The following is a 72,089-nucleotide window of genomic DNA, read 5'->3' on the forward strand; positions in this document are numbered from 1 at the left end:
CTAACTTGCTAGCTTGTGAGATGAGTGCAATTGTGCAGTAGCTTAAACATTCTTTGGCACTGCATTTCTTTGTGATTGGAATGAAAAGTGACCTTTTCCAGTCCTGTGGCCACTGCTGAGTTTTCCAAATTTGCTGGCATATTGAGTTCAGCAGTTTAACAACATCATCTTTTAGCATTTGAAATAGCTCAGCTGGAATCCTGTCACCTCCACTGGATTATTTTTTTCTTTTTCTTTCTTTCTTTCTTCTTTTTTTGTAGTAATCCTTTCTAAGGCCCACTTGACTTCACACTCCAGGTTGTCTGGCTCTAGGTGAGTGATCACACCATCATGGTCATTTAGAACATTTTTGTACAGCTCTTCTGTGCATTCTTGCCCCCTCTTAATCTCTTCTGCTTCTGGTAGGTTCTTACCATTTCTGTCTTTTATTGTGCCCATCTTTGCTTGAAAAGTTTCCTTGGTATCTCCAATTTTCCTGAAGAGAATCTCTAGTCTTTTTTCCTCTATATCTTTGCATTGTTCTTAAGGCTTTCTTCTCTCTCCTTGCTATTCTTTGGAATTCTACATTCAGTTGGATATACCTGTCCTTTTCTCCTTTGCTTTCTGCTTCTCTTCTTTGCTCAGCTATTTTTAAGTCCTCCCTAGTCAACCATTTTGCCTTTTTGCACTTTTCTTCTTGAGGATGGTTTTGATACTTATTCACTTAACCAAAGTGAAAAGCTTTCAAAGGTGAAACTGGATTGCATATATGCAGGTTCAGTCTCAGTTGTATCTGACTCTTTGTGACACCCTTGGACATGCCATTCACCAGGCTTCTCTGACCATGGGGCTCTCCAGGCAAGAATACAGGAGTGGATTGCTCTTTCCTCCTCCAAGGGATCTTTCAGATCCTGGGAGGGAAGCGGGGACTCCTGTGTCTTCTGCATTTTCAGGCAGACTCTTTACCATTGAGACACCTACCTTGGAAACAGGAATACAGATTTAAAAGCAAAGAAATTCACAAACTATTATCAAAAGCAGTATTCCAAGAAAACTTTGAAGCAAGAACCTAATCTGAAATTGCCCTAGCCCATTCCCACCAAAATCTGTTCACCCAACTAGATTTAACCCAATCTTAGAAAATCTTGATCATGCACAACTCTAAAAACATGTGGATTGGTTTCAGTATTAGACATTGATGAAAGAAATTGAAGATGATACAAGCAAATGGAAATCTTTTCTGTGCTCAGGGATCAAATAATAATAATAATATTGCTAAATGACCACACAGCCAAAAGCAATCTATAGGTTCAAGGCAATTCCTATCAAAAATCCAACGTCATTTTTCACAGGACTAGAACAAATAATTCTAAATATTGTTTTGAACCAAAAAAAAAAAAAAAATCCTGATAGTCAAAGCAATCTTGAGAAAAAGAACAAAGCTGGAGGCATCACATCTTCTTATTTTCAACCATATTACAAAGGTATTGTAATCAAAATCATATGGCGTTTTAGTTGCTAAGTTGTGTTTGACTCTTGTGACCCCCTGGATTATAGCTTGGCAGGCTCCTCTGTCCATGGTATTCTCCAGGCAAGAATACTGGAGTGGATTGAAATTTCCTCCTCCAAAGGATCTTCCTGACCCAGGAATCAAACCCGGGTCTCCTGCATTTCAGGCAGATTCTTTACTGACTGGGCTTCAAGGGAAGCCCTCAAAAATCATATAGTATCATTATAAAAACAGACACAGAGATCAATGGAAGAGAATAGAGAGCACAGGAATAAACCCATGTACATATAGTCAATTAATTTACAGTGATGGAGTCAAGAATATATATTGGAGAAAGGATAATGGTGTTGAGAAAACAAGAGAGCCACATACAAAGAATGAAAATGGATCACTATATTATACCATACACAGAAATCAACTCAAAATAGATTAGTTGAACAGAAGATAGGCAACCATAAAACTTCTAAAGGAAAACATAGAGGAGGTAAGCTTTTTGATGTTGGCAAAAGACTTGGCAATGATTTTTTTAATTTAACATCAAAATCAAGTCAACAAAATCAATTATAAACAAGTATACTACATTAAGCTGAAAACATACAGCAAAGGAAATCCTTAAGAACATGAAAAAGTAAACTATGGAATGAGAAGAAATACTTGCAAATCATTCATCTGAAAAGGGTTAAAATGAAAGGTATATAAAGGACTCATACATTCTAATGGCAAAACATGACAACAATGTGGATGACACTTGAGGACTTACCTTAAGTGAAATAAATCAGACAGAGAAAGGCAAATACTGTGTGATTTTATTTACATGCAGGGTGGAAAAATAAAAGTAACTCATAGATGAAATTTTTAAAAAATGGTGATTGGAGAAGATATAGGTGGTTGCTGGAGGTGGGAGTTGGGGGCTGGGCTAAAAGGTGAAGGTGATCCAAAGATACAAGCATCTAGCTTTAAGACAAATAGGTCCCTGGAATGTAATTTACACTGTGTTCATGATAGTTATCCATGTTTGTTTAGTTGCTAAGTGGTGTAGGGCTCTTTGGGACTCCATGGACTGTAGCCTGCCAGGCTCCTCTGTACATGGGATTTCCTCAACAAGAATATTAGAGTGGGTTGTCATTTCCTTCTCCAGGGGATCTTCCTGACCCAGGGATTGAACCCAGGTCTCTTGCATTGGCAGGTGATTCTGTACTGCTAAGCCACCAAGGAAGTCTTTTGCCTATCTGAAAGTCACTAAGGGAATATATGTTAAAAATTCTGATCATGAGAAAAAAATTCATAACTATGTGAACTAATGAATGTTAACTGAACTATTATAATCATCTCACAAAATATACATATATTAAATCATTATGCTGTATATCTAAACGGAATACATTTTCTATGTCAAGTATATCTCAATAAAAAAAAGCAAAGAAATACCTGAATAAGCAAATTCTATGCCCTTTCTGTTCAAAAACAATGGTCTTGGGTTATGTTAGAAAATCAAATTCACTACACATCAGTAGGTTTATTGGTTGTAGGGAATGATTTCAAATGGACAAAAACATAGAGTGTATGGCAATAGAATGAAAGATGACTCTAACTTTAGGCATATTGGTCAACTAATGTCAAAGATAGTTCATATTTGGGAGTCATGCAGTCATAGTAGACAGGGTAGAGCCAATGACTGTGAGATTCTATTAACATTTTTATTTGCTTTTTTTTTTTGACAAGGACCCATCCTAATTACTGAAACTAGATAAGCCAATCATAGGAAGACATATTACCTAAAATTGAACAAATAATCTTAAATATGGTTAGTTTTGAATCTAGAATTGAAAGTGTTTATCCCTGGAAACCATGATGTTTCATTTCTTGCCCCCCCCAAAAGCTTTATTTATATATGACTGATATACAAAAAATAATTCATCCTTTAACGAAAGAATTAATACTTTGACACTAGTGAAATTATAACCACACTTAAGATAATTAACATACACACCACAATTCAAAGATTACTCACATCCCTTGGGAATCCCTGGATAACCACTGATATGATTTCTAACATTATAGATTAGCTTGAGTATTCTACAAATGTTTACATATGGAGTCCCTGAGACTGCATTTTTTGTTTGGTTCTCATTCAGCATAAATATTTTGGAATTCATCTGTGTTGTTACAGGTATTGGTACTTCTTTTTTTTAGTACCACTCTTGCTGTTCAGTCGCTCAGTTGTGTCTGACTGCGGGACCCCAAGGACTACATCACGCCAGGTTTCCCTGTCCTTCACCATCTCCTGGAGTTTGCTCAAACTCAGGTCCATTGAGTCGGTGATGCCATTCAACCCTTTCATCCTCTGTCATCCCCTTCTTCTGCCTTCAATCTTTCCCAGCATCAGGGTCTTTTAAAATGAGTGGGCTCTTTGCATCATGTGGCCAAAGTATTGGAGCTTCACATTCATCAGTCCTTCCAATGAGTATTCAGGGTTGATTTCCTTTAGAATTGACTGGTTTGAGCTCCCTGCTGTCCAAGGGACTCTCAAGAATCTTATCCAGCACCACAGTTTAAAGGCATTAATTCTTTGGAGCTGAGCCTTTTTTTTTTCTCCAGCTCTCACACCCATACATAACTACTGGAAAAACCATAGCTTTGACTATATGGACCTTTGTAGGCAAAGTAATGTCTCTGTTTTTTAATATGCTGTCTAGGTTTGTTATTGCTTTTCTTCCAATGAATCTATTATAAGAATATATCACATTACTTTGTCCATTCACCTATTAATGGTCATTTGGTTACTGGAGATTACATGGTTATTTTAAATAGAGCTGCTATGAGCATTTGAATACAGGTTTCTATATAGGAATGTACTTTTATTTATTTGATAAGATGTATAATTATAGAAGGGGTGGGTCCTGTAGTAGGAGGAAGCAGCATATGGGACTTCTATTGATAGTTGACTTTCATCCCTGTCAACAGTTAATGAGGTCCATCTTTTTAATTTTAGGCATATTAATAGCTTCACCTGCAATGCAGGAAACCCATATTTGATTCCTGGATCAGAAAGATCCCCTGGATAAGGAAATGGTAATCCACTCTAGTATACTTCCCTGGGAAATCCCGTATACAGAGAAGCCTGGTGGGCTACAGTTCAACGGTGTGCAAGAGTTGGACATGATTTAGTGACTAAATCACCACAATAGTTAAGTGATAGAATCTTTGGTTCTAATTAACATTTCTTTAATGAAAAATCTTGTTAAATATCTTTTCATATGCTTATTTCTCATCTGTACATGTTCCTTGGTAAAGTGTTCAATTTGGGGGCAATTTTAAAATGTTATTGTTTGTCTTCTTGTTTTATTATTGAGATTAGAAATTTATATACTCTGGATGTAGATATTTTATATCAAATATATGGTTTGCAAATATTTTCTTCCAGTTTGTGACTTGCCATTTGACTGTGTTTTAAAGAACACAACTTCTTATTTTGATGAAACCCTATTTAACAACTTATTCATTTATTAATTGTTTTGTGTACTGTATCTAAGAAATCTTTACCTAACTCAAGTTTACAAATATTTTCTCCTGTGTTATTCTTATTATATTTATAGTTTTAGGTTTTGTATTTTCATCTATGATCCATTTAGAGGTTTTGTACATGGTATGAGGTATGGATTGAAGGTCATTTTTTTTCCTATGAATATGTATCTCATTGTACATTTATTGAAAAGGTGGTCCATTCTCTACTGAACTGTCTTTAAATCTTTATTTAAAATTAATTTATAATATTATGTATTTTTTCCAGTCCACGAATCTTATTATAACTGGGATTTGATATCACAAGGTTTTGTTTACTGTAGGTTTTTTAATTAATCTTGAAATGAGGTATTACAAATCTTATAAACTTGCCCTTTTGTACAATTTTTTTGGCTAGTCTACATTAAAAATATTTTTTCCAGAATGAATGTTAGAATCAGTAATTTCTAAAAACTGTATTATCTTTTGCATAAAATTCATGGGTGAAATCTTAGGAGTATTGATTATTTTAAAAAGAAGCCTTGCATACTTTTATAATTCACATAACAAATCAAACAACATGGGAAAGAGCTGTCACTATTTTACTGAGTGATATTAAAGAATAATGAATTTCTACTTTGCAATGTTAAATGTAATTATTCTTCTAAGATATTTAACTCTGTGTCATATATATACTAATGAACTTCTTGGAAATAATAAAACATATGCATATGAGAAATTACATGTATTTCATTTTGCTTCAAGATACATGCTAAATGAAAATAAGGGTGTAGGCTCTGTTGACAGCCAACTTGTGTCTGAAACTTGAGGACATTCCTTAACTTCTTAGCCTAATTCTTAGTGACACAGCTCTAAAGATCTATTTATTAATAGTCTTATTTTAAGTTAGAAAATCTTGATAAAGATCTTTGTTTTGCAGAGGAGTAAAAATTATATACTATACGTTGCATGTGTGCATGCTCAGTCATGTCCGGACTCTTTGTGACCCCACAGACTGTATCTCGCCAGGCTCCTCCGTTCATGTAATTTTTCAGGCAAGAATACTGGAGTGGATTGCCATTTCCTTCTTCATATTCATTAATATTCTTAAATGGATCTTTCTCAAGCTTATCAGCAAGGCTCAAATACATTTTGTTATAGTAATGAAATGTTATGCATGTGGGGATATTCACTATATCATTTTCCTGATATTTTTACCCCAATTGCAATCCTTTTGAAAATTTTGAAATTTTGCAACATGTGATCAGGCTCTATAAAGATGTAAGCTATAAAATGACTCATCTGATAACACTTTTTAAAAACACTTTTCAGTGGTGAAAGGGGTCCTTATATGTATGATTCCTAAGGGAGGTTTTTATACTAAAAGTAAATGATCATTTAAAATGTTTACTTTGAAAAAGTTGCACTAGAGATATGCAAAATTTTCTGACTCAGGGAGAATCTCAATGCACAAATAATAAACCCTTACTTTCTCTCACTTGCATCATAGCAGAAACATAGAAGAGCAGGGAACAAGATCATAGAGTGAGAGCAGAGAAAAAGCTTTTCTCTCTTGTGACTAGGGTCCTGATATTGAATATCATTTGCGTTTGTGTTACAACAGATTTTGTTTACCTCCTGCCTTTGGGTAACATTGTATCAATAACTCAAACCCTTCCCTGGATCCTGTTATGTTTAAGAGAGGATATAGAAAATTTCAACTTTGATGCACATTTCCTATCTGGTAAGCTTAGCTTCTGTTTTTCAGTGGGCAATATTTATCAAGGACTACCTTTTTCTGGTCTTTCTGCCTATGCACTACTGTTGATTGTATGTTATCAGTGCTATCTAGCCATCTCCTTCTCTGCCATCTCCTTCTTTTCCTTCAATCTTTCCCACCATCGGGGTATTTTCCAATGAGTTGGCACTTCACATTAGGTGGCCAATGTATTGGGGCTTCCAATGAACAGTCAGGATTGATTTCCATTAGAATTGACTGGTCTGATGTCCTTGCAGTCCAAGGGACTCTCAAAAGTTTTCTTCAGCACCACAATTTGAAAGCATTAATTCTTCTGTTTCAGCCTTCTTTGTGGTCCAATTCTCACATCCATTTATGAGTGGAAAAACTATAACTTTAACTAGATAGACCTTTGTAGCCAAAGTGATGTCTCTGCTTTTTATTACACTGCTTAGATTTGTCATAGCTTTCCTTCCACAGAGCAAGCATCTTCTAATTTCATGGCTGCAGTCATCATCTACAGTGATTCTGGAGGCTGAGAAAATGAAACTTGTCACTGCTTCCAATTTTTCCCCATCTCTTTGCTGTGAAGTGATGGGAACAGATGCCATGATCTTAGTTTTTTTTTAAATGTTGAGTTCAAGACAGCTTTTCACTCCCTTTCTTTCTTATCAAGAATCTCTTTAGTTCCTCTTCACTTTCTGCCATTAGAGTGATGTCATTTGCACATCTCAGGTTGTTAATATTCCTCCCTGGAATCAAGTATAATTTATGATTCATCCAAGATAGTATTTTTTTTTCTGGAATCCCCTTATTTTCTTCATGATCCAACTAATGTTGGCTTATTCATCTCTGGTACCTTGGCCTTTTTGAAACCCAGCTTGTGCATTTGGAAGTGCTCAGTTCACATACTGCTGAAGCTTAGCTTGAAAGATTTTGATCATAATCTTCAGCATGTGAAATGAACACAATTGCATGGTAGTTTCAACCTCCTTTGTCATTGTCCTTCTATGGGATTGAAATGAAAACTAATCTTTTCCAGTCCTGTGGCCACTTACAAAGTTAAACCTCTGTAGTCTGCTTGGGTTGCTATAATGAATTACCATGCACTGGCTGGATTAAGCAATAGATATCTATTTCTCATAGATGTGGAAGCTGGAAAGTCCAAGATCAAAGCGCCAGCTAATATGGTTCCTTGGCTTACAGGTGGCCACTTTCTCTGCATCCTCCCATGGTAGAGAGAGCATTCTTTCTTCCTCTTCTTATAAAACCACTAACCTCATCATGAGAACCCCACCCTCATGACCCTGTCTTTTCCTAATTAACTTCCTAAGCCCCCATCTCCAAATAATAACACATTGGGAGTTAGGACTTCAACAATTCAGTCAAGAAACACCTTTGGCATATGATTGTACTAATGAATGAATGCTGGATTTGCTATTTCCTCTATACTTGTGACAGTGTCAGATAGGCTGTGTTTTTCAGTCTGTCCCAGACCTATTAGGAACCTACTTTCTTTTATTTAAGGAGAAAAATACACTTGTTTCGTCACCTAGCATTCTGGTATATGACAGTGTGCAAAAAGTAGATCGTGAGTGTCATTAAAGTGCATTTGAGATAGTATCAATATGTCCCAAGTGTCACATCACAAATAGTGAAACAAAAGAACATGCTAGAATTGGTAGCAACAAATTTCGTCTCTTTAAAACTGCTACTGCTGCTGCTGCTATTAAGACGCTTCAGTTGTGTCCAACTCTGTGCAACCCCATAGACGGCCTCCCACCAGGCTCCCCCATCTCTGGGATTCTCTAGGCAAGTACACTGGAGTGGGTTGCCATTTCCTTCTCCAATGCATGAAAGTGAAAAGTGAAAATGAAGTCACTCAGTCGTGTCCGACTCTTAGCGACCTCATGGACTGCAGCCTACCAGGCTCCTCTGTCCACAGGATTTTCCAGGCAAGAGTACTGGAGTGGGGTGCCATTGCCTTCTTCGCTCTTTAAAACTACTCACTAACAACTTATTAACAGGGCTAATTTTTCAGTTAATGTGTACCATTACCTAACTGTATTGCAAAAGATGAAAAGAATTTTTTTCTAATAAAGGGTATCATGATAAATTTTCATCAATGTGTTCTTTGTTAATATTTTACTCCTAGGATTGAGAATAAATTATGATACAAATAATTGACACATTTTTATTAGGATTATAAAATTTATCTTGGCCTCAAACATCATGAATTGTATAGATTTTCTTAGCAATGTATCTATGACAACATGGGGATCCTTCTGGTTTTCATTTTTACTGGACTTTGTCATTCTACATATTCTTCAAATTTCTATACTTCTGTCTTTAAGGTTGAAATCTTCCCCTGCATATATGCTAAGAGTCCTTGCTTCTCTCTGACCTACTTTAATGCTTCCCCTTATTTAGACAATATAGCATTGTAGTTGTGAGAACTTACTCAGGATGCCTGAGTGTGAATCCAGCCTTTACCACTTAACTAGTGCCTAGTTTCCTTTTCTGTTGAAATTGAATATTAAAAAGTTTCTTATGAGACTTGTGAAGACTAAATAAACTATTACATAAAGTGCAAAAAAGAGTTCCTGGCATGGAGTGAACAATTCACCAAGCAGTAATTATTATTACTACTAATAATAGTACTTTTTGACTTCCTATAGATTTGAGAAATCCTTTCATTACACCTGAGCTAGTATATCATACTGCTGGAACTTTTCCTGCAGAAACAGACCTAAGAATTCACCCCAAGAACTGTCTTTAAAATATTGTGAGTATAGGTGTTGCCTGTGTCTTTGGTGAATTTTACAAGTAGAGTCAAAAGCAAAAGTATTTCAGTCCCTAGCAGTGCTGGGGAAGAGTGAGCTGCACTCTCAGTCATAAGCTTGGTATTTCATAAGCATTAACTCATGTAACCCTCAGAATGGTAATATTTTTGGATTAATATCATTGTACCTATTTTATAGATGAGTAAACTGAGATGACCTCTAGGTGATGAGACTAGTGTGAAACTCAATAATCAAAGCTATTTTTTTCTAAATTATTCTACCATAAAAATTTTATAATAAAATTATAGATTCAGTTCAGTTCAGTTCAGTTCAGTCGCTCAGTCGTGTCCGACTCTTTGCAACCCCGTGAATTGCAGCATGCCAGGCCTCCATGTCCATCACCATCTCCCGGAGTTCACCCAGACTCATGTCCATCGAGTCCGTGATGCCATCCAGCCATCTCATCCTCGGTCGTCCCCTTGTCCTACTGCCCCCAATCCCTCCCAGCATCAGAGTCTTTTCCAATGAGTCAACTCTTCGCATCAGGTGGCCAAAGTACTGGAGTTTCAGCTTCAGCATCATTTCCTCCAAAGAAATCCCAGGGTTGATGTCCTTCAGAATGGACTGGTTGGATCTCCTTGTAGTCCAAGGGACTCTCAAGAGTCTTCTCCAACACCACAGTTCAAAAGCAGCAATTCTTTGGCACTCAGCCTTCTTCACAGTCCAACTCTCACATCCATACATGACCACAGGAAAAACCATAGTGTTGACTAGACAGACCTTAGTCAGCAAAGTAATGTCCCTGCTTTTGAATATGCTATCTAGGTTGGTCATAACTTTTCTTCCAAGGAGTAAGCGTCTTTGAATTTCATGGCTACAGTCACCATCTCCAGTGATTTTGGAGCCCCCAAAAATAAAGTCTGACATTGTTTCCACTGTTTCCCCATCTATTTCCCATGAAGTGATGGGACTGGATGCCATGATCTTCGTTTTCTGAATGTTGAGCTTTAAGCCAAGTTTTTCACGCTCCTCTTTCACTTTCATCAAGAGGCTTTTTAGCTCCTCTTCACTTTCTGCCATAAGGATGGTGTCATCTGCATATCTGAGGTTATTGATATTTCTCCTGGCAATCTTGATTCTTGCTTGTGTTTCTTCCAGTCCAGCATTTCTCATGATGTACTCTGCATAGAAGTTAAATAAGCAGGGTGACAATATACAGCCTTGACGTACTCCTTTTCCTATTTGGAACCAGTCTGTTGTTCCATGTCCAGTTCTAACTGTTGCTTCCTGGCCTGCATACAGATTTCTCAAGAGTCAGGTTAGGTGGTCTGGTATTCCAATCTCTTTCAGAATTTTCCATGATTTATTGTGATCCACACAGTCAAAGGCTTTGGCATAGTCAATAAAGCAGAAATAGATGTTTTTCTGGAACTCTCTTGCTTTTTCGATGATCCAGCAGATGTTGGCAATTTGATCTCTGGTTCCTCTGCCTTTTCTAAAACCAGCTTGAACTTCAGGAAGTTCACGGTCACGTATTGCTGAAGCCTGGCTTGGAGAATTTTGAGCATTACTTTACTAGCATGTGAGATGAGTGCAATTGTGCAGTAGTTTGAGTATTCTTTGGCATTGCCTTTTTTGGGGATTGGAATGAAAACTGACTTTTTCCAGTCCTGTGGCCACTGCTGAGTTTTACAAATTTGTTGGCATATTGAGTGTAGCACTTTCACAGCATCATCTTTCAGGATTTGAAGTAGCTCCACTGGAATTCCATCACCCTCCACTAGCTTTGTTCGTAGTAATGCTTTCTAAGGCCCACTTGACTTCACATTCCAGGATGTCTGGCTCTAGATTAGTGATCACAACATCATGATTATCTGGGTTGTGAAGATCTTTTTTGTACAGTTCTTCAGTGTATTCTTGCCACATATTCTTAATATCTTCTGCTTCTGTTAGGTCCATACCATTTCTGTCCTTTATCGAGCCCATCTTTGCATGAAATGTTCCCTTGGTATCTCTAATTATCTTGAAGAGATCTCTAGTCTTTCCCATTCTGTTGTTTTCCTCTATTTCTTTGCATTGATCACTGAAGAAGGCTTTCTTATCTCTTCTTGCTATTCTTTGGAACTCAGATGCTTATATCTTTCCTTTTCTCCTTTGCTTTTTGCCTCTCTCCTTTTCACAGCTATTTGTAAGGCCTCCCCAGACAGCCATTTTGCTTTTTTGCATTTCTTTTCCATGGGGATGGTCTTGATCCCTGTCTCCTGTACAATGTCACGAACCTCATTTCATAGTTCACCAGGCACTCTATCTATCAGATCTAGGCCCTTAAATCTATTTCTCACTTCCACTGTATATTCATAAGGGATTTGATTTAGGTCATATCTGAATGGTCTAGCGGTTTTCCCTACTTTCTTCAATTTATGTCTGAATTTGGTAATAAGAAGTTCATGATCTGAGCCACAGTCAGCTCCTGGTCTTATTTTTGTTGACTGTATAGAGCTTTTCCATCTTTGGCTGCAGAGAATATAATCAATCTGATTTTGGTGTTGACCATCTGGTGATGTCCATGTGTAGAGTCTTCTCTTGTGTTGTTGGAAGAGGGTGTTTGCTATGACCAGTTCGTTTTCTTGGCAAAACTCTATTAGTCTTTGCCCTGCTTCATTCTGCATTCCAAGGCCAAATTTGCCTGTTACTCCAGGTGTTTCTTGACTTCCTACTTTTGCACTCCTGTCCCCTATAATGAAAAGGACATCTTTTTGGGGTGATAGTTCTAAAAGGTCTTGTAGGTCTTCATAAAACCATTCAACTTCAGCTTCTTCAGCATTACTGGTTGGGGCATAGACTTGGATTACTGTGATATTGAATGGTTTGCCTTGGAGATGAACAGAGATCATTCTGTCATTTTTGAGATTGCATCCAAGTACTGCATTTTGGATTCTTTTGTTGACCATGATGGCTACTCCATTTCTTCTGAGGGATTCCTGCCCACAGTAGTAGATATAATGGTCATCTGAGTTAAATTCACCCATTCCAGTCCATTTTAGTTCGCTGATTCCTAGAATGTCGACGTTCACCCTTGCCATCTCTTGTTTGACCACTTCCAATTTTCCTTGATTCGTAGACCTGACATTCCAGGTTCCTATGCAATATTGCTCTGTAGAGCATCAGATCTTGCTTCTATCACCATTCACATGCACAACTGGGTATTGTTTTTGTTTTGGCTCCAACCCTTCATTCTTTCTGGAGTTACTTCTCCACTGATCTCCAGTAGCACATTGGGCACCTAATGACCTGGGGAGTTCCTCTTTTGGTATCCCATCATTTTGCCTTTTCATGCTGTTCATGGGGTTCTCAAGGCAAGAATACTGAAGTGGCTTGCCATTCCCTTCTCTAGTGGACCACGGTCTGTCAGACCTCTCTACCATGACCCACCCATCTTGGGTTGCCCCACAGGCCTGGCTTGGTTTCATTGAGTTAGACAAGGCTGTGGTCCTAGTGTGATTAGATTGACTAGTTTTCTGTGAGTATGATTTCAGTGTGTCTGCCCTCTGATGCCCTCTTGCAACACCTACCATCTTACTTGGGTTTCTCTTACCTTGGGCATGGGGTATCTCCTCACAGCTGCTCCAGCAAAGCACAGCCGCTGCTCCTTGCCTTGGACGAGGGGTATCTCCTTACTGCCGCCATTCCTGACCTTCAAAGTGGGATAGCTCCTCTAGGCCTTCCATAAACATAAATGATTATTTGATTAGTAATCAAATGTATCTTATGTTGAGAGACAATATAATTTATACTCTTTTTCAATATAACATATTTACAAGGTTAGAATTTAATTATTTTCCACTTTTACTGAGATATAACTGACATATTTATTATTGTTTTATTCTCTTCAACACTAAAAGTGATGCACTTGGATACAATTTTAAGAAATTTACTTTCAACAATGCCTTAACATTTAGTTTGGAAGAGGGTTGAAACTGAATAAAGCATAATTCTCACTTTTAAGGAATGTAAAATATTCTGTAAAATTAAGTGTATCAAATGATAGAAAAGACTGATCTCATAGGAAAGGCATCATCATGGTAAAATCAGCTAGAATTTATTTAGGGCCTAGTTTACGGCAGCAACTGTGTTAGGAATTTAAAATTTTCTTTAAACCTCAACCTAAAATATGATATAAGTATTATTGTATCCAGTTATTGAGGAACTATTGAAAAATAGTGATTAAAGCAGGTACTTCAAAAACAGAGCCAGGATTTAAATACATTCTTAAAGAGATGGGAATATCAGATCACCTTACCCACCTCCTGAGAAATCTGTATGCAGGCCAAGAAGCAACAGTTAGAACTGAATATGGACAACAGACTGATTCAAAAATGGGAAAGGAATGTGTCAAGGCTGTATATTGCTACCCTGCTTATTTAACTTATATGCAGAGTACAACATGAAAAATGCCAGGCTGCATGAAACAAAAGCTGGAATCAAAATTGCCAGGAGAAATATCAATAACCTCAGATATTTAGATGATACTACCTTTATGGTAGAGTGTGAAGAGGAACTAAACAGCCTCATGATGAAAGTAAAAGAGGAGAGTGAAAAACGAAGATCATGGTATCCACTAACATCACTTCATGGCAAATAGATGGGGAAACAATGGAAACACTGACAGGCTTTATTTTCTTGGGCTCCAAAATCGCTGCAGATGGTAACTGCAGCCATGAAATGAAAAGATGCTTACTTCTTGGAAGAATATCTATGACAAACCTAGACAGCATATTAAAATGTAGAGACATTATTTTGCTGATGGGATTCCCTGGTAGCTCAGCTAGTAAAGAATCCACCTGCAATGCAGGAGACCCTGGTTTGATTTCTGGGCCAGAAAGTTCTGCTAGAGAAGGGATAGGCTAAACACTCCAATATTCTTGGGATTCACTAGTGTCTCAGCTTGTAAAAAATCTGCCTGCAATATGGGAGACCTGAGTTTGAATCTACGGTTGGGACTATCCCCTGGAGAAGGTCAAGTATTCTCCAGTATTCTAGCTTAGAGAATTCCATGGACTGTATAGTCCACCAGGTCTCAAAGAATCAGACACAACTGAAGAAATTTCATTTTCACTTTTTTTTCCTTTTATTTTGCTGACAAAGGTCCATATAATCAAAGATATGGTTTTTCCAACAGTTATGTATGGATGTGAGAGTTGGACAATAAAGAAAGCCAAGCACTGAAGAATTGAAGCTTTTGAACTATGGTGCTGGAGAAGACTCTTGACAGTCCCTTGAACTGCTGGAGATCAAACCAGTCCATCTTCAAGAAATCAGTCCTGAATGTTCATTAGAAGGACTGATGCTGAAGCTGAAACTCCAATACTTTGGCCACCTGATGCAAATAACTGATTCATTGGAAAAGACCCTGATGCTGGGAAAGATTGAAGGCAGAAGGAGAAGGTGACGACAGAAAATGAGATGATTGGATGGCATCACGGACTCCATGGATATGATTTGAGCAAGAACAGTGTGTTCCCCATGAGGGGAGTCTGGCGTGCTTCAGTTCATGGAGGCTCAAAATGATGGCCATAACTGAATGACTGAAGTGACAGACTTCATGGTTATCTTCCTGTTTACTGTGTGTAACATGGAAAGAAGATATTATAAATGTGAAATATTTATTAAATGCAGGATTGAGCGAAACAGTTATGATGACTGTAATTCTCTCATTAGTTTCATACATTGCCTGATTATGAAGTTAATGCTTTAAAAATAAATGCATTAGCAGCCACTATTGATGGAATTATGATATTTTATTGTGCTCTGATAGACTGCCTGATGAACTATGGATGGAGGTTCGTGGCATTATACAGGAGACAGGGATCAAGGAAAAAAGGAATGCAAAAAAGCAAAACGGCTCTCTGAAGAGGCCTTACAAATAGCTGTGAAAAGAAGAGAAGCAAAAAGCAAAGGAGAAAAGGAAAGATATACCCATTTGAATGCATAATTTCAAAGAAAAACAAGGAGAGACAAGAAAGCCTTTCTAGCAATCAATGCAAAGAAAGAGAGGAAAACAATAGAATGGGAAAGACTAGAGATCTCTTCAGAAAATTAGAGGTACCAAGGGAACATTTCCTGCCAAGATAGGCTCAATCAAGGACAGAAATGGTATGCGCCAGACAGAAGCAGAAGATAATATGAGAGGTGGCAAGAATACTAAGAAGTGTACAGAAAAATTCTTCATGACCCAGATAAACACGATGGTGTGATCACTCACCTAGAGCCAGACATCCTGGAATGAAAAGTCAAGTGGGTCTTAAGAAGCATCACTACAAACAAGGCTATTGCAGATGCTAGAATTCTAGTTGAGCTATTTCAAATCATAAAAGATTATGCTGTGGAAGTGCTGCACTCAATATGCCAACAAATTTGGAAAACTCAGCAGTGGCCACAGGACTGGAAAATGTCCTGTTTCATTCCAATCTCAAAGAAAGGCAATGCCAAAGAATACTCAAACTACTGCATAATTACACTCATCTCACACGCTAGTAAAGTAATGCTCAAAATTCTCCAAGCCAGGCTTCAGCAATGCGTGAACCGTAAAATTCCAGATGCTCAAGCTGGTTTTAGAAAAGGCAGAGGAACCAGAGATCAAATTGCCAACATCTGCTGAATCATCTAAAAAGCAAGAGAGTTCCAGGAAAACATCTATTTCTGTTTTATTGACTATGCCAAAACCTTTGACTGTGTGGATAACAATAAATCATGGAAAATTCTGAAGGAGATGGGAATACCAGACCACCTGACCTGCCTCTTGAAAAACCTGTATGGAGGTTAGGAAACAACAGTTAGAACTGGACATGGAAAACAGACTGGTTCCAATATATTGTCACCTGCTTATTTAACTTATATGCAGAATACATGATGAGAAACACTGAGCTGGAAGAAGCACAAGCTGGAATCAAGATTGCCAGGAGAAATATCAATAACTTCAGATATGCAGATGACACCACCCTTATGGCGGAATGTGAAGAAGAACTAAAGAACCTGTTATGAAAGTGAAAGAGGAGAGTGACAAAGTTGGCTTAAAGCTCAACATTCAGAAAGCTAAGATCACGGCATCTGGTCCCATCACTTCATGGGAAATAGATGGGAAAACAGTGGAAACAGTGAGAGACTTTATTTTGGGGGGCTCCAAAGTCACTGCAGATGGTGATTGCAGCCATGAAATTAAAAGATGCTTAATCTTTGGAATGAAAGTTATGACCAACCTAGACAACATGTTAAAAAGCAGAGACCTTACTTTGCCAACAAAGGCCCATCTAATCAAGGCTATGGTTTTTCCAGTGGTCATGTATGGATGTGAGAGTTGAACTATAAACAGAGCTGAGCTCTGAATAATTGATGCTTTTGAACTGTGGTGTTGGAGAAGATTCTTGAGAGTCCCTAGGACTGCAAGGAGATCCAAGCAGTCCATCCTAAAGAAGATCAGTCCTGGGTGTTCTTTGGAAGGTCTGATGTTGAATCTGAAACTCCAATATTTTGGCCACCTGATGCAAAGAGCTGACTCATTTGCACTTGCAAAAGCCCCTGATGCTGGGAAAGACTGAAGGCAGGAGGAGAAGGGGATGAAAGAGGATGAGATTGTTGGATAGCATCACCAACTCAATGGATATGAGTTTGGGTAGGCTCTGGGAGTTGGTTTTGGACAGGGAGGCCTGGCGTGCTGAAGCTCATGGGGTCACGAGTCAGACACGACTAAGCAACTGAAATGAACTGAATTAAACAAGCATGATGGCTTATTACCCTTTTCAATGCTTAAATATTTGAATACACAAGTTTACATTTATTAGACAATTTACAGAGAGCTAAAAATGAATCAACAGCAAGACACATAGTGTTAGCTATACAAAAGAGCTATTACATGTGGTTTTTGTAAGGAACTGAGTAACTCACAGGAAAGATAGGACTTCAAATCACGTACACACACACAAAAAGCCTTGTTTAATGGCCACCCACTTACACAGAAGAAAACGGCTGCTTGTAAACCAGAAAAAAAAGCCCTTACCATACACTAAATCTTCTGACAATTTGATCTTGAGTGTTCTACTGTTTCACTAATGCTGGAGAAGCTGAAGTTGAACAAGCTCTAATACCTTGTTGAACAAACACCCAAAAAAGATGTCCTTTTCATTATAGGGGACTGGAATGCAAAAGTAGGAAGTCAAGGGATAACCTGAAATAACAGGCAAATTTGGCCTTGGAGTTCAAAATAAAGCATGGCAAAGGCTAATAGAGTTTTGCTAAGAGAACACACTGGTCATAGCAAACTCCCTCTTCCAACAACACAAGACTCTACACGTGGATGTCACCAGATGGTCAATTACAAAATCAGATTGATTATATTATTTGCAGCCAAAGATGGAGAAGCTCTATACAGTCAGCAAAAACAAGACTGGAATCTGACTGTGACTCAGATCATGAATTCCATATTGCAAAATTCAGAATTAAATTGAAGAAAGTAGGGAAAACCACTAGACCATTCAGGTATGACCTAAATCAAATCCCTTATGATTATACAGCAGAAGTGACAAATAGATGCAAGGGATTTGATCTGATAGACAGAGTGCCTGAGTAACTATGGACAGAGGTTTGTGACATTGTACAGGAGGTAGTGGTCAAGACTGACCCCAAGAATTAGAAATGAAAAAAGGCAAAATGGTTGTCTGAGGAGGCCTTAAAACAACTGAGAAAAGAAGAGAATCTAAAGGCAAAGGAGAAAAGGAAAGATATACCCATTTGAATGCAGAGTTCCAAAGAATAGCAAGGAGAAATAAGAAAGCCTTCCACTGTGACCAATGCAAACAAATAGAGGAAAAAAAATAGAATAGGAAAGACTAGAGATCTCTTCAAGAAAATAGAGATACCAAGGGGATATTTCATTCAAATATGAGCAGAGGACAGAAAAAGGACAGAAATGGTATGGGGCTAACAGAAGTAGAAGATATTAAGAAGAGGTGGCAAGAATATACAGAACTATGTAAAAAAGACCTTCAAGATCCAGTTAACCACAATAGTGTGATCACTTACTTAGAGCCAGACATCCTGGAATGCAAAGTCAAGTGGGCCTTAGGAAACATCATGACCAACAAAGCCAGTGGAGGTGATGGAATTCTATCTGAGCTATTTCAAATCCTAAAGGAAGATACTGTGAAAGTGATGCACTCGATATGCCAGCAAATTTGAAAACTCAGCATTGGCCACAGGATTGGAAAAGAAAAATTTTCATTCCAATCCCAAAGAAAGGCAGTGCCAAAGAATATTCAAACTACCACACAATTGCACCCATCTCACACACTAGAAAAATAATGCTCAAAATTCTGCAAGCCAAGTTTCAACAGTACTTGAACTGTGAACTTCCATATATTCAAGCTGGATTTAGAAAAGGCAGAGGAGGATCAAAGTGCCAACATCTATTGGATCATAGGAAAAGCAAGAGAGTTCCAGAAAACCATCTACTTCTGCTTTATTAATTACGCCAAAGCCTTTGACTGTGTAGATCACAACAAACTATGTATAATTCTTAAATAGATGGGAATATCAGGCCACCTTTTCTGCCTCCTGAGAAATCCGTATGCTGGTCAAGAAGCAATAGTTAGAACTGGACATGGAACAGCAGACTGGCCCCAAATCGGAAAAGGAGTTCATCAAGGCTTTATATTGTCACCCAGCGTATTTAACTTATATGCAGAGTACATCATGTGAAATGCCTGGCTGGATGAAGCACAAGCTGGAACCAAGATTGCTGGGAGAAATATCAATAACCTCAGATATGCAGGTGACACCATTCTTATGGCAGAAAGTGAAGAAATAAAGAGCCTCTTGTGAAAGTGAAAGAGAGTGAAAAAGCTGGCGTAAAACTCAACATTCCAAAAAATAAGATCATGGCATCTGATTCCATCAGTCTATGGCAAATAGAAGTGGGAACAATGGAAACAGTGAGAAACTTTACTTTTTGGCCTCCAAAATCACTGCAGCCATGAAATTAAAAGATGTTTGCTCCTTGGAAGAAAAGCTATGACCAACCTAGACAGTATACTAAAAAGCAGAGACATTAATTTGCCAGCAAAGGTCCATCCAGTCAAAGCTATGGTTTTTCCAGTAGTCATGTATGGATGTGAGAGTTGGACTGTGAAGAAAGCTGAGCGCGGAAGAATTGATGCTTTTGAACTGTGGTGTTGGAGAAGACTCTTGAGAGTCCCTTGGACAGCAAGGTGATCCAACCAGTCAATCCTAAAGGAGATCAAACCTGAATATTCACTGGAAGGACTGACGCTGAAGCTGCAACTCCAATACTTTGGCCACCTGGTGTGAAGAACTGACACATTGGAAAAGACCCTGATGCTGGGAAAGATTGAAGGCAGGAGGAGAAGTGGACAACAGAGGATGTGATGGCTGGATGGTGTCAGCAACTCAATGCACATGAGTTTGAGCAAGGTCTGGGAATTGGTGAAAGATGGGGAAGCCTGGCATGCTACAGTCCATGGGGTCACAAAGAGTCAGACAAAACTGAGTGACTGATCTGAAATGAACTGAACCTTCAGAACCATGAGAAATAAAAGTTTGTTGTTTATAAGCCAAAAAAAAGAAAGATCACTCATTTATATGAATCTTTTTGGCATTATTATCATTGCTTACAAAAAATTATATCTGTGGAGTTGAGACCAAAGTGTTTTACAGATATACATATATCTGCAAAATTTACCAGGAAATTTTCTTAAGATAAGTTTACTTCTACTTACAGTTCCAGCAGATATATATTAGAGTTTCTCTCCATAAGTATCCTCTATTAGAAGCACAAGCTGGAATCAAGATTGCCGGGAGAAATATCAATAACCTCAGATATGCAGATGACACCACCTTCATGGCAGAAAGTGAAGAGGAACTAAAAAGCCTCTTGATGAAAGTGAAAGAGGAGAGTGAAAAAGTTGGCTTAAAGCTCCACATTCAGAAAATTAAGATCATGGCATCTGGTCCCATCACTTCATGGGGAATAGATGGGGAAACAGTGGAAACAATGTCAGACTTTATTTTGGGGGCTCCAAAATCACTGCAGATGGTAACTGCCACCATGAAATTAAAAGATGCTTACTCCTTGGAAGAAAAGTTATGACCAACCTAGATAGCATATTGAAAAGCAGAGACATTACTTTGCCAACAAAGGTCCGTCTAGTCAAGACTATGGATTTTTCCAGTAGTCATGTATGAATGTGAGAGTTGGACTGTGAAGAAGGCTGAGTGCCAAAGAATTGATGCTTTTGAACTGTGGTGTTGGAGAAGACTCTTGAGAATCCCTTGAACTGCAAGGAGATCAGCCCTGAGTGTTCTTTGGAAGCAATGATGCTTAAGCTGAAGCTCCAGTACTTTGGCCACCTCATGCGAAGAGTTGACTCATTGGAAAAGACTCTGATACTGGGAGGGATTGGGGGCAGGAGGAGAAGGGGACGACAGAAGATGAGATGGCTGGATGGCATCACCGATGCGATGGACTTGAGTTTGAGTGAACTCTGGGAGTTGGTGATGGACAGGGAGGCCTGGCGTGCTGTGTTTCATGGGGTCGCAAAGATTTGTAGACGACTGAGCGACTGAACTGAACTGAATTCATTCTTTATATATAAAATGTATATATGTTTATTTCATTAATTGCATCTACTCTCATATATAAAGTTTAATGCACTTGATGCCACAGAGCAGAGCACTAACCAGAGAAACTAGGGCACCTAAACACATTATAGAGGTTATGGGTTTGTGGTGGATGGTTCTGAGAAATAACTAAGGAATCATAGACCAGACTTAATCAGATACTGTCAAGAATGGGGACCATTTAATGACAGAATTTCTTAATTCACTAATCTTAGAGGTGTGAGCATTTGTTTTCCATTGGAGTTTTCATTTTTAATAAAACATCAATGAGTCATATTAGTCAGAAGAGCAATTTTGGACATTCTTTTGTCTTTGTGATGTGGCCTTGTTCTTCCTTGTCTCAAACATGGTCATGGTATGGTTTTTCAGCATTTTGGGGGAATAGTATGGTTTGACTGTCAGCAAGCCTATTTTTCACATTTCTTTAGTAGGTTAGAGTCATTTGCTGATTGCCTCATCTGTGTAACTAAAATCAAACCTAATAATATTTAATAATACAAAAACTGAACAGTAAGAAAAGAGTGGAAAGAGGAAATACTCTAAATACACTAATACTATACTTACTATTTTAATTTTGTAGAAGAATAGATATTTTTGCAATACTTACAAAACTAAGGGTTTTATATAAACCTGTGAATATAACCTCTCAGCATAAGCCTTCCTAATTATCAGAATAATTGAACACAAATAAAGAGACAATATGTTAAAAAAACGACAGAAAATAGGAATTAAAATATAAGTAACAAGTGCATGTGGGCTCAGATGTGTCTGACACTTTGTGACCCCTATGGACTGTCACCTGCCAGGCTTCTCTGTCCATGAGATTTTCCAGGCAAGAACACCAGAAGTGTAAGGGAATGGGTTGCCGTTCCCTTCTCCACGGAATATTCCTGACCCAGAGATCGAACCTGAGTGTCCTGCATCTCCTGCATTGACAGGCAGATTCTTTTACCTCTGAGTCACCAAGGAAGTGATAATATTAATATTAAATATAGCTATTACAGCAGCACATGCCATTAAGGTTTTTCCTGTATTAAAAAGAGTAGATTTTCATATTATATAATGGTATCCAACATCAGTCAGTCAGTTAATTCAGTCAGTCACTCAGTCCTGTCCGACTCTTTGTGACCCCATTAACTGCAGTACACCAGGCCTCCTTGTCCATCACTGACTGCGGGAGTCTACCTAAGCTGACGTCCATTGAGTCGGTGATGCCATCCAACCATCTCATCTTCTATGTCATCCCCTTCTCCTCCTGCCCTCAATGTTTTCCAGCATCAGGGGCTTTTCAAATGAGTCAGCTCTTCACATCAGGTGGCCAAAGTATTGGAGTTTCAGCTTCAACATCAGTCCTTCCAATGAAAACCCAGGACTGATCTCCTTTAGGATGGACTGGTTGGATCTCCTTGCAGTCCAAGGGATTCTCAAGAGTCTTCTCCAACACCACAGTTCAAAGGCAGCAATTCTTTGGCGCTCAGCTTTGTTTATAGTCCAACTCTCACATCCATACATAACTACTGGAAAAACAATAGCCTTGAGTAGATGGACCTTTGTCAACAAAGTAATGTTTCTGCTTTTTAATATGCTGCCCAGATTGGTCATAACTTTCATTCCATGGAGTAAGTGTCTTTTAATTTCATGGCTGCACTCACCATCTGCAGTAATTTTGGAGCCCCCCCAAAATTAAGTCAGCCATTGTTTCCACTGTTTCCCCATTTATTTGCCATGAAGTGATGGGACTAGATGCCATGATCTTAGTTTTCAGAATGTTGAGCTTTAAGCCAACTTTTCCACTCTCCTCTTTCACTTTCATCAAGAGGCTCTTTAGTTATTCTTCACTTTCTGCCATAAGGGTGATGTCATCTGCATATCTGAGGTTATTGATATTTCTCCTGTCAATCTTGATTCCAGCTTGTGCTTCCTCCAATCCAACGTTTCTCTTGATATATTCTGCATATCTTAAATAAGCAAGGGGACAATATACAACCTTGATGTACTTCTTTTCCTATTTGGAACCAACCTGTTGTTCCATGTCCAGTTCTAACTGTTGTTTCCTGAACTGCATACAGGTTTCTCAAGAGTCATGTTAGGTGGTCTAGTTAGTGTTCCCATCTCTTTCAGAATTTTCCAGTTTATTGTGATCCACACAGTCAAAGGCTTTGGCATAGTCAATAAAGCAGATATAAATGTTTTTCTGGAACTCTCTTGCTTTTTTGATGATCCAGCAGATGTTGGCAATTTGATCTCTGGTTCCTCTGCCCTTTCTAAAACCAGCTTGAACATCTGGAAGTTCACAGTTCACGTATTGCTGAAGCCTGGCTTGGAGAATTTTGAGCATTACTTTACTAGCATGTGAGATGAGTGCAATTATGCTGTAGTTTGAGCATTCTTTGGCATTGCCTTTCTTTGTGATTGGAATGAAAACTGATCTTTTCCAGTCCTGTGGCCACTGCTGAGTATCCAACATAGTATGATATGAAGAATTATCTAAAATATACCATATTTATTGAAAATAAAAAGATGGGAAAAGACATATTGACACGTATATAATAAAGATACAGACACAGTGGTCAGATCTAAATATTAGCAAATGAATTCTGCTCAAAGTTTTAAATAAAGGATTTTTCTAACACTAAAATGTGTTATTTACAATGAACTTGTCAGTGATGATCTTTTTGTTCACTTTATTGTAAAATAATAAGAGCATTCATAAAAATGGAGGAAACCACACTTACAGGAAACATAAATCTAAATCTTTGAAGAGGAAAATTTAGAGAAGACTGTATTGCTAAAATGAGTGCACTAACCAAACTATCTACAGATTAATTGCAATCTCTATCAAAATGCCAATGGCATTTTTTACAGAAATAGAAAAAAAAAATCCTAAAGTTATTATGGAATTACAAAAACTCCAAGTGGTCCAAATAATCTTCAGAAAGAATCACAAAGCTGGAGGTATCACACTTAACTTCAAAATATGTCAACATTACAAAGCTGCAGTAGTTAAAGCTGTAGTGTTCTTGCTCTAAGACATACAGTCCAATACAATAGAGAACCCAGAAATAAACCCATGCATATAAGGACTTCCTGTACTTATGATGCGGTCATCTCCTGGCAAACTCATTGTTAAGTTGAAAATATTCTAAATTAAACCTGCAATTATGCAGCTAACCTATCAGTCAGGATCAGCATAACTTAGGTTACCTTAAACATGCTCAGAATACTTAGATTATAGTTGGGCAAAGTCATCTAACACAAAGATTATTTTATAATAAAGTATCTAATGTCTTGTAAATAATTCATTAAAACTGTACTGATAGTGACAAACAATGGGTACAGAACAGTTGTAAGTGTTTTGGTTATTTCCCCTTGCAACTGCTTAACTTCCTAGTTGCTGTGGCTTGCTGCCACTGTACCAAATATCTCTACCCTTGGGAAAAATCAAAATTCAAAGTACATTTTCTACTGAATGTATATTACTTTCCTTTCATTGTTAAGATGAAGAATTGTAAGTTGAACCACTGCAACTCAGTGGTTGTCTGTAGAGCCAAGTGATCCTTACCAAGGGTGCCAGAAGTATACAATGGGGAAAGAAATCTGTTCAATAAAGTGTTGGGAAACTTTACTTACATACAGGCAGAAAGTGAAGAGGAACTAAAAAGCCTCTTGATGAAAGTGAAAGAGAAGAGTGAAAAAGTTGGCTTAAAGCTCAGCATTCAGAAAACGAAGATCATGGCATCCGGTCCCATCACTTCATGGGAAATAGATGGAGAAACAGTTGAAACAGTGACAGATTTTATTTTGGAAGGGCTCCAAAATCACTGCAGATGGTGACTGCAGCCATGAAATTAACAGACACTTACTGCTTGGAAGAAAAGTTATGACCAATCTAGATAGCATATTCAAAAGCAGACATTACTTTGCTGACTAAGGTCCGTCTAGTCAAGGCTATGGTTTTTCCAGTGGTCATGTATGGATGTGAGAGTTGGACTGTGAAGAAATCTGAGCACCAAAGAATTGATGCTTTTGAACTGTGGTGTTGGAGAAGACTCTTGAGAGTCCCTTGGACTGCAAGGAGATCCAACCAGTCCATTCTGAAGATCAGCCCTGGAATTTCTTTGGAAGGAATGATGCTTAAGCTGAAACTCCAGTACTTTGGCCACCTCATGCGAAGAGTTGACTCACTGGAAAAGACTTTGATGCTGTGAGGGATTGGGGGCAGGAGGAGAAGGGGACGACAGAGGATGAGATGGCTGGATGGCATCACTGACTCTATGGACGTGAGTCTGAGTGAACTCCGGGAGAGATGGTGATGGACAGGGAGGCCTGGCGTGCTGCGATTCATGGGGTCGCAAAGAGTCGGACACGACTGAGCGACTGAACTGAACACAAAGAATAAAATTTTATCTTTTTATTACATCATTCAAAAAAGTAAAAATCGAGTGGGCTGACGGCCTGGGCCTGGCGCTCAATTTAAACACTGAAAGCCTGGCTGCTGGTGAACTCCGGAAACGAAACATTCGCCTGGCAGGCCATGCTGCTTGCAGCGCCGCTCTTCCCTGAATCGACCCTTTTGCCTCCATTTGCCAACCTCCTCTAGCTGAGCCTGCGCTCCGAGGGCTGAGGCCTGCTGCTGAGAGACAGAGGAGCGGCATGGCGGGCGGCGCGGAAGGCGGGCGGCGCGGAAGGCGGAAAGGGACTCGCGCCTGATAGCATGTGTTCCTGCTCCTGGAATATTTAAAGGATGCATCAAAGAAGATGAAAAGTGGGCTTGTGTTTATAAAACTGGCTAACCCACGTTCAGGGGAAGGAGCCATTTACTTGTTGAATATGTGTCTACCGCAGCTGTTTGAAATAAAAATTTTCAAGGAAAAAAATAATTCTTGGTTTATAAATGATTCAGTTCAAGCAGGAGGTCTTCTTCATTTGCCACACCTATGGACTCTCTACTTCTCCACTACCTTATAATGGCCAATAAAGAGGGAAAGTTTCAGCCCCTGGATCAAGTTGTGATTGATGACATATTCCCAGATTGCAACTTGTTGGTGAAATTTCCTGAACTTGAGAAGTTACTTGGACATGTGACAGAGGAGAAAGAAATAGACAAGAAGAAATACTACACGTACAGCAAAGAGAAGACATTAAAATGATTTGAAAAAAAAAAAAAAAAGGTTAATGAGACTATGGCAGCATTAAAAACCAATAAGGTAAACGTCAGTGCCAGGGTACAGTCTATTGCGTTTTTCTCTAGTGTCCAGGTTTCCAGTGACAAGGATGAGTATTACGTCCATTATGCCCATGGTCTGATATCTGATACATCCCTAAACAATTAAGTGATAACTTATCTAAATATTTAAAGCTTACAGAACCTCCAGCTTCAGTGCCAAACCCTCCATAGAAGAAAGCAAATTTATCAGATAAGCCTGTAGAAGCAAAACAATATTACACTAAGTTTAATTGTAAAGATTTCAAGACTGTGAAGAAAAATAGTAAAATGACCACAACTCAGAAGGCTTTTGGAGAAGGAAATGGCAACCCACTCCAGTGTTCTTGCCTGGAGAATCCTAGGGACAGAGGAGCCTAGTGGGCTGCCGTTTATGGGGTTGCACAGAGTCGGACACAACTGAAGCGACTTAGCCGCAGCTGCAGCATAAAGCTTTGACTAAAGTTGACAAGAGTGGAATGAAAAGTGTTGATTCCTTTTTTGGTGCTAAACATGTTAAAAAAAAATTGAAATGATTTGGACCTTTGAAAGTGAAATTGAGCGAAAATATCTGCTTTCTTCATGTCCCACTTTCATCCTTCCTCCTTGCCACCATACTTCCGAACCCTTAATTACCACTTTTTGAAAAAAGGTAGGATGAGAGCAATTTTCAGATTCACTGGAACATTTCTTTGAATTTGAATTTTGTGTTTCCTGAAAAAAAATATGGGAAAGTAATTGTGAAACATCATGGCTTATAGCCTTTGGAGTTTTATTTAACATCATGAAAAATAATCAAGTAAATAGAATTAACCTTTAGCATCACAAATTGCTCAATAAACTGACGTGACCAAAAAAAGAAAAAAAAAAGTAAAAATCAACTCAACAGGGGATTAAAAGCATCAAATTAAGGTTTGAAGATATAAAATTCAGAGAAGAGAACTGCAGACAACTTCAGGACATTGATCTTGGCAATATTTATTTTTGGATTTGACATTCAAAGCACAGGCAACAAAAGCAAAAATAGATAAGTAAAATTCCATCAAATTAAAAAGCTTTTTCACACACAGCAAAAGAAAATTAATAGAGTAAAATGTAAATCTATGGAATGGAAAGAAATATTTGCAAGCATGGAGAATTGGACATGACTTGGAGACGGAACAACAACTTATCCATAAGGTGTTAATGTTCAAAATGTATAAGGAATTCCTACTGTTCAAGAAGCAAAAATCCCAAGAACTGAACTGAAAAAAAAAAAAAAAGACTAAAGATTTGAATAGACTTTCTCTAAAGAAAATGTATAATTAACCAATAGCTATATGAAAAATGCTCAACATCATTAATCAACAGGGAAAAGCAAATCAAAATAATGAGCTACTACTTCACAGCTGTTAGTTAGCATTAGTTGCTCAGTCATGTCTGACCTGTGATCTCATGGATGGTAGCCCACCAGGCTCCTCTGTCCATGGAATTTTCCAGGCAAGAATACTAGAGTAGGTTGCCATGCCCATCTACAGAGGATCTTCCTGACCCAGTTAGGATGTATGGAAATATCATTAACACTTCATCAAAAGAAAGATAACAAGTGTAGGAGAGGATGCAGAGAAAGTGGAATCATCAATATTGATGAGAATGTAAAATGGGGCAGCTGCTGTGAAAAACTGGAGAGTCCTCCAAAAATTAAAAATATAACTGCTATAAGACTTAGCAATCGTGCTAAGCATTTATCCAATGGGATCAAAATTTGGATCTTGAAGAGCTATTTACACTCCTATGCTCATTGGAGCACTATCCACAGTAACCAAGGTATGGAAGCAACTTAAATGTCCATTAACAGGTGAGTGCATAAAGAAAATGTGTTATATACACACAAATATCACTGTCATAAAAAATGGAAATCCTGCTATAAGTACAATGCCGATGAACCTTGAGGACAGTATGCTAAGCCAATCACAGAAGAACAAATATTTACACTTAAATGAGGTATTTAAAATAATAAAACTCATCAAGGCATAGAGTAACATTGTGGTTTCCAGTGGCTGTGATGAGGGCAAAATGAAAAGTTGCTATTCAAATCTAAAGTTTCAGCTGTGAAAGATGAGTAAGTTGTAGAGGTCTGCTGTACGACACTGTGTCTGTAATTAACAATGCTACACTGTATATTAACAACATTGTATTTTATATTTAAAAGTTTATTAAGATTCTAGTGCTCAGTCATGTTCTACTGTGGCTCCGAGGACTGTAGCCCACCAGGTTTCTCAGTTCATGCAATTTTCCAAGCAAGAATACTGGAGTGTGATGCCATTTCCTACTCCAGGGGATTTTCCAGACCTATGGATGAAATCTGCGATTTGCCTCAACTGCGTTGGCAGGCAGATGCTTTCCCACTTAGCCACCTGGGAAACCGAAGACTCTAGATCTCCTGTTAAACGTTTTAACTACAATACAAATAAAAAAATAAAAAGAAAGCCAAGGAATGCTGGCAGCAACCAGTAATTAGAAGAAACAAGAGAAAGATTCCTGCACAGTCCTTCTGAAAGGAATTCAAGCTTGCCAACACCTTGATTTTGAACTTCTGACCTATGGATCAGCGAGGGAATAAACAGCGAGGAAATAAATTTTAGTGGTTTTATGTCACCTAGTCTGTGGTAATTGGTTATAACAGCCACACAAAACTAATACACTGTATAGTGGAAATAGAGAATATACTGTCTTGCTAATACACTAATGAACAAGTTGGTAACACACTAAAGAATGAATTTTAGTTGTTTTATGTAACCAGTTCTTGTGGTCATTGGTTTTAACAGCCATGGAAAACTGATACACAGTATAATGAAAATAGAGAATACCCTGGCTTTAGGGCTGGAAGAACAGTCACATATTGTGACTGTTACATTTCTCTGAATCTTAAATTCTGTTATTTGGGAGAAGTATCTCTATTTTGTGAGCTTTTAAAACAAAAGTCATACTACCAATTGCAATTGTGACACATCCTTGATTGATAAAAGCATACCAATTAAAAGATAATTTTGCCTTTTATCCTAAAAGATGAAAGGATGAAGCTTTGCCAGATTCTTTTTCTATATCTTTTGAGAGAGTTATATGGTATTTCTTCTGAAGTGCGTTGCTATGGTGATTTTCATTTATTGAATTTAAGATTTTGAACTAACCTTGTGTTCCTAGGATAACCCCATTTGGCCATCATGTATAATGATCTTTATTTATTGCTATATTTGGTTTACTAATATTTCATTAAGGATATCTGAAGCTATATTTCTGAGGATATTGATCTCTAGAAGTTTTCAGAATCACTTGTAAAATCTTTGAATTTGTTTTTGTTATGGTAAAACTGATTTTAATTCTTAGTAAGTAAATTATGTCAGAGAAGGCAATGGCACCCCACTCCAGTACTCTTGCCTGGAAAATCCCATAGACAGAGGAGCCTGGTAGGCTGCAGTCCATGGGGTCGCTAAGAGTCGGGCACAACTGAACGACTTCCTTTTCACTTTTCACATTTCATGCACTGGAGAAGGAAATGGCAACCCACTCCAGTATTCTTGCCTGGAGAATCCCAGGGACAGAGGAGCCTAGTGGACTGCTGTCTATGGGGTCACACAGAGTTGGACACGACTGAAGTGACTTAGCAGCAGCAGCAAGTAAATTATGTAGTTTGTCTTCTATGGAATTCACTCATTTCACTCTAAGATATCAAATTTACTGGCAAAACTAGATAACTGATACTCATTAGTAGCCTTTAATGTCCTTAAAACCTATGGAAATATTCTTTTTCTCATTTACTCATGGCAATTATGGTATCATATACCTATTTATTTTAAAGATCTTTTCAGAGATCTATTATTATTGATCAAAGTAGAAATATTGAGTTTCACTGAAGCTTTTCTGTTGTTTTTTCTTCTCATGACCTTAGTGATTTCTGCTCTTATCTTTATTATTTTATTATTTCTTCCTGCATTTATTTGTCTTCTTTTTCTAGTTTTTAAGGTGGAATTTTTTGCTTACTAATTTTGTCTTTTGTATAAGCATTTAATATAACATTTTTCCCAAGCACTGTTTTCTCTGTCTCACAAATATTAAGATTTTGTGTTTCCATTATTACTAAATCAGAATATTTAACATTTTCCTTGTGTTGTGTGTATATGTGTAAGGTAATAAACACAGAGACAAAGGAGAGAAAAGAAATTGAGAATTCTGAATACTTGAAACTTGAATTATTAGCCTTTTGAGCTACTTTTTCACATTAATCATGCATTTATTTCTCATAACAGAATTATGGTATAGATATTATTAATACTCTTGTACTGCAGATAAATAATTGCTTAATATTCCTATCTTGAAATTGGTAGATTATTACAGTAAGAAATTTGATATTATGCCAAATCAAGGAGAAAATCTTTCTATTATATCTTAATTCTCTGTACATCTGCTGGAAATTATAATAATAAAATTTTGATCTTCTAGATATATTTCTAGATATTTTTATTATTTCTGTTTATTTTTATTGTTGTACTAAATTCTGATAAAAATCCTCAAGTTGCTTTTTAACTATTTCATCATATTCTCAGAAGAATTCATTTTCATTTTGAAAGTTTTAAGAAAGAAAGAGGTAGGCTCTTGTATATGCTTTTATAAAATTAGGAGGGTAGATTATTGTAGCAACATAAAGAAAATCATGAGTAAAACAGTTATTTAAGAAATTATCTGAGTTGATCATTTGATTCCCATTGAAACATAAAACGAAGGCCATACTAGGAATGTGGCAATACACAAGTCTATTAAATGAATGCAGTTGATGTCTGTGGGAAGGTGTTTGCCTGAATCAAGTGTGCTAGATTCATTCTTATTATTAAAATCTGATTTTTAATAATTGATTGCACATTATTTTTGTTCATTGATCTCTATGTTTTGTCTCTTCCTTGTTCTCTATTTTTTTCCTTCACTGACATTTGCTCTTGTTTTGTTGATATATCCCTTTCTCTTTAATGTATCAAGTTTTTCAGATACTTGAATGATTTTTTGTTGTTGTTCAATCTATTCTTGTTCTAACTTCAGCAATTTTTATATCTTTTTAAAAGCTGTATTCATTGTTATGTGTCCTCACAAGTTGAGGAAATAAAATATATTTGTGCTTTTTTTTTTTTTTTCTAAAAAGATACATCTTCTTTTGAAAGACATAAAAGTAATTCTAATTCTCTTGGTGAAGAATATAAATGAATCAAACATGATTTTGTGCTAGTCAGTAACACAGAACCAAATGAAATGTTTTGAATCATCTTATTAGTAAAAATCCCCTTTTTTTCTGAGTAAGAAACCATACTTGTATCTTAACCTTTATAGAATGAAGAAGACTCTGCCCTCTCCACCCCATTTTGAGGGAAGATAGGAGTTTAAATATGTGCAAGTAACTCTGTGAAGGGCTAAAAATAATTTTGGAAACTAGAAAACTAACTTATTTGCATTTCTTTAGCTTGCCATAAGCCCACATGGTCTTTTCTTTAAGAAATGAGAAGGTTTTATTAAACAGAGATTTTTACTTAAAATTAAAATTAGAATATTTCTGACTTATTCATTAGTGCAGCTATTGTACTTTTTTCAGACCACTGTGCTGTGCTATACTTAGTTGCTTAGTTGTGTCAGACTCTTTGCAATCTCATGGACTCATAGTATATAGCAACAGTCATTATTATAACTATTTTGCTTATAAAATCTAGATCTTTGTCATATCTTTATATCAGTCTTTCAAAGCAACCTAATCTATTCTCTATAGATGATATATGTGTATGTATAAATTATTTATCATAATGTATTTCTCTATAGCAAATGTTTAGGGAAAGTGATATTTAAGTATTTCTTAAAGTTGGAGATTAATTTATATATTGACCATAAAAGGAATAAGCCTTTCATAGTCTATGTCTGATATTTGTTCCATATTCTGGTATTTGGTCTTAAAATTTCTACTCAGATTAAGTGGTGTGGTATATGAACTAAGTTTTCACATATATCCAGACTCACTTTTGTTTTCTTTTGCTTCTCAAAGCCACTGAATCAGATTTTCATTTTTTTTCCTACTTCTTTAGTTGTTTGGACTTGATGTTATGCCCCATTTAAAATGGGACTTTTCTTTATTGTTAAATTAGAGCCACAGAGAAATTAACCTCATTCTATTTGATATTGCTAGATTTGTCCTTGGGTTTTCCATTGATATTGATTTTTGAGGAGAGAAAAGAGATCCAGAATGAGGGATCTCCTTTTGTCCAGTGGCTTACCCTGACCTCTGAAATGAATGATTGTAATGGAGCTCTACCATAGTCTCTGCTATTGATTTCTTACAACCCAGAAACACTGTAGTACAATTGGAGGCTGGGAGTCATTTTAATGTCTTCTTCCATTTGGCCTCATTGAATCTAAGACTAGAATAAACTGCTTAAAGCAGATTCTGTGTTTGGAATTTGGTTTCATTTTTAAAACTACTTTGAGAGTTTATTCATTGTAATGTATTCCTTTGTCTCAGTCAGTACTTAGGAGGAGAGGATTCATATGCCTGCCCTCAAGTTGTCATTTTTCTTAGAAGTATAATTTATCTTGTTTTGACATCTCGTCATCAAACACTAACATTTGTTATTTGGCTGTTTCACGTTAATACAGTGATAGTCCCAGGAGCTATCAGAGTTTATGGGACAATTTTATCTTCCTATAAATTGTCCCAGGGCAGTATGCATTTCCAGACTCCTAGGCTGTCACTTTTCAATACTTTATGTCTCCAGATACCAGTCAATTTCCTCCTACTATTTTCCTGACTCTAATATGCTGAGAGATTATATAATAGGTATTAAATTTGTCTTTTCTAGAATGAGTTTCACAAAGATGCTTCTAGGATAGGGAGAATTTTCTTCAATTATAAACTGTCAGGACTGTTTCTGGGGGCATTTAATAAGATTTTTTTTTCACTTTTTTTCTTGTTTATTGTCACATGAACTTTTAACCAAAAATTCAGACCTCATTTGGAGAACTATTATTCTACAGTTCTTAACTGTACTCCATAATGACCAAACAGAAAACATCATCTGAATTCTGTCTGTGACAGATACTAAAATAGGGATGACAGAAATACTGAAAGATTTAATTCAATACCTGTTTCAACATGAATGTTCAGGCAAATAGAAATCAGCAAAGAATCCTTTATACATAAACAACTTTATTTCATAAAAAATCATAATTATTCACTGTCATCAGGCTGCTTTGATAGATAATGAATGGGGATGCTAAGATAAAAAGGATATTCATGTTTTCTGTGCAGCCCAATTGTTTATTTTTTTAATTCATTTTTTTATTGAAGCATAATTGCTTTACAGAATTTTTTTGCTTTCTGTCAAACCTCAACATTAATCAGCCATTCTGCTGCTAAGTTGCTTCAGTCGTGTCTGACTCTGTGTGACCCTATAGACGGCAGTCCACCAGGCTCCACCATCCCTGGGATTCTCCGGGCAAGAACAGTGGAGTGGGTTGCCATTTCCTTCTCCAGTGCATGAAAGTGAAAAGTGAAAGTGAAGTTGCTTAGTCATGTCCGACTCTTTGCGACCCCATGGACTGCAGCCTACCATGCTCCTCTGTCCATGGGATTTTCCAGGCAAGAGTACTGCAGTGGGGTGCCATATAGGTATATATATGTCCCCTCCCTTTTGAACATCCGTCCCATTTCCCTCCCCATCCCACCCCTGTAGGTTGATACAGAGCCCCATTTTGAGTTTCCTGAGCCATACAGCAAATTCCCATTGGCCATTTATTTTACATATGGTAATATAAGTTTCCATGTTACTATTTCCATACAGTTCACCCTCTCCTCCCCTATCCCTATGTCCATAAGTCTATGTCTGTTTCTCCATTGCTGCCCTATAAATAAATTCTTCAGTATCATTTTTCTAGATTCCATATATGTGCATTAGAATACAATATTTATCTTTCTCTTTCAGACTCACTTCACTCTGTATAATAGGTTCTAGGTTCAACCACCTCATCAGAACTGACTCATATGTGTTCCATTTTATGGCTGAGTAATATTCCATTGTGTATATGTACCACAACTTCTTTATCCATTCCTCTGTCAATGGACATCTAGGTTGCTTCCATGTTCTAGTTATTGTAAACAGTGCTGCAATGAAAAATGGGATACATGTGTCTTTTTCAGTTTTGGTTACCTCAGAGTATATGCCTAGGACTGGGATTGCTGGGTCTTATGGTGGTTTTATTTCTAGTATTTTGCTATCTTCCATAGTTCATTTCAGTTCTGTCACTCAGTTGTGTCTGACTCTTTGGGACCCTATGGACTGCAGCACACTAGGCTTCCCTGTCCATTGCCAACTCCCAGAGTTTACTCAAACTCAGGTCCATTGAGTTGGTGATGCCATCCAACCATCTTATCTTTCGTCATCCCCTTCTCCTCCTGCCTTCAATCTTTCCCAGCATCAGGGTCTTTTCAAATGAGTCTGCTCTTCATATCAGATGGCCAAGCTATTGGAGTTTCAGCTTCAGCATCAGGGCTTCCAATGAATATTCAGGACTGATTTATTTTAGAATGGGTTGATTGGATCTCCTTGCAGTCCAAGGGATTCTCAAGAGTCTTCTCCAACACCACAGTTCAAAAGCATCATTTCTTCGGCGCTCAGGTTTCTTTATAGTCCAATTCTCACATCCATACATGACTAATGGCAAAACCATAGCTTTGACTAGATGGACCTTCATTGGCAAATTTATATAGCCACTATGGAAAGATCTGTCTTCCTTCCAAAGTGGCTGTATCAATTTACATCCCCACCAACAGTGCAAGAGTGTTTCCTTTTCTCCACACCCTCTCCACACCCTCTGTAGACTTTTTGATGATGACCATCCTGACCAATGTGAGGGGATATCTCATTGTATGATTTGCATTTCTCTAATAATGAGCAAGGAGATCCAACCAGTTCATTCTAAAGGAGATCAACCCTGGGATTTCTTTGGAAGGAATGATGCTAAAGCTGAAACTCCAATACTTTGGCCACCTCATGCAAAGAGTTGACTCATTGGAAAAGACTCTGATGCTGGGAGGGATTGGGGGCAGGAGGAGAAGGGGACGACAGAGGATGAGATGGCTGGATGGCATCACGAACTCAAAGGACGTGAGTCTGAATGAACTCCGGGAGTTGGTGATGGACAGGGAGGCCTGGCGTGCTGCAATTCATGGGGTCGCAAAGAGTCGGACACGACTGAGCGACTCAACTTAACTGAACTGAATAATGAGCGATGTTGAACATCTTTTCATGTGTTTGTTATCCGTCTGTATGTCTTCTTTGGAGAAATGTCTGTTTAGGTCTTTTCCCTAGTTTTAGATTGGGTTATTTATTTTTCTGGCATTGAGTTGTATGAGCTACTTATATATTTTGGAAGTTAATCCTTTGTCAGTTGTTTCATTGAAAATAATGCTATTATTTTCTCCCATTCTGAGGGTTGTCTTTTCACCCTTCTTATAGTTTCCTTTGCTGTGCAAAAGCTTTTAAGTTTAATCAAGTCCCACTTGTTTACTTTTATTTTTATTTTTGTTACTCTAGGAGGTGGGTCACAGATGATCTTGCTTTGATTTTTGTCATTGAGTGTTCTGCCTATGTTTTCCTCTAAGAGTTTTATAGTTTCTGGTCTCACATTTAGGTCTTTAATCCATTTTGAGTTTATCTTTGTGTATGGTGTTAGGAAGTGTTCTAATTTCATTCTTTTACAAGTAGCTGTCCAGTTTAGTCTTTGTTAATTTTGTTTAGTCTTTGTTAGTTTGATTAGCATGTGTCTTGGCATGTTTCTCCTTGAATTTATCATGTATGGGGCTCTTTGTGCCTCTTGGATTTTATTGACTATTTCCTTTTCCATGTTGAGGAAATTTTCAACTATAATCTCTTCAAAAATTTTCTCATACCCTTTATTTTCCTCCTCTTCTTCTGGGACCCCTATAATTCAAATGTTGGTGCATTTGATACTGTCCCAGAGGTCCCTGAGACTATTCTCAGTTTTTTCCATTCTTTTTTATTTTGCTCTTCAGAAGTTATTGCCACCATTTTATCTTCCAGCTCACTGATTCATTCTTCTGCTTTAGATATTCTGCTAATGATTACTTCTAGAGTATTTTTAATTTCAGTAATTGTGTTGTTTGTCTCTGTATATTTGTTCTTTAATTCTTTTAGGTCTTTGTTAATTGATTCTTACATTTTCTCCTTTTTGTTTTCAAGGTTTTTGATCATTTTTACTATCATCATTCTGAATTTTTTTTTTTTTTTTCAGGGAGTTTGACTATTTCCTCTTCATTGATTTGGACTTCTGTGTTTCTAATTTGTTCTTTCATTTGCATAGTATTTCTCTGCCTTTTTACTATTATTTTTTAACTTATTGTGTTTGAGGTCTCCTTTTCCCGGGTTTCAAGATTGAATTCTTTCTTCCTTTTGGTTTCTTCCCTCCTAAAGTTGGTCCAGTGGTTTGGGTAACCTTCATATAGGATGAAATTTATGCTGAGTTTTTGTTTTTCCTCTGATGGGCAAGACTGAGTGAGGTGGTAATCCTGTCTGCGGATGATTGGGTTTGTATATTTGTTTTGCTTGTTGTTTACATGACGCATCCTGCACAGAGTGCTACTGGTGGTTGGGTGATGCTGGGTCTTGTATTTAAGTGTCTTCCTTTGTGTGAGTTCTCACTATTTGCTACTCCCTAGGGTTAGTTCTCTGGTAGCCTAAAGTCTTGAAGTCAGTGTTCCTACTCCAAAGGCTCAGGGCTTGATCTCTGGTCAGGAATGAAGATTCCACAAGTGCTTTGTTATGGCATTAAGTTAGATTAAAACAAATATCCAAAAATGAGAAACCAAAGATGAACCCCAAACAAATGGCATTTACAAAATCAGGCAAATAATAATTAAAATATAGAATATACACCCATGAGCAAAGTCAAAACATTCCAACAAAAATAAAGTACAAGAGATTAACTTGGCAAACAAAGGAAATAAAAAATTATATTTACCAGTTAAGAACAAAACTAACTAAAGCACAAAGTGGAAAACAAAACTAAAGCAAGGTACCAATGGGGAATAAAGCAATAAAAATGAAACTAACAACTATGTTAAGAGGAAAGGAAAGAAAAAAAGAATAGATATACAAAGTTAAATAGAGATAGATGAAAGAGATTTATATACATTAATGATTAGCTGCAAAGGGAAAAAAGAACAGTATGAAAGGAAAACAAAGGAATAAATGTAGAAAAAGTATAGTAGGTTTAAAAAATTAAAATTATAAAAACGAGAAAAGAAAAAGAAAAAAAAAAAAACAGAAAAAGAAAGAAAAAAGGAAAACTCTACAGAACTGTAAAAGCCCAATGTAGATGCAGAGGTTTATAACAACAATAGAAAGTGTGACTGAATATACACATATGCATATATACCCATAAGCAAAATCAAAACAGTCCAACAAAAGTAAAGTATAATAGATTGACCTGGTGAACAAAGGAAACCAACAATTATATCTACCAGAACAAAACTAACTAAAGCACATACTGGAAAACAAAACTAAAGCAAGGTGTCAGTTGGGGAATAAAGCACTGAAAATAAAACTAACAAATATGTTTAGAGGAAAAGAAAGAAAAATTAAATATGCAAAGTTAAATACAGGTAGATAAATATTTAGATACATTAAAGATCAATTGCAAGGAGAAAAGAATGGTAGGAAAAGCAAACAAGGGAATAAATGTAGAAAAAATAATAATAGGTTTAGAAAATTAAAAATTAAAATTAAAAACAAGAGGGAGAGAAACAAAAACAACAACAAAAAAAGGAAAACTCCTCAGAATTGCAAAAGCCCAAGTAGAGGCAGAGATTTATAACAACAATAAAAAGTGGGACTGAGAAAAAAAAAAGAAAAGAAAACAAAGCTCAAAAACTTAATTTGATTTCATAGTGCCAATAAAATCAACTATAACAAAGAAGAGAAAAAAAGGAAAAAAAAAATCCAAAAGAATCTACAGAAGAATCAAAACATAAGAATAATAAATGTTTTTCTTGAGTCACTGCTGTCAGAATCCTTTCCCTTGCTGGGAGTCAGAACCCACCTCACCTCCCTAGGTTGCCCTCTGACACTGTGCTGATCTCTGGACCTATTGTGCGGGCAGCTCAGATTCTAACCTGGTCCTACTCCTCTGTGTTCTTGCCTCCAATGTCCACAGCTATCAGAACGAATGCATTTTCTTTTGTGGGAGCTCTCAATGACCTTTTATATACTCCATAGACATGGTCTGCCTAGTTGATTGTGTGGATTTAATTTGCAGCTTGTACAGGTGGTGGGAAGGTTTTGGGTCTTCTTCCTTCGTCACATTGGCCCTGGGTTTCAGTTGTAGTTTTATTTCCACCTCTGCATGTGGGTCATCCACTGGGGTTTGCTCCTGACGCTGCACTGGAGGACTTGGGTTTGCCCCTGTGAAGGTCATGTGTGGAGGTGGTGCAGCTGCTTGAGTTGCAGTGGTTTTGGCAGCACTAGGTACTCAGAGGAATTGGCTGCTAGGGCAGCAGGAAATATAGTGCTCTAGAAGGGTATGGAAACCAGTATTGGTCAATACTTCCCAGTATTCTTGCCTAGAAAGCCCCACTCCCTGACAGAGAAGCCTGGCAGGCCACAGTCTACAGGGACGCAAAGAGTCAGATACACTGAAGCGACACTGCAGGCATAGATGCAATACGTTTTTTGCCTATGGCATCTCTGCCCCAGTGAGAGTTGAGCGTGAAGGCGGCACACCTGCTTGGCTTGTGGGGACCCTGATGGCGTCAAGTGTGCAGGAACACTGACTGCCCCCACTGCAGGAGTTGTGGCCCTATCAAATTTTTTTTCCAAGCCTCTTGTAGCTGGCCATCAGAAGGTCTCTTTGGCCCGTCTTTCTCTGTAGCTCTGCCTACTCAGGCACTTAGAGGGCTTCCTTGCCTGGGGTCATTCTCTGTTGTTCATGCATCAGGAACATACAGGGGTCCCCCTGGCTGGGGTCCTACCCTGTAGATCAGCACGTCACACTGAGTGGAGTCCTACTCTTAGCTCAGTGCATCAGGCATTTGATGGGTGAGCCTCTCTATTGTTCAGCTGCCAATGCTGGTGTGTGTGGAGAGAGAGGCTATGGTGATGGCTCCACCCCTACGTGTGATTCAGCAGTATTGCCTTGCTTCCATGGTTGCCCAACTTTCCTCCACAGGTATTTCCCATGACAATCTCCTCCCTCACATCCCCTCGATCCTTCTCTCCATAGTCAACAGCAGCACTTGCCCTGAGATTGCTCCACAGTCCCTAAACTCCAGCTGCCAGCTGCTGCACAGGGGATCTACATCCCTGTCCAGGGTATGTATGACTGTGCCAAGGGCTGTCTGATTCTCATTCCATTTAAGCTGCCACAGATCACTATTTCACTCTAAGCCTTAAATGTTTCTCCTCTGACTCACACAATTGCCCTGATGTGGGGCTTGGACCCCTGCTTCAGTTCCCCCACCCACCAAGGGCAGGTCCAGTCCTACTAACATTCTTGTTTTTTCCCCTAGTTCCTTTGTCCTACCAAGTTTTGTGTGGTTCTATGTATTCATTTCTGCTGGTCAGGTACTCCTGTTCATTCTCACCTGGTGTTCTGCATGCACTTCTGTGTCTGAAGGTGTATTCCTGATGTATCTGTGGAGAGAGATGTACTCTATGTCCATCTACTCCTCCGCCATCTTATTCTCTCTCAGCCCAATTGTTAATGGATACAGGGTTCTAACTAACTATGAATATGTTAAAAGAAATGCCTCTTAGGGTTCTCCAGAGAAACAGAACCAGTGCTTGAGATACTATATCAGGGGACTCTCTCTTTTATGAGACATTGCCTCACACAATTATGGAGGGTGAAAAGCCCCATGATCTGCTCTCTACCAGCTATAGATTCTGGAAAGTTGGTGGTGTAATTCAACATGAGTCTGAAGACTTAAAAACTAGGGGAAACCCTGATATAAATCCCAGTCCAAGGTCTGAAGAAGATGAGACAAAATATCCCAATTCAAGCTGGCAGGCAGGAAGAAAAAGGGTGTGACTTCCTTCCTATTCCACCTTTTGTTCTAGTTAGTGCTTTAATGAATTGGATGATGTCCACCCACATGGAAAAGGGCAATCTTATTTATGGGGTCCATGGATTCAAATGCTCATCTCAATCAGAAATGCCATCAAAGACACAGTCAAAAACAATGTTTAATCATGGCCTCCTATGGGTAGTCAAGTTGACATATAAAATTAACCACCATAGACACTTAGTATTACACTCAACAACGTAATGGGGTAGGCGTTGCAAATGGTTTATTGGGAAACAAATTAGAAATTAAGTCATGAGTTGGATAGGATAACAGGTTTTCTGAACTTGCATTATGACTAATCTTTCAATGGGTTGAATATGAAGGAGATATTAAGGAGGACAATTCAGAGTTGGAGGAAGGCAGAGAATTGCAAGCAATTGGGGGAAATACTTAGATAAGATATTAGACACATGGATTGGGATCAGTAGAATGCTGCATTTTTGAGTTTTTAGGAAAAATAATTCTGTGCTTCGGAATGAGCATTGAGTAAATATTGAAGATGAATTATACTGCTAGAGTAATATGGTAAAGGTATCCACTCTAACCAGCTCTTTTCAACATAATACTGAAAGTCTTAGACAGAAAAATTATATGGGAAAAAGAAAAGGAATCCAAATCAGAAAAGAAGAAATTAAGATATTTCTGTTTGCAGATGACATGATCCTGCATATAGAAAACTCTAAAGACTCCATCAGAAAAACAAAGTGCTAGAGCTAATCAATGAATTCAGAAAAGTTGCAGGATATGAAATCAACATGCAAAAATCAGTGTTTTTATATACTGACAATAAACTATCCAAAAGAAATTAAGAACACAATCCTATTTACTATATATTTACTATTTATAGTATTTACTATATAGTATATAAATACTACTTACTATATATTTACTATTGGAGAAGGAAATGGCAACCTACTCCAGTATTCTTGCTTGGAGAATCCTATGGACAGAGGAGCCTGGTGGGCTGCTGTTCATGGGGTCGCACAGAGTTGAACACGACTGAAGCAACTGAGCATCCATGCATGCATATATTTACTATAGTGTGAAAAATAATAAAATTCTGGGAATAAATTTAACTAAGTGGCTTAAAGATCTACATATTGAAAACTATAAAAACAGTGATGAAAACATTGAAGACACAAATAAATAGAAATATATCCTGTATTTATAGATTGAAAGAATCAACATTGTTAAAATGTCTATAATACTCAAAGTAATTTACAGATTCAATGGAATTTTTTATCAAAATCCCAGTCACATTTCTCACCGAAATGGAAAAAAAAAATCCTTTAGTGTGGAACTATTAAAGATGCCAAATAGCCGAAGTAAGCTTGAGACAGAACAAAACTAGAGACATCACAATTCCTATTGAGAAGCTGTATTATCATACTACATATTACATGACATTACAAGCCTATATTATCAAAGCAGTATCGAATGTGAATAAAAGCAGACAGAAACCAATGGAACAGAACAGAGAGCCCAGGAATAAACTCACACATACAAAGTCAATTAATCTTGGACAAGAGCACTAAAAAATACACAATGTTGAATAACTGATGTTGAGAAAACTGTATAGTAACATGATGAAAAAGTGAAATTGGACCCTGATCTTATACCACTCACAAAAATTAACTGCAAATGAATCAAAGCTTAAATATAAGATATGTAATAATAAAAACTCCCACAAGAAAATATAAGAAGAAAGCTCCATGACGTTGTTCCTGGCAATGATTTCTTAGATATGACATCAAAAGCACAGGCTATATATATATATATATATATAAAGTGGAACTGCATCAAAATAAAAGCTCTGCACAGCAAGCAGAAAATCACCAAAATGAAAATGCAAATTATGGAATGGGAGAAAATATTTATAAACCATACATCTAATAGTTCAGTTCAGTTCAGTTCAGTTCAGTCTCTCAGTCGTGTCCGACTCTTTGCAACCCCATGAATCGCACCATGCCAGGCCTCCCTGTCCATCACCATCTCCTGGAGTTCATTCAGACTCATGTCCATCGAGTCCGTGATGCCATCCAGCCATCTCATCCTGGGTCGTCCCCTTCTCCTCCTGCCCCCAATCTCTCCCATCATCAGAGTCTTTTCCAATGAGTCAACTCTTCACGTGAGGTGGCCAAAGTACTGGAACTTCAGCTCTAGCATCATTCCTTCCAAAGAAATCCCAGGGTTGATCTCCTTCAGAATGGACCGATTGGATCTCCTTGCAGTCCAAGGGACTCTCAAGACTTTTCTCCAACACCACAGTTCAAAAGCGTCAATTCTTCAGCTCTTAGCCTTCTTCACAGTCCAACTCTCACATCCATACATGACCACAGGAAAAACCATAGCCTTGACTAGACTGACCTTAGTCGGTAAAGTAATGTCTCTGCTTTTGAATATACTATCTAGATTGGTCATAACATAGTTAGTACTGAAAATATCTAAGGAACTTTTAAAATTCAGTTACAAGATTATCATTATTCAATTAAAATTGGGAAAAGATGTGAATAGATATTTTTCCAGATATGATGTACAAATGGCCATCAGGTATCCAAAAAGATGCCCCAAATCAGTAATTTCAAATGCAAGTCAAAGCAGTGAGATATTACCTCACAGCTATTAAAATAACCATTTAAAAATGTAAAAAGATAACAAGTTTGGGTGAGGATGTTGTACAGTGTTGTACAACCACCATCTCCTTTTTCATCACCCCGAAGGAAAGTTATGACCAACCTAGATAACATATTGAAAAGCAGAGATAGTACTTTGCCAACAAAGGTCCATCTAGTCAAGACTATGGTTTTTCCAGCGGTCATGTATGGATGTGAGAGTTGGACTATGAAGAAAGCTGAGTGCCAAAGAATTGATGCTTTTGAACTATGGTGTTGGAGAAGACTCTTGAGACTGCAAGGAGATCCAACCAGTCCATTCTAAAGGAGATCAGTCCTGGGTGTTCACTGGAAAGATTGATGTTGAAGCTGAAACTCCAATACTTTGGCCACCTCATGCAAAGAGTTGACTCATTTGAAAAGACCCTGATGCTGGGAGGGGTTGGGGGCAGGAGGAAAAGGAGACGACCCAGGATGAGATGGCTGGATGGCATCACCGACTCGATGGACATGAGTCTGAGTGTACTCCAGGAGTTGGTGATGGACAGGAAGGCCTGGCGTGCTGTGATTCATGGGGTCACAAAGAGTCGTGCACACCTGAGTGACTGAACTGAACTGAACTGAACTGAACTGAATCTTTAGGAGTCACTCTCCACTGTTTCCTCTTCTAAGCCCCTGAGACCCAGTAATCTATCCCCTATCTCTACAGATTTTTCTAGTCTGGCCATATCATATCAATGGAATCATACAATATATGACCAATGTATCAAGTGTCTTTTACTAAATATAACATTTTCAAGTTTCATTCATGTTTTAGTGTCACTATTGTGTTTCATTTTATTGCTGAATAATATTCCATTGTTTGAATATACCTCATTTGTTTATCCACTTGTCTACTGCTAGATATTTGTTTCCACATTTTGGTTATTATAATGCTACCATGAACATTCATGTACATATTCTTACCTTTTAATATTTGTAAATTTTACAGATCAAAAAGAATCCTGTTATTGATTTAATTTTAATATATTTGAGCTCTGATGATATTTTATGTTTCATATAAGTATAACTTTAATAATATGTATTCTTACATAATATACCTTTATATAATATATATTTTGACTTAATAATAATAAGCTTTCTGTTTATCCTTTTTAACCAGATTTCCATTAGCATTTACCTCTTTTCTTTTTCTCTTCTTTTTTCACACTTCACCCTATGAGAATTATATTAACCCATCTGATGACATATATGCATATACATAGAGTATATGTGTATATGCATGTATTGCTAAATAGAATATTGCCTGCCATATCAGTAAACAAAGTATGTCACAGTCATCAGCACTTGCAGCCACCACCATGTTGAGCTGATGAATCCTGAGATAACTCAGGAAGGAAAAGAATACCTGTCGTCTAGCAGCCATCAGACTGTAGCCAGTACCCACATGCAACCCTGAGGAAACTTAGGAAGTGAAAACACAGGATACTGACTCCAGATAGCTGAGGTGCCGATCAAAGGAATGATTTCAATGAACTCAGACCCTTACATCATCCCATTCATAGAAAACACTAAATTCCTTGACTTGAGACAACTTTAATTAACAATAATTAATTTTAGACCTTAAAGAAAATAATTTTCTTTAATTTACAATGATCTTTTAGGCTATCTTCTGTCTGTTGCAAAACTCCTATATATGCTAACAACCCCCTCATGTCCTTGGAACAATTTTCTTAGAGTTACTTGAAAACCTTCTAGTTCTAAAAAGCCCCACTGAATAAAACCCAACTCCCAACCTTTAAATAACTTTTTAGTTAACAGTATGTAAAAAAAAAATGCACAAACAAATACTGATTTATTTCAGAATGTTATTTAGAACATTTTTGCCGAAATGAATTACACAAATTTAAGCAACTGCACAAGGATAACATTCAATATCTTTTGTGAAACAGTTTTCTAAATAACTTTAAGCATCTGCCTACAATGCAGGAGACCTGGGTTCGATCCCTGGGTTGGGAAGATCCCCTGGAGAAGAAAATGGCAACCCACTCCAGTGTTCTTGCCTGGATATTCCCATGGATGGAGGAGCCTGGTGGGCTACAGTCCATGGGGTCGCAAAGAGTCAGACACGACTGAGTGACTTTACTTTCACTTTCACTTTCACTTTTATAAAGTAGTAAATTAAAAAAAATCAAAATAATTATTAACTATGTTGAACAAACACATTTATGTGATATAGACAAGTACATTACATTTCTACGTAATGAACTTTTTGTAAAATAAAATAAGGAAATGAAATTCCAAGACCAAAACTGCAATATCTGAACCTAGGACAAAAGAAGCTCTGTATAGTTGCCAGATGCAGACAGACACCTGGATGGAGAATGCACAACTCAGGGACAGAAGCTAAACATAATAAACTCCACTTCTTCGGTGATCAGATACTTTAGGCATAGAACACAGTGAGTGTTGGTGCTGATGGAATACAAACCCACAATATTTCTTTTATGGGCAACTGAGAAAATGTATTTAGAAAATTGTGATCACTGAGGTCACAACTCAGAAAATAAATAAAGAGAAGAGGAGACCCAATTTCTGCCTATTCACATTTGTGAATGTTCTCAGAAACACACGTGCACAAAATGGACTCAACTGAAGACAGAAGATGTGAACTGAGCCTATAGGTACTATCCAAGAAAAACTGAATTTGCCTCCTAAGTCCAACAAAAATAATTGACTCCTAAAAGAAATAATCTCCTCAGAGAAAAACAGGATAATCTCACTATATGTGAGAAACATGCTCACCAGTCCAAATTCAAGGGATGGACTTGGAGAAACGAAGCACAGTGAAAGCAAGACTTTCAATGACGATCTTGCAAGATTGGGTGTCTGGTGGGCAGGCACACCCAAGGTGGTTAAAACAAGCAATTTAATCTTTGGCATGATGCTTTTGAACTGTGGTGTTAGAGAAGACTCTTGAGAGTCCTTGGACTCCAAGGAGATCCAACTAATCCATCCTAAAGGAGATTAGTCCTGGGTGTTCATTGGAGGCACTGATGTTGAAGCTGAAACTACAATACTTTGGCCACCTGATGCAAAAAGCTGACTCATTTGAAAAGACCCTGATGCTGAGAAAGATTGAGGGTGGGACGAGAAGGGGATGACCAGGATGAGATGGCTGGATGGCATCACTGACACAATGGACATGGGTTTGGGTGGACTCTGGGAGTTGGTGATGGACAGGGAGGCCTGGTGTGCTGCGGTTCATGGGGTCGCAAAGAGTTGAACACAGCTTAGTGACTGAACTGAACTGAACTGGATAGTCTTTCCAGCAGTCATGTACAGTTGTTAGAGTTGGACGATAAAGAAGGCAGAGTGTCGGAGAGTTGATGCTTTTGAACTCTAGTGGTGGAGAGGACTCTTGACAGTCCCTTGAACAGGAAGAAGATCAAACCAGTCAATCCAAAAGGAAATCAATGCTGAATACTCATTGGAAGGACTGATTCTGAAACTGAAACTCTAACACTTTGGCTACCTGATATGAATAGCTGACTCATTGGAAAAGTCTCTGATGCTGGGAAAAATGGAAGATATAAGAAAAAGAGGGCAATACACAATTAAATATTTGGATGGCATCACGAATGCAATGCACATGAACTTGGGCAAAATTTGGGAGAGGTAAGGGGCAGGGAGGCCTGACATGCTGCAGTCCATGGGGTTGCAAAGAGTTGAACACAATTTAGTGATTGAACAACAGCAACAACTACTGTAATGGCAGAAAGTGAAGAGAAACTAAAGAGCCTCTGGATGAGAGTAATAGAGGAGAATGAAAAAGCTGGCTTAAAACTCAACATTCAAAACACTAAGATCTTGGCATCTGGTTCTATCACTTCATGGCAAAAAGAAAAAAAAAAAAAATGGAGGCAGTGACAGATTTTATTTTCTTGGGCTCCAAAATCACTACCAATGGTGATTGCAGCCTGGGAATTAAAAGATACTTGCTCCTTGGAACAAAAGCTATAACAACCCTAGACAGTGTATTAAAAAGCAGAGACATCACTTTGTCACTAAAGGTCTATGAAATTAAAGCTATGGTTTTTTCAGTAGTCACATAGAGATGTGAGAACTAGACTGTAAAAGAAGGCTGAGTACTGAAGAATTGATGTTTTCAAACTGTGGTGCTGGAGAAGACTCTTGAGAGTCCCTTGGACTGCTAGGAGATCAAACCAGTCAATCTTAAGGGAAATTAACCGTAAATATTCATTGGAAGAACTGATGATGAAGCTGAAGCTCCAACATTTTTGCCACTTTGTATGGAAGTGTCAACACACTGGAAAGACTCTGATGATGACAAAGACTGAAGGCAAAAGGAGAAGGGGATGGCAGAGGATGAGTTGGTTAGGTAGCATCACTGTCTCAATGGATATGAATTTGAGCAAACTCCAGGAGATAATGGAGGACCAAGGAACCTTGCATTCTATAGTCAAAGGGTCATAAAGACTCAGACAATACTTAGTGACTGAACAATGGTGAAAAATGGTTAGTTGCTCTGAGCATTCTCTTCCTGGTTTGCAGGCAACTACCTTCTCATTGAATCCTTGGATCACAGAGAGAGAACTCTGGTGTCTTGTTTTCTTCTTATAAAGACACCTATTAAGTTAAATCACCATCTTTATGATTTCATCTAACCTTTATTACATTTTTGCATGCTCTACTTCCAAATACAGTCACACCAGGGCTTAGAGCATCATCATATGAATTCTAGGGCAACACAAACACCCAGAATATACAAAAGGTCACTAGTAGATAGTACCACGTGGTGTTGCAGTAGTTGAGAGAGACTTGGAGTATTAGGAAACCATTGACACAAACTGCCCACACTGACCAGGCAAGATAGTGACCTTTTGCATCAGTTATCTCACAACAGGAGGTCCTGAAAAGGAGCATGGAACTATCAAGCTACCATCAGCCAGAAGAATTTGGTAGGGGTTGAAATGAGAGAGGAGACACTATCCCATTATCTGTCCTTACCACTTTCCAGAAACCATGCTGGAAACCCCATTGACGGAGAGATGTGTCTCATCAGGAAGCATCCTGAGTCTGACCAAATTAGGGCACAAGAAAGAAGATTGGCCAGAGACATCCTGAAAACTAGCCCCATTTCCATTAATCTGAGACTGCAAGCCACTTGGCAGAGCAGTTCTCAGGTTCCCTTATCTAAGTGCTCTTAGCCCCGGCATCCTTTCCTAATAAAGTCTTTGACTTTGTCAGCATATGTGTTTCCTCAGGCAATTCATTTCCTACTTTTAGACAAGAGCACACTCTTGGGCCCTAGAAAGGGTCCCCCTTTTTGCAACAGGGGCAGAAAAAAATTAAATGTAGTAATAGCTAACAATTCCCACTAAAAAAATAATAATAATAAAATGAAATCAAGTAGGACCGTGTGGGGCTCTCTTAGGCACAAAAGCCTTTCTGTGTCTCTATTTCTATTTTCTTTTTGAAGGAAAAATTACTTCTGCCTCCTAGACCTTCCTAAATACCAATGAGTGGATTCAAAGAGTTGCTGATCAGGGAAGTAAGAGGATGAAGAAACAAAGAAGGAGCGATTAAAACAAAACAAAACAAAACTGTAAGGCAGTGATTAAAGCAGTATCCTGGTTTCTCCTCAAGGGATTCGCAGGACAATATTTTTTAGTTCTTCTGGAGGAACTAAGGCCCCTAGCCCGGTGGAGGTTGGGTAACTTTAGGCTGAGTACAAGATTCCTGGATCACTGCCGTGCTACTTCACCAACAACCAGTCACAAGAAAGTCAAACACACTACAACCATAACCCCAAATTTTGCCTATAAATACTACCCCCAAACCATCAGAGAGTTCAGAATTTTTTAACATGAGCACCTGTTCTTGCTTGACCTGGCAATAAACATTTTTTTTTTCCTCCAAATTCTGATATTTTGGTGTGTTTGACCTCCCTAAGGGTTGGGCACATGAACTTGTGTTTGGTAACAGACACTGAGACATACAATATGAGTCATGAAAATTCAACAATATAAACAAGCATAACAAGAAACTGTTAAAAACTAAAGAGGAAGAACAAATAGTAAAAAGCAGCAAGGGAAAAAGTACTTTTTAAATATGGGAAGCAATGGAATTCCTTGAACAACTACTTTTTCATCAGATGCTGTGGATGACAGAAGAGAATGCAAGAATATCTTTAAAGTATTAAGGTTTAAAAAATGGCCTATCAATCCAGAATCTTATGTCTATAACAAAAATGTTTCAGGAATGAAGACAAAATAAGGAAATTTTCAGATGAGAACCAAGAGAATGGATTGCCAGAGACCTACAATATTTGAAAGCCTACATGAGGGAGATGACATCAGCAAGATGGTGAGTTGGGAGGTTCCAACACTTGTTTCCACAACAACAACAAAAATATACAAACAATAGGTGAAAAGATACAAACAGACAAAAATAGCTCTGGGAAAACACTAGACTACAATAATAAGGCACAGAATTGCCCCAGAACAGAAAAACAGAGGATGTCTGCAGATAAAAGCAAAGGAAGCATTTTACGCGGTCAACCCATCCCCCAATCCATCACTAGGAGTGATCCCCTCAGGGAAATTTTATCACAGGACAAAGGAGAGCAGAAGCCCAGCAAGACTCACTACCCAGGCCTTTGCCGTCTTTTCTATGAGAACTCCCACAGACTTCACCATCATACTGAACCCAGTTGGCAGAGCGAGACTTTCTTCTGTGTTTCATTCCTGGGGCTAGAGCTATAGCTGCTCCCCAGGATCCCCTAGGTGCTGTTGTGACCTGCTCTTCAGGATCCACATGCCACAGAGCATTGCCATCTATAGGACTGGAGCTGCTGCTGTTTGGAGGCCACCCTTGTGTCCTGAGTCATGTCTATCACCTGACATAAACTGGGCTGAGCTGCCCCTGCCCTACACATTGCCCCCTGGGTTTAGACACATGACTTTAACTGGCCATCACTATGGATATGAAGCTGCAGTTCTGCAACTTCACCTTGGGGTTAGAGTTGCGACTTTAGCTCCCCATCCTCAGTCTATGCTGCTACTGCACGTCTTGCCCTCTACCCTCAAGCCACCACTGCATCCTGTTATGCCAAAGCAGTGCTGCTGCTGTATTTTCCCCTTTGCCCCTTCCCTGCCTGGTTATTGATAGGGCCCACATGGTGTCTCATTGATAAGATGGCTCATTATATCGACTTCGCAAACCAAGAATAAAATCACAGGGATCCATGAGACTGACCAAATTGCCCAAATTGCATGCTGTTTTCTCACTGGCTCCTGTCTTCTCAAAGCTATGAGAATACCTGATTCCAGACCTCCAGCTAAGTGGCCATCCCTTCAAAGAATTTTTCATTGGTGGGGTATAAGAAGGACCCTATCAAAAAGGGAGGATGCTGGTTCTCCTTAACAGCAAGTCACCCTCTCTTTTCCCTCTAATAAATTTCCCTTTTCTTGCCTTACTGATCAGCTCACTCTTTTTCTCTGCACTCACCTTAAATTATTTTGCCAAGTCCCTGAGACCTAGACTGTGATCCCACAGGAGATCTGTGCATGGTTACATCTCAGCCACCAGCACCATTACCACAGTAATTGTACCTGCACCCTGGGACCCAGGTGCTATAGTAGTGCCTTATCCCAGGATCCATGCTCCACAGCCTCTCACTGCTTGTGTGCCAGGATTGGTGCCAAGAGGCATGCTTTTGTTTAAAATTTCCTCCTATGGACCAAAAAAAAAGAAAAGAGAAGAAGACCCAGCAGCTTCCACTTGTCAGGACTCCAGTAACCCTAGCCTCCATTGCCACACATAGGACATCCTTAGTTTTGGACACAGAAGCCACCTGCCATCTTTGGTGAAATTACCCTTAGCTGATAGATCTGCAAAGAAACTATATTGCTACGCCCTCCCAGGAATCAGAAATCCTACACCTCACCCCACCAAACTGGAGCCCCTAGAGCCACCTGAAGGTGGAAGTCTTTCTCCATTGAAGTCGGTCTGAAGAGGTGCTTCCCCTTCAGATGCAGGTATTTTATTTTATTTTATTTATTTGATGCTATTGTGAGTGAGGTTGTTTTCTTTATTTCTTTTCAAATATTTTGTTGTTAATGTATAAAAACACTGCTGAATTTTCATGTTGATTTTGTATTCTGCAATCTTAGCTTAATTCATTTATTACTTCTAACAGTTTTTTTGAAAAGAACTGTTAGGACTTTCTATATATAAGATCATGTCTTGTGCAAAACAGAGGCAATTTTACATCTTCCTTTCCATTTTCTGTGCTTTTTATTTTATTTTTTCTTGCCAGATTGCTATATTTAGGACTTCCAGTACTATGATAAATCGAGTGGGCACCTTTTTCTTGTTCTTGACCTTGGAGAAAAAGCTTTCAGCTTTTAACTATTGAGTATGATGTTATCTGGGGGCTTGCAGGAGATGACAAATGAAATTGCACTACTGTAGGAGTCTATGCTCTTAATGAATTTGTGTAATATTACTTGAATGTAGACTTCATAAGTTAAATATGTAATTACTAAACCATAGTACTATTAAAATAACAAAACAAAGTTATAGCTAGTATGCCAATAAAGGGAATAATTTGGAACTATAAAAAATATTCAATTAATATAAAAAAGAGAGAAATAGTAATAAAATTAGGGGTCAAATTACAATGGGTCAAATAGAAAACAAAACCAAAATTATAGCCTTTAATTATTTTGAGAATCCTATTAAATTTAAACAAGAAATCAGAAAATCTTTTCTGTAAAAGACCAGATAGAAAATATTTTTCAAGCCTTATGTTAAGAGCTGAACTCTGCTGTTACAGCACAAACACAGCTGTAGGTAACAGGTAACTGCATGAATGCTGGCTGGATTTGACCCATTAGTCAGATTTGCCCCACTGGTAATAGGGTTCTGATTCCAATCTAAACATCTCAGTTAAAAAGCAGAGACTGTCTGATTGAAGAGGCAACAAAAGCCACCATTTTCTGCCTACAAGAAATGTACTTTATATATAAAGACACAAATGGATTAAAAACATAACAAAGGCAAAGGATAAAGTGTTCTAAAGCTAGGGTGGCTAAATTCTATTAGTCATTTTCCAGGATGGCTCTAAAATGACACTCGAATTTTGTTATGCTGGAACAAGGGACTTGGAAGTCTCTTGCTTTTTTGGAATCACTCTTGTCAAAGGTAGGGTGTCTTGCAGGTAGTTGCAGGCAAGCAGAAACACCATTTCTCCATGAAGGAAAAGCATTCCAAAGTGTGTATGGTGGTCTGGGAGACAAAACACTTTGCTCTTCTATATGGAGTTTTTCTTAAACAGCTTAATAAATCTAGCTCCAATATATTAAGAAGCCTGGAATATATGAAAACATCAAGTCTAGTAGTGAAGGTTGTCCTTGGAGATGTGTTACGCTTTTCCATTAAATTAATTTTTGGAAAAAATCATCTCTTAAAATTGCAGCTTTACTTTTTTCTTGCTTTGTAAGTAATTATTTTCTGTTTGCTTTTACTTTCTTTTATATTTATTATGTTCCTTTTGTTCTGTTGTTCTTGCTTAAAAATATATTTTGTATATTAAAATTCTTATTTCATAATTAAACTACTCAAATTTTGCATTTCATAAATTTTGATGTTTTCTTTTCAGTTTGTTGTTTTCCAAATAGTATGTAATTGAAAATAGATCTGTTAATATCAACTATAACAACTAAAAAGCTGTTTTGTTTAGCTTCCAAATGTTTGTGCTGTGATTTCTGTAGGCTTTATTTGGAGCTTTATTATTCTTTGTTAATTAGTTTTATGTAGTCACAGTCTATAATATACATCAAATTTAAGAATTAAATGAGGTTTAATTTGTTGTATGTTTATGAAAAAAATTAAATTTCAAGGCATTACAAAGCTAAATGTAATTTTGGTGGAAAAAAAGTTGAATGAGTTAGTACCTAACCATGATAAGCATTCCATTATTTCTTAGTGATATACCAAAATGCCATTTAAATTCTCATTCTTTTAGTTATTGAAATCAATTTTAAAGATTAAAAATATGTCACTAATTGTAAATTGCATGCTATGTATATTTTACCCCAATACAAAATACAAATGAAAGATGTCTGTGTGCTCTTCCAATGTATAAAATATTGTGTTACATTTAAAATTGCAAATGTATGTGTGTTACAATTACCCATCATATATTTTGCTGTTAATTGTTGTATATAGCTTTATTTTTTCTGTTGTTTTGCATATCTTGTCTCATGGTTATTGTATATTTTTTCATTCACTATTCAATTTATATGTACTGAACATGTACTATGAACCAGGATTGTAGTGGAACACGAGAATAAATAGGTAATCAGGACAGGAAAATTTCTGTCCTCATAAAATATACTATCTAGTCTAAATAGAACCAAACATGCATACATTTTTATATATGTGCATATGTATCTGTATGTATAGATATATCTATGTGTATTTTATATGTATGTTATGTAATGTTATTTTATATGTATATTATGTATGTTTGTCCATCTGTACATATTTATTTTAATACACATATGCATGGATATACATGGGCTTCCCAGGTGGAACTAATGGTAAAGAACCTGCCGCCAGTGCAGGACATGTAAGAGACTTGGATTCAATTCCTAAGTCAAAAAGATGTCCTGGAGGAGGGCATTGCAACCCACTCCAGTATTCTTGCCTGGAGAATCCCATGGACAGGGGAGCCTGGTAGGCTATAGTCCATAGGGTCGCAAAGAGCTGAACACCACTGGAGCAACTTAGCATGTGCACACACATGGATATATGTATATGTTATAGATAGTTATTTACTTATGAAATGTTGGTGGCACCTGTCAGTACATCAGTTCAGTTCAGTTGCTCAGTCGTGTACGACTCTTTGCGACCCCATGTATAGCAGCACGCCAGGCCTCCCTGTCCATCACCATCTCCGAGTTCACTCAGACTCACGTCCATTAAGTCCGTGATGCCATCAGCTATCTCATCCTCGGTCGTCCCCTTCTCCTCCTACCCCCAATCTCTCCCAGCATCAGAGTCTTTTCCAATGAGTTAACTCTTTGCATGAGGTGGCCAAAGTACTGGAGCTTCAGCTTTAGCATCATTCCTTCCAAAGAACACCCAGGGCTGATCTCCTTCAGAATGGACTGGTTGGATCTCCTTGCAGTCCAAGGGACTCTCGAGAGTCTTCTCCAACACCACAGTTCAAAAGCTTCAATTCTTCAGCACTCAGCTCCTCTTCACAGTCCAACTCTCACATCCATACATGACCACTGGAAAAACCATCACCTTGACCAGATGGACCTTTTTTGACAAAGTAATGCCTCTGCTTTTTAATATGGTGTCTATATTGGTCATAACTTTCCTTCCAAGGAGTAAGCGTCTTTTAATTTCATGGCTGCAATCACCATCTGCAGTGATTTTGGAGCCCAAAAAGCTGTATAGGAAAGAAGGTCAGTAATTCTCACAGTCATTACAGTGGTAGGAAACAAAATTAGAGAGTAGTATCATCAAATTAACATTTTTAGTTAATTCCAATGAGAGGAGTCAACTCATTGGGAAAGATTGTGATGCTGGGAAAGACTGAAGGCAGGAGGAGAAGGTGAGAACAGAGATTGAGTTGGTTGAATGGCATCACTGACTCAATGGACATGAGTTTGAGCAAACTCTGAAAGATGGTGAAGGACAGGGAAGGCTGGCATGCTGCAGTCCATGGGATCACAAAAACTCAGACAGGACTGAGAGACTGAACAACAACAAAAGCAACATTTTAATTAAATCATTGTGGTCATAATCAAAGCTGGAAGAAAAGTTTGAAAGCAATTGTGTTTGTTTGGTTAGGAGATATTTTTTGGAATAGGTGGTGGCAGTTGAGGTGCTGAAGAGTGGTGAAATATTGCATGAATTTTAAAGATAAAGCTGAAGGCTCTTATGGATTTATTGCTTGTATAGCATAAAAGTAATAAAGCAATTAACAATTTTAGATTAAGCAACTGATGCAAAAGTGATATCATGTTTTGAAATGGGGAATAACAGAAAAGAAACATGTATTTGGGCAGAGTCAATATTTCTGTTTTGTTGTTGATGTTTAATTCCATCTGTTAAGTTTGAATTGCACAGTATATATACCAACAGGAAATGTCAAAGAAGCATTGGATACATGAGGGGCATCCAGGGTCAGGAAGAGGTCAAGACTGGTCAAGTTTAGGAATCCACAAGGTGCAGATGAACTTTAAAGCATTAGGACCTGATGAGAACACCAAGGTAGAGAATACAGTTGGAGAAAAGAAGAGGTCCAAGAACAGGGATGGGCACCGTTTGGGTAGAAAGGAAGCAAGAGAAAAACTAGAAAGAAGCCAATGAGTTAGAAAAAACCCAGGAGAATATTTTGTGGGGCCAGTTTCAGAATTACTTCAATGAAGGAGGGAATTTGGTAAGTACCGTGGAGAGTTTGCGCAAGATGAAAATTAAGAATCGAGTGTGATCTTTGACAAAATGGAGATCATTATGACCTCAGTATAAACAACTTCAGTGGAGTGGTAGGAAGGAAAGTCTGTACAGAGAGAATTCAAGACACTCGAGAAATGAAGAAATGGAGAGACTGACAAACCTCCTGAGAATATATTGATAATGGAGAAATTGGAAGATAGCAGTTACAATTCCAGAACTGCTATCTTCCAATTTCTCCATTTAAGGGATTGTTGTTGTTCAGTCCATCAGTCCTGTCTGACTGTTTGTAATCCCATGGACTGCAGCACTCCAGGCTTCCCTGTTCTTGACCGTTTCCCAGAGCTTGCGCAAACTCATGTCCATTGAGTTGGAGATGTCATCCAACCACCTCACCCTCTGTCATCCACTCTCCTCCTGCCCTCAAACTTTTCCAGTATCAGGGTTTTTTCCAAAGAGTTGGCGCTTTGCATCAGGTGGCCAAATTATTGGAGCTTCAGCTTCAGTATCAGTCCTTTCAATGAATATTCAGGATTGATTTCCTTTAGGATTGACTGGTTTGATCTCCTTGTGGTCCACGGGACTCTCAAGAGTCCTCTCCAGCATCACAGTTTGAAGGCATCAGTTCTTCAGTGATCAGTCTTTTTTTACTGTCCAGCTCTCACATCCATACGTGATGACTGAAAAAACCATAGCTTTGACTATGTGGATCTTTGTAGGCAAAGTAATATATCTGCTTTTTAATACACTGTCTAGATTTGTTATTGCTTTTCTTCCAAGGAGCAAGTGTCTTAATTTCATGGCTACGGCCACTGTCAGCATCTGTCAGCACTGTCAGCACTGTCAGCATAGCAAAAGTCTATCTCTGTTTCCCTTGTTTCCCCATCTATGTACCATGAAGTGATGGGGCAGGATGCCAAGATCTTTGTTTTTTTAATGCTGAGTTTTAAGTGGGCTTTTTCACTGTCCTCTTTCACTTCATTCAAGAGGCTCTTTAGTTCCTCTTTGCTTTCTACCATAAGTGTGTTGTCATCTGCCTATCTGAGGTTATTGATATTTCTCCTGGCAATCTTGATTCCAGCTTGTGCTTCATCCAGGCTGGCATTTCACATAATGTACTCTGTATAGAAGTTAAATAAGCAGCGTGACAATATATAACCTTGACCTACTCCTTTCCCATTTTTGAACCAATTTGTTTTTCCATGTCCAGTTTAAACAGTTGCTTCCTGAGATGCATACATGTTTCTCAGGAAGCAGGTAAGGTGGTTTGGTATTCCCACCTCTTTCAGAATTTTCCACAATTAGTTGTGATCCACACAGTCAAAGGCTTTAGCATTGTCAATGAAGCAGACGTTTTTCTGTAATTCTCTAGCTTTTTCTTTATCCAATGGATGTTGGCAGTTTGCTCTCTGGTTCCTCTGTCTTTTCTAAATCCAGCTTGTACATATTAAAATTCTTGGTTCACACACTTTTGAAGATTATCTTGAAGGATTTTGAGCATTACTTTGCTAGCATGTGAAATGAGTGCAGTTGTGCAGTAGTTTGAGCATTCTTTGGTATTGCCGTTCTTTGAGACTGAAATGAAAACTGATGTTTTCTAGTCCTGTGGCCACTGCTGAGTTTTCCAAATTTTCTGGCATATTGAGTGCAGCACTTTCACAGCATCATCTTTCAGGATTTGAAATAGCTCAGCTGGAATTTCTTCACCACCACTAGCTTTGTTTTTGGTCATGCTTTCTAAGGTCCACTTGACTTCACACTCCAGGATGTCTGACTCCAGGTGAGCGATCACACCATCGTGGTTATCTGAGTCAGTAAGATCTTTTTTTGTATAATTCTTCTGTGTATTCTTACTACCTCTTCTTAATATCTTCTGCTTCTGTTAGGTCCATACTATTTCTGTCCCTTATTGAGACCATCTTTGCATGAAATGTTCCCTTGATATCTCTAATTTTATTGAAGAGCTCTCTAGTCTTTCCCATTTTATTGTTTCCTCTATTTCTTTGCATTTTTCACTTAGGATGGCTTTCTTAGCTCTCCTTGCTATTCTTTGGAACTCTGCATTCAGATGGATATATCTTTCTTTTTCTCCTTTGTCTTTCATTCTCTTTTCTCAGCTATTTGTATGGCCTCCTCAGACAGCAAATTTGCCTTTTTCCATTTCTTTTTTCTTGGGAGTGGTTTTGATCACTACCTCCTGTACAGTATTACCATCCTCTGTCCATATTTCTTCAGGCATTCTTTATATCAGATCTAATCCCTTGAATTTATTTGTCACTTCCACTGAATAATCATAAGGGATTTGATTTAGGTCATACCTGAATGGCCTAGTCGTTTTCCCTACATGCTTCAATTTAAGTCTGAATTTTTCAAAAGGAATTCATGATATGAGACACAGTCATCTTCTGGTCTTGTTTTTGCTGACTGTACAGAGGTTCTCCATCTTTGGCTATACAGAATACAATCAATCTGATTTTGGTATTAACCATCTGGTGAGGTCCATGTGTAGAGTCATCTCTTGTGTTGTTGGAAGAGGGTCTTTGCTATGACCAGTGTGTTCTCTTGGCAAAACTCTGTTAGTCTTTGTCTGGCTTCATTTTGTACTCCAAGGTTAAACTTGCCTGTTACTCCATGTATCTTTTGACTTCCTACTTTTGAATTCCAGTCACCTATGATGAAAAGGACATCTTTTGTTTTGGTGTTAGTTCTAGAAGGTCTTGTAGATCTTCATAGAACTGTTCAACCTCAGCTTCTTCACCATCAGTCGTTGGGGCATATACTTCGATTACTGTGATATTGATTGACCTGCCTTGGAAACCAACAGAGGTCATTCTGTCATTTTTGAGATTGCACTGAAGTATATTGCATTTCAGACTCTTTTGTTGACTATGATGTCTACTCCATTTCTTCTAAGGGATTCTTGCCCACAGTAGTAGATATAATTTGAATTAAATTTGCCCATTTCTTTCCATTTTAGTTCACTGATTCCTAAAATGTCAAGGCTCACTCTTGCCACCTCCTGTTTGACAACTTCCTATTTACCTTGGTTCATGGATCTAACATTCCAGGTTCCTATGCAGTTTTGTTCTTACAACATTGGACATTACTTTCACCACCAGACACATCCATAACTGGGAAAACCACTTTTATATTCTTTCCTTGAGAACCCCAATAACAGTATGAAAAGGCAAAAATATAGGACCCTGAAAGAAGAACTCCCCAGGTCTGTTGGCATCCAATATGCTACTGGAGAAAAGTGGAGAAATAGCTTCAGAAGGAATGAAGAGGCTAAGTCAAGGCAGAAACAACCCCCAGTTGTGGATGTCTCTAGCCTGGTTTTAAGGGATGCTATCACACAACTCTTGAGGCATAGTAGATATCTCCAAATATAGTAGAAGTCTCTGGGAATACCCACCCTTATCCTGCCCAAAACCACACAAATGGGCAAATAAATAACAAAGGTGACACAGCCTCTAGTTGCCAAGAGTTAAAGTCAATGAGCCAGGAGATGGAATTGGAATAAATGGCTAGGAAGTGGTGCAAGAGCTCTCGGATAACAGGTGGGAGCAATGGGGGCCAGGTTGGCCACTGAGGTCATAGGACAGGTACGGGAGTGAGAGCAGCAGCAAGAAGCTGTGTCAGAAGGAGCCAGAAGGAACCAGCCTGTGCTGCAGCCTCTGGTAAGGAAGGAGTTATCATGATGACACCACAGGGAAGATAGGAGCCTAAAGGTGGTGGTGTTATGGGGCAGGTGAGCCTGGGCTTTGTACACCAAGCCAAAACAAGGAGGGAGGAAACCTGGACTGCATTGGGGTATATTGATAGAAGTCTAAGTGAACTCTCTGAAGGAATGCTTTCAAGAGTTGGCATGACTGATCCTTCACAGACAAATTCATAAAAAAGGCTGCTAGATTTATCAATAGATAGACTACTATATTAGAAAGAAAAAAGAAGTCATACTTTTGGATATGTTGAGAATGAGATGACAATGTGGTATGGCCATAAAAAAGGTAGATCATATTTATACATATAAAATTTCATACACATGGGTACATTATATATACGTATGCATGCTCGTAGGTAGGTAGGTAGGTAGGTATGTGTACACTTGTATACACATACATATACTTGTATAAAATCTCCAGGGAGAGTCTTCAGATTGAGGAAAGAATTCAGAGAGAGGAGGAAGAGGAGAGATAAAACGAGGTAAGGAGAAAGAGATGCTAACAGGAGAGAAGGGAAGAGGTCACAGAATCATTGATGTTCACTACGGGAACCATCAACTTTGAGAGAAATGCTTTATGTATACTGCTACTTTTAACCTCCAGTTCAGTAAGGATCAATGTCTATATATTATCACAAACTTATGAACTTTGACTCATCTCTTACTTCTGATTTGCAGACAAATGTAAGTATTTGTTTGCAGTTTTACTTTTGAATAAATTAAGATCTATTATTAAATGGATTGATTCTAGGCTTTGGTCCCATATTGGCTATTTCAAAATTTTAATCACCCATTAAGTCATTATGGTGATTGTTTTGCCAGTGGGTGATGATGTAATTAATGATTTAAGTGGGTTTCATCAATCATATTCAGGAAGTCAATTCGTAACTCTCTCAAAACACAAATTGAATTCTCACATTTTTTTTTATTCTGTCTTATCTAATGATAAAAAATAGTTCAGTATTCCCTTGAAGTGAATGAGGATACTTTAGTGGTTTGTTTTTGTTTTTGGTTTGTTTTTTCCAAATCTGATAAGTGATATGAGCAAGTGCAGCTGTTGTACGTATAATGTTTGTAGAACTGACTGAAGTTATATCAATGTTAGGATAATTGTTAAATTATTCAACAATGTGTTTCCTGAAGAAAATCATATCATAATTTGTGCAGACTTGTAGCCAACTGACTGCAATAATTACTATACTGTATTTTGTTATTTATTCACATGTTTTTCCTATGGCAGGCTAACACTTCAAAATTTTTATAGAAATCAAGGAGATGAAGCATAGGCAAAAGGTTTAGTACTCCATATTTATCTCTATATTCATTATTTTATAGATACCCATGATCACAGATATATATCCATTTTTCAAAGACTCATAGTCTACATTCAAAATTGTTCATTTGACACATAGAGACACATTAAAGTACGGTTTGGGAACCTTTCCAAATTTTCCTTTCCTACTCCTCATGAAAACACAGAGTCCCCAGTTTTTAAAGCTGTGACATATCAGGCCAAAATCCTCTAGTTTAATAATAGATATGACACTTTTTCTTTTAAAAGAGACTTTGTGATATCTTTTGCTGGCCTCTAAGGTTTTCTTTAGTTTGACCCTTTTCAAAATTGAGAATGTTTCACAGACTTTTTTTTTTTTTTCATTTTTAGTAGGAAGACATTTGCTTCTATAGAAGGATAAAATAAAAACCAACTGTTTACAGATAAAGGGGATTTGCAATGATAGAAAGTGGAATGAGATGCGTAAGTAGTAAGAAGATGCCAAGAAAGAGGGAAATATAGGTTAAAAATGTGGAACTTAGTCAACCTCTAGTGATTAGAGAAATAGAATAATCATACTAATACCTTTTAATTCTTTACTGAACCCTCTCTATGTGCCAGTCACTGCTCTAAGTGTTTTACATGAATTCATTCTTTTAAACCAGGATATTTTGGACCAGATAATTATTTGTTGTGGTTTTCCCTGTGCCTTATAGAATGTTAAGCAGTACCCTGAGACTCCATCTACCAGATACAGGTAACCACCTCCTTATTCTCAGATGTAACAAATGTAAATATCTCCACACAATGCCCAAAGTCCCCCAGGGAACAAATTTTCTCCCTGTTTGAGACCCATTCATTTAAACCCTTCAGTTCAGTTCAGTTCAGTCACTCAGTTGTGTCCGACACTTTGCAACCCCATGAACCGCAGCACACCAGGCCTCCCTATCCTTCACTAGCTGCTAGAGTCTACCCAAATTCATGTCTATTGAGTCAGTGATGCCATCCAACCATCTCATCCTCTGTTGTCCCCTTCTCCTCCTTCCTTCAATCTTTCCTAGCATCAGGGTCTTTTCAAATGAGTCAGTTTTTTGCATCAGGTGGCCAAAGAATTGGAGTTTCAGCTTCAACATCAGTCCTTCCAATGAACACCCAAGACTGATCTCCTTTAGGATGGACTGGATGGATCTCCTTGCAGTCCAATGGTTTCTCAAGAGCCTTCTCCAACACCACAGTCCAAAAGCATCAATCAATCCTTTGGCGCTCAGCTTTCTTTATAGTCCAGTTCTCACATTCATACACCCTAAAACAATGTTATGAAATGTCTATTATTGCTTTTTACATATTTTTTAATAAAATGGAGATAAAGAGAGTTTCTGTTTCTTGCCCAAAAATATCCAGCCAATAATTAGACACCTAGAAATTACATTCAAGCTTCTGATTGCCATAACCCATGTTCTTAAGTACTGTGCTTCACTGTCTCTTGTATTTATCTCCAAGAGAAGCAGGGTTTACTCAAGTGCGAAAGGAAAACAACAAAAGAGGGTTTTGATTAAATACCAACTATTTGTTTCCTATGCATGTCACACTAATTTTAAGAAGGGCGAAATTAGTCTGAGTATTGGCTGAGAAAGATTTGTAACATTCAGTTCAGATCAGTAGCTCAGTTGTGTCCGACTTTTGCGACCCCATGAATCGTAGCACGCCAGGCCTACCTGTCCATCACCATCTCCCAGAGTTCACTCAGACTCACGTCCATAGAGTCTGTGATGCCATCCAGCCATCTCATCCTGGGTTGTCCCCTTCTCCTCCTGCCCCCAATCCCTCCCAGCATCACAGTCTTTTCCAATGAGTCAACTCTTCGCATGGGGTGGCCAAAGTACTGGAGCTTCAGCTTTAGCATCATTCCTTCCAACGAAATCCCAGGGTTGATCTCCTTCAGAATGGGCTGGTTGGATCTTCTTGCAGTCCAAGGGACTCTCAAGAGTCTTCTCCAACACCACAGTTCAAAAGCTTCAATTCTTCGGTGCTCAGCCTTCTTCACAGTCCAACTCTCACATCCATACATGACCACAGGAAAAACCATAGCCTTGACTAGACGGACCTTAGTCGGCAAAGTAATGTCTCTGCTTTTGAATATACTATATAGGTTGGTCATAACTTTTCTTCCAAGGAGTAAGTGTTTTTTAATTTCATGGCTGCAGTCATTACTTGAGCTGAATCTGGATGGAGAGACTGGGCTGAAACCCAAAAGGAGACACGGATTTAGATAACTAGACATTGTTATACAGTAATTTTACATATAAATGGTAACTGTTCACTAGATACTTGTGAGTTGCATGTGTTCTCCAATACTTTATATAGATGACAAAATAAAGCAAAAATAGGAACAACAAAACAATCAAAAAGTCCTAAGGTCAAAAGTAGTTTCCCCAGTCACATTTGCCTTACTACTCAAATTGCATCAATCAATTTTCATGTAAATCAGAGACCCAGACTATGTAGTCAGTATAAATTGTGGTATCAGTTGAACATGTTGATTTTATAGCAGTTCTTTTATTATTATTATTCTGGCTTCAAAACCTTTTCATATATGTTTGTTGATCATAATTTTTTTCAGTCAGAGTAGTTATGAGCCCTGAGAGTATTCTAAATGACTTGAAGCATTAGCTTTTAGTTTCTAACTGTTCTGCATGGAAAACATTAGGGGTATTTATAGGGGATTGTAACATATCTCCTACAAAATATTCTGGGAAATCAATTAATGTTGAGCTACAATATCAATCCACTTTGAGATGGGCTGCAGCCAATTCTTAGGTAATTTTTATTCTAAACATAAAAGGTTTCCTGCACTCACTTTCAATTTCAGGAATCTCTCTTACTCGCTATTAGTGCTGACAGATCTCTGTCTGTGGTACATATGAAATGAAATCAGCATCTAATGTTATTTCTCTGAACTTCCTGTCCTTGACGATTATTCTTACAACTATGAGTGAAGTAATGATTACATACAAATGAAACTAAATGTCTGTCTACATGTTCATACAGCAAAATACTTTGGCCCATTTTCTTTTTTGAGTTTGGTAATCAAGAGATCCAGGTTTTAATCTCAGCTTCATATTTATTTACCTCGGTCATTCTAAGAACTGACTTGGCTTCTCAAATATTCAGTGTTTATTTTTGGATTTTAAATTGCTAAAATGTAATATTTTATGATAGGTCATTTTCTTCAATGTGAAGCCCTTACTTTGCTTTGTAGTAAACTACATTTAGGTATAACCGTATTTGGAGGAAGATATAGCTGACATAGTATGGTTGAAATTTCTTGAAACCAAAACACTGAGTCAATAGTCATTAATAATATTTAAGTTTCAATCTTAAGTTTCTTTTCATTATAAGGACACTGAATTTTCATGGATATTTTTTCTTAAATTTTAGAGTGGGGAGTGGATTTTGCTACTATATTGCTCCATATTTTCATTAGGTAAAATCTGGGCCTTGGGAGATTAAGAACATTTCTAAGAAAAGATCAAAGTTTCTTTTAAACAAAATTCCTTGAAGCCCTAGACCAAAGCAACCTAGAATTAAATGTGGATTAAAACAAACAAACAAACTACTGAATATCAACCAACACCTGCCTTTGATATTGGACATTTTTCATTGGTTTTGAAGTCAACTTCAGAATTTATTTTAGTTCAGTTCAGTTCATTGCTCAGTCGTGTCAGACTCTTTGCGACCCCATGAATCGCAGCACACCTGGCCTCCCTGTCCATCACCAACTCCCGGAGTTCACTCAGACTCACATCCATCGAATCAGTTATATCATCCAGCCATCTCATCCTCTGTCGTCCCCTTCTCCTCCTGCCTCCAATCCCTCCCAGCATCAGAGTCTTTTCCAATGAGTCAACTCTTCCCACATGAGGTAGCCAAAGTACTGGAGTTTCAGCTTTAGCATCATTCCTTCCAAAGAAATCCCAGGGCTGATCTCCTTCAGAATGGACTGGTTGGATCTCCTTGCAGTCCAAGGGACTCTCAAGAGTCTTCTCCAACACCACAGTTCAAAAGCATCAATTCTTCGGTGCTCAGCTTTCTTCACAGTCCAACTCTCACATCCATACATGACCACAGGAGAAACCATAGCCTTGACTAGATGGACCTTAGTCGGCAAAGTAATGTCTCTGCTTTTGAATATACTATCTATGTTGGTCATAACTTTCCATCCAAGAAGTAAGCGTCTTTTAATTTCATGGCTGCAATCACCATCTGCAGTGATTTGGGAGCCCAAAAAGTAAAGAATTTATTTTAGGGAGGCATAATTTACATAAGGTTAAAAGAAGGACTGATGCTGAAGCTGAAGCTCCAATACTTTGGTCACCTGATGTGAAGAGCTGACTCATTGGAAAAGACCCTGATGCTAGGAAAGATTGAGGGAAGGAGGAGAAGGGGATAACAGAGGATGACCTGGTTGGATGGCATCACTGACTCAATGGACATGAGTTTGAGAAAACTCAGGGAGATAGTGAAGAACAGAGAAGATTGGTGTGGGGCAATTAATGGGGTCACAAAGTGTCAGACACAACTTAGTGACTAAAAAACAACAAAAAGAGGAACACTGATGACTAATGAAGCTGTAGAACCTGTTGCAAGATATCCAGGGTTCCTAATGGGGATTATGAATCCAGAAGATAAAGGCATCCTGAATTCAGTATGTAGAAGAGGGGAGAGCTTTGGAAAGTGTTTGAAGTAAACCCACAAGTCACACTCTATTAGAGTTCAGTTCAGTTCAGTCACTCAGTCGTGTCTGACTCTTTGCAACCCCATAGACTGCAACACATCAGGCTTCCCTGTCCATCACCAACTCCCAGAGTTTACTCAAACACATGTCCATTGAGTCTGTGATGCCATCCAAGCACCTCATCCTCTGTCGTCCCTTTCTCCTCCTGCCTTCAATCTTTCCCAGCATTAAGGTCTTTTCAAATGAGTCAGCTCTTCACATTAGGTGGCCAAAGTATTGGAGTTTCAGCTTTAGCATCAGTCCTTCCAATGAATATTCAGGACTGATTTCCTTTAGGATAGACTAGTTGGATCTCCTTGCAGTCTAAGGACTCTCAATAGTTTTTTCCAACATCATAGTTCAAAAGCATCATTTCTTTGGTGCTCAGCTTTCTTTATAGTCCAACTCTCACATCCATACATGACTACTAGAAAAATCAAAGCTTTGACCAGATGGACTTTTGTTGGTGAAGTAATGTCTCTGCTTTTTAATATGCTATCTAGGTTGGTCATAAGTTTCCTTCCAAGGAATAAGTGTCTTTTAATTTCATGGCTACAGTCAGCATCTGCAGTTATTTTGGAGCACCTCTCAAAAATAAAATCTATCATTGCTTCCATTGCTTTCCTATCTATTTGCCATGAAAAGATGGGACCAGAAGCCATGATCTTAGTCTTCTGAATGTTGAGTTTTAAGCCAACTTTTTCACTCTTCGCTTTCACTTTCATCAAGAGGCTCTTTAGTTCTTCTTTGCTTTCTGCCATAAGGATGGTGTCATCTGCATGTCTGAGGTTGTTGATAATTCTCCTGGCAATTTTGACTCTAGCTTGTGTTTCATCCAGCCCAGCATTTCTCATGATGTACTCTGCATATGAGTTAAATAAGTGAAAGTGAAAAGCGAAAGTGAAAGTCACTCAGTTGTGTCCAACTCTTTGTGACCCCATGGACTATACAGTCCACAAAATTCTATAGGCCAGAATACCAGAGTGGTTAGCCTTTCTCTTCTCCAGGGGAACTTCCCAACCTGGGAACTGAACCCAGGTCTCCTGCCTTGCATGCTGATTCTTTACCAGCTGGGCCACAAAGGAAGCCCATAAGTTAAATAAGCAGGGTGACAAAATATTACCTTTCCCAATTTGCAACCAGTCTGTTGTTCCATGTCCACTTCTAACTGTTGCTCCTGACCTGTATACAAATTTCTCAAGAGGCAGGTCAGGTGGTCTGGCATTCCCCTCTCTTTAAGAATTTTCCACAGTTTGTGGTGATCCACAAAGTCAAAGGCTTTGGCATAGTCAATAAAGCAGAAATAGATGTTTTTCTGGAACTCCTTTGCTTTCTTGATGATCCAACAGATGTTGGCAATTTGATCTCTGGTTCCTCTGCCTTTTCTAAATCCAGCTTGAACACCTAGAATATCACAGTTCACATACTGTTGAAGCTTGGCTTGGAGAATTTTGAGCAGTAGTTTACTAGCATGTGAGATGAGTGCAATTGTGTGGTAGTTTGAGCATTCTTTGGCATTGCCTTTCTTTCCTTGGGATGGAATGAAAACTGACCTTTTCTAGTCTTGTGGCCACTGCTGAGTTTTCCAAATTTACTGACATATTAAGTGCAGCACTTTCACAGCATAATCTTTTAGGATTTGAAATAGCTCAACTGGAATTCCATCACCCCCACTAGCTTTGTTCATAGTGATGCTTCCTGAGGTCCACTTGACTTCACATTCCAGGATGTCTGCCTCTAGGTGAGTGATCACACCATCATGATTATCCTGGTCATGAAGATCTTTTTTATATAGTTCTTCTGTGTGTTCTTGCCACCTCCTCTTAATATCTTCTGCTTCTGTTAGGTCCATATCATTTCTGCCCTTTATTGAGCCCATCTTTGCATAAAACGTTCTGTTGGTATCTCTAATTTTTTTGAAGAGACCTCTAGTCTTCCCTATTCTGTTTTTTTCTTCTATTTCTTTGCATTGATCACTGAGGAAGGCTTTCTTATCTCTTCTTGCTATTCTTTAGAACTCTGCATCCAGATGGATATATCTTTCCTTTTCTCCTTTGTCTTTTATTCTTCTTTTCACAGCTATTCTATCAGAGAAACCCAGTTAATTGACATTATTTCAAAATATGTCCTTTTGTGTGACTGGAATATATCAAGGGTACAAAAATTACACTGGAGAATAATAAACACCCCAAAAAATCACTAGATTTAACTATCTTCCCCATTTTTTTTTCAGACATTTTGAAAGAAATAATATTTACAAAGAGAAACATGTTTCTTTGAATTATTTTTGAAATCTCTCTTTTCTCCAGTATAGTCATGGTACTTTCATATTTCACCATATTTACTATCTCCCTATTGCCCATAATTTCTCTACACTTTAGCCAGAATAAGTTGTGGTATATATTGTTATTGATTTATATGTTATTAACATGGACTTAAAGATATAATTTTGCAGTTTTTACAGTCACCCATGATTATGTTTTTGAGATCTATCCTGGTTTTTATAGATAGTTCTAATTTATTAATTGCATTTCTGTTCAGCTTTTCATTATTTAAATATACTACCATTTATTTATGCATTCAAATATTGGTTTGTATTGAGATTATCTCTAGTTTATTAGTTTAGCAGAGATTGTTCTGACTATCCTTGTCTAGCTTTTTATTCAAATGTGTAAATAATTTATATAAGGAGCAAATACCAAAGTGGAATTTCTAGTCATAAAGCGCACGCATTTTTAACTTTAGTTGATGTTTGCAAAGTACTTTCCAAAGTGAGTGAGGCAATTCACACATCCTACAATAAAGTATTAAAGTTCTTTCTCTCTTCTTGTCACTAACTGGTTTTGTTAATTTCTTCCAATCTGAAAATTATGAGATCTAATTTTGGTATTCATATTTTATCTCTATATTCTGTATAATTTTGATATTTAATATCATCATTCACCTTAAACCCTATGTAATTATTGTAAATTTTATTTCTGCACTTAGCTGAGATATTTTGGAAGCTTAAAAAAATTTTTTTTCAGCTGGAAGTGGTTGAGCAGGAGAACACAGCCCAAACCTCTGGAGCCCTTCCATAGCCTGGTCTGGCCACCAGGTGAGGTCCCCCAAGGTGACAATGCCTCTTCCTAGGGTACCTGAAAACAGGAGAACTCTGAATCCCCTGACCCCATTTTGTGAGTCTAAGGGAGTGGCCATGGTCTTCATTTCACCAGATCTTGACTTTGGAATAAATATATATGTATATGACAGAACACCAGTCAGGGCCCATCAACCTTTGGGCCATGTATAGATTTACTGTCTATTTATAGAAGGCTTATGCATATAATCTGAAGGGAAAAAAAGAAAGAAAAATGGCTCTCAACTTTAGAAAGAAAATTACTTTTGCCAAATGTCAGTCTCCTCTATGTAAAACTATTAAGAACATATGATATAGAAGAACTGAAAAAGTCACACATCTTATAAATGCCCTTTTCTTTAAAAAATCATAGAAAAGAAATACTTCTAGAAATAACTGTCAGTAATGGAATTGTTAAACCACTTATAAATGTTTCACCAGGACCTGGAGGACAGATGTTAGAAGAAAAGCAGCAGAAGGTGGTAAGGAGGAAAAAAAGCAGGGTTCTTTGGTAGACTTCTTATATTTAAGACATTTTCATATCATATTGTCATTATTATTCTGTGTGTCCAGCTTTTCTTGGTATTATATCTATAATGACAATTTTATCTTTTTATTATTTTTATTGGATTAAAATTGTTTTATAATGTTGTGTTAAGTTTCTGCTGTACAATTAAGTGAGCTAGCTATGTATGTGTGCACATGTTCCATCACTCAGGCATATATGACTCTTTTGGAACCCCATGGACTGGAGTGAGTTGCCATTCCTACTCCAGAGGAGCTTCCTGACCCATGGGTCAAACTTGTGTCTCTTATGTCTCCAGCATCAGCAGGTGGATTCTTTACCACTGTGCCATCAACAGGTATATATATATACCACAGTCGTGTCCAACTCAGCCGTGTCCAACTCTTTGGGACCCCGTGGATTGTAGCCCACCAAGTTCCTCTGTCCAAGGATTTCTCCAGGCAAAAATACTGGAGTGGATAGTCATTCTTTTATCCAAGGGATCTTCTTGACCTAGGGATCAAACCAGGGTCTCATGCTTGCAGGCAGATTCTTACCATGTGTGCCACCGGGGAATCCCATAAATATGTATATACATATCCCCTCCATCTTGGGCCTTCCTCCTCCCACTGCCACCCAGTATTTAAAAGTATTTCTAAAGTGACTGATGCATATTGAAAGGAGATGCAGTAATAAAAAGTAGACGCATTAAAATATGCATTTTATAAATATTCATTTGTTAAAATTCAAATGGACTATTGTCCTTTGGATATGGATTTACTCAGCACAGATGAAACAAGAATGGTTTGTGCTGCACTGTTAGCTCCAGTTCATGTATTCTCTGCTGTTCTTATTGATCTGGCCAGCCCTCTGTAAGGGACTCTTTTCCTGTTACTGATTCAGAAGCCAACTTCCACAGTCTTGCTGGGAAGGGAACAGAAGCTGGCATTAACCTGGCAAGCTAGCTTGTGGATTTTTTGACCTGACTCTAGTGAGTCCATGCTGTAATCTTGTGCCTCACTTTCATACTCCTTGCAGAATTTAGTCTCCATCCATTTGCCATGTGGATGCTGCAGTCATTTTTCCAATTGTCAGAAGCTAAATTGAGCAAAAAATTCTACTGGAGAGTATAGAATTAGTTACTCCCACAATAGTGGCAACTTTATAAAATGTCTAAAAAGAAAAGGCTGGTTTCAGAGTATTGATACATTTGGATAGATAGAGAATTTCTCTTGGAGCTACAATTACATAGTAAGACAAAGGAAAACAAAACAAAAACAAAAAGCACAAATTGTATGTTTATTTGTGGTGGATTTGGGAGAAGTGAGAGAGATTCAAGAGGCAAAAAACATTCCTAATCATTACAAGTATTCCCCAACAACCTTCAAAAAGTCATGGAAAATAGGAAATTTATACATAGCATCCAAGAAAGAACTTTTTGAGAAATACATCATCCAGTAACTTTTAGAATTAGAAACAGGACATTTTCCTTAGGATACAGTTCAATTTACTAAAGCAGGACAGGGTAGACACATTACAATGGATGCTTCATGGGGAATTTTATGAGTGAAAGGGAGAGTGGAGAATTTCCCACTAGACACAGAGTTCTTAGATCTCTCAGCCAGTCATAGAATGCAGGTTACAAGAATAAGCTCTGAATAATATTTCTGAGAACTTGGAGGGGAGGATATATAAGTAATCTGTTTTCCTGCAGTTTCTACATATGGTTAAATCGATGGAACCCTTTACCAAGGTCACAGGTAAGAGGTATTGTATCAATGCCACGCATGCAGAGCTCTGTACCAAGGTCATCTCTGGAACTGACTGAGCCCCACTGTAACCATTGCTGAGAGCCCTCCCAGTGGCCAATCCATCCTTACTGGTCAGCTCCTTGATGGCGTATTAGGCAAAAACACTCACCCTTGTACTCACCCTATAGCTCCTGAACTAATCGACTTATGTCACTCTTCCAGAAGGAATTTCCAGGAGCAATTTTCTTTGTCTTCAGGCTACAAAAATTGGCTACTAACCCACAAAAAGCATCAGCTCTCCCTGGCCTGTCAGGAGGTTGGCCTGCTGTGCTTGCAGCATCCACATTATCTCTGCCCTTTATTGTTAATGAACTCACTCATTTCTGTGATACTCTGTGTCTGGTAATTCTTTTCAAGCCATCACTAGGGTCCGTGACAGAATGGAGACTTTTTACTTTACAATCTTTTTTTTTTTTGCTTGTTTTTCCTCTCAGAATCTTAGAGCTGTGCTCCAGACTGATTCCTTCCCCTTGCCTTTGCCATGAAATGTTTTGTTCAGTTTCTTTGTTTTCTTTAATTCCTTTTTGTTTACTCTTGGCATTTGTAGGATTTATTTTGTTAATTTTGAAATTAAAATAAGTCTAAAAATATTTCATAGGAGCCTCTGCTATTGAGTTTGACTTATTGTAATGACTATTTTTCTTCAGATTAAAAAAATGATTCTCCAATTATTGCTATCAATATTTATCTCTTTACTTCTTTATCTTTCTTTCTCAAATGTGTAACATTCATTTATTGAATTTCTTATCTCTTTAGTCTATTTCCATTAGATAATTTGTATGCATCTCTTTATTCACTGAGTTTAATTTTTTGTTTTCTATTATAGATTTTACACCATTCATTATCACAAATTTATTTTTTAATTTCAATTTGTGTTTTCATAGCAAAGAAATCTCTCCTGACTTCTGAGTCATTATGCTTTGTAGCTGCAAGGAACTTCAGGCCCAAGAAACATTCTTTAAAATAAATAGGAGACTTAAATTTACTTGCTTCCTTTTTGTAAGTTCCTTTCATGTCAGGGAATCTTGATCTGCTACTTTTGATAGTTCCCATTCTTTTAAATAAACAAACATTTTCATGAGTCTGATATTTTTATTTTTCATCCAAATTGGTTATGTTCAAAGGGTGCCACATTCTAGAAAACTTTATTTAAGATTTGAAAGACATTTTCACATACACAGATTCTCTACAGCTATACTGTCTGTGTAATATCTTGAAAAAAC

The 72,089-nt window shown here is 37.9% G+C and overlaps 1 pseudogene; it reads left to right on the forward strand.

Moving 5' to 3' along the window:
- The first annotated feature begins 25,852 nt into the window (after positions 1 to 25,852).
- On the forward strand, positions 25,853 to 26,707 carry LOC120860799 (annotated as a pseudogene).
- The last annotated feature ends 45,382 nt before the right edge of the window (positions 26,708 to 72,089 follow it).

The sequence above is a fragment of the Oryx dammah genome, unplaced genomic scaffold (genome assembly GCF_014754425.2).
Source record: "Oryx dammah isolate SB20612 unplaced genomic scaffold, SCBI_Odam_1.1 HiC_scaffold_11203, whole genome shotgun sequence".
Classification (NCBI taxonomy): domain Eukaryota; kingdom Metazoa; phylum Chordata; class Mammalia; order Artiodactyla; family Bovidae; genus Oryx; species Oryx dammah.